This window comes from Epinephelus lanceolatus, chromosome 11 (genome assembly GCF_041903045.1).
Source record: "Epinephelus lanceolatus isolate andai-2023 chromosome 11, ASM4190304v1, whole genome shotgun sequence".
NCBI classification, from domain to species: domain Eukaryota; kingdom Metazoa; phylum Chordata; class Actinopteri; order Perciformes; family Serranidae; genus Epinephelus; species Epinephelus lanceolatus.
In genome coordinates this window covers 45,192,716-45,264,804 of record NC_135744.1, presented here as the reverse complement: position 1 = coordinate 45,264,804, position 72,089 = coordinate 45,192,716, and the positions used below count along the sequence as shown (strand labels likewise).

The 72,089-nt window shown below is 44.7% G+C and overlaps 2 protein-coding genes across 4 annotated transcripts; one reads left to right on the top strand and one right to left on the bottom strand.

The window, feature by feature from the left end:
- Positions 1-19,865: 19,865 nt before the first annotated feature.
- On the bottom strand, positions 19,866-27,551 carry sra1 (steroid receptor RNA activator 1). Of its 2 annotated transcripts, XM_033634463.2 has the most exons (6): positions 27,304-27,551; positions 25,400-25,501; positions 21,689-21,775; positions 21,452-21,612; positions 21,176-21,284; positions 19,866-21,067 (listed from the first exon to the last, which is right to left on the bottom strand). In XM_033634463.2, exons 1-6 carry the CDS (start codon positions 27,326-27,328, stop codon positions 20,745-20,747), a joined length of 807 nt encoding a protein of 268 aa, XP_033490354.1. In that variant the 5' UTR covers positions 27,329-27,551; the 3' UTR covers positions 19,866-20,744. The 2 variants fall into 2 exon arrangements, with proteins under 2 accessions (XP_033490354.1, XP_078028829.1); XM_078172703.1 differs by lacking the exons at positions 25,400-25,501; positions 27,304-27,551 and adding an exon at positions 25,142-25,358.
- A 4,243-nt stretch (positions 27,552-31,794) lies between these two features.
- apbb3 (amyloid beta (A4) precursor protein-binding, family B, member 3) lies at positions 31,795-70,701 on the top strand. 2 transcript variants are annotated; one of them, XM_078172702.1, is made up of 12 exons: positions 31,795-32,207; positions 60,416-60,579; positions 62,115-62,170; positions 62,249-62,297; positions 62,826-62,975; positions 64,854-64,981; positions 66,009-66,123; positions 66,286-66,367; positions 66,442-66,525; positions 66,747-66,862; positions 66,941-67,120; positions 68,512-70,701. In XM_078172702.1, exons 1-12 carry the CDS (start codon positions 32,141-32,143, stop codon positions 68,758-68,760), a joined length of 1,440 nt encoding a protein of 479 aa, XP_078028828.1. In that variant the 5' UTR covers positions 31,795-32,140; the 3' UTR covers positions 68,761-70,701. The 2 variants fall into 2 exon arrangements, with proteins under 2 accessions (XP_078028828.1, XP_078028827.1); XM_078172701.1 differs by having other exon boundaries at positions 31,822-32,207; positions 62,112-62,170.
- The last annotated feature ends 1,388 nt before the right edge of the window (positions 70,702-72,089 follow it).

Genomic DNA, 72,089 nt, shown 5'->3' with positions numbered 1-72,089 from the left:
ACTACTGTTAATGCTGATAACGCTGTAAATATTACTTATGTCAATGCTGATAACGCTGTAAATATTACTTCTGTTAATGCTGATAATGCTGTAAATATTACTACGGTTAATGCTGATAATGCTGTAAATATTAATTATGTTAATGCTGATAACGCTGTAAATATTACTACTGTTAATGCTGATAATGCTGTAAATATTACTACTGTTAATGCTGATAACACTGTAAATATTACTTACGTTAATGCTGATAATGCTGTAAATATTAATTATGTTAATGCTGATAACGCTGTAAATATTACTACTGTTAATGCTGATAACGCTGTAAATATTACTACTGTTAATGCTGATAATGCTGTAAATATTACTTATGTTAATGCTGATAACGCTGTAAATATTACTACTGTTAATGCTGATAATGCTGTAAATATTACTACTATTAATGCTGATAACGCTGTAAATATTACTTATGTTAATGCTGATAACGCTGTAAATATTAATACTGAAAATATTGTAAATATTACTACTGATAATACTGTAAATATTACTACTGTTAATGCTGACAATGCGGTAAATATTACTTATGTCAATGCTGATAATGCTGTAAATATTACTTATGTTAATGCTGATAATACTGTAAATATTACTACTGTTAATGCTGATAATGCTGTAAATATTACTACTGTTAATGCTGATAATGCTGTAAATATTACTTACATTAATGCTGATAACGCTGTAAATATTACTTATGTTAATGCTGATAATGCTGTAAATATTACTACTGTTATTGCTGATAACACTGTAAATATTACTTACGTTAATGCTGATAACACTGTAAATATTACTTACGTTAATGCTGATAATGCTGTAAATATTACTACTGTTAATGCTGATAATGCTGCAAATATTACTCATGTTAATGCTGATAATACTGTAAATATTACTACTGTTAATGCTGACAATGCTGTAAATATTACTTATGTTAATGCTGATAATGCTGTAAATATTACTACTGTTAATGCTGATAACACTGTAAATATTACTTACGTTAATGCTGATAATGTTGTAAATATTACTCATGTTAATGCTGATAATGCTGTAAATATTACTACTGTTAATGCTGATAACGCTGTAAATATTACTTATGTTAATGCTGATAATACTGTAAATATTACTACTGTTAATGCTGACAATGCTGTAAATATTACTTATGTTAATGCTGATAATGCTATAAATATTAATACTGAAAATATTGTAAATATTACTACTGATAATACTGTAAATATTACTTATGTCAATGCTGACAATGCGGTAAATATTACTTATGTCAATGCTGATAATACTGTAAATATTACTTATGTTAATGCTGATAATACTGTAAATATTACTACTGTTAATGCTGATAACGCTGTAAATATTACTTATGTCAATGCTGATAATGCTGTAAATATTACTTATGTCAATGCTGATAATGCTGTAAATATTACTACTGTTAATGCTGATAACGCTGTAAATATTACTTACGTTAATGCTGATAATGCTGTAAATATTACTAATGTCAATGTTGATAACGCTGTAAATATTACTTATGTTAATGCTGATAATACTGTAAATATTACTACTGTTAATGCTGATAACACTGTAAATATTACTTACGTTAATGCTGATAATGCTGTAAATATTACTAATGTCAATGTTGATAACGCTGTAAATATTACTTATGTTAATGCTGATAATGCTGTAAATATTACCACTGTTAATGCTGATAACGCTGTAAATACTACTTATGTTAATGCTGATAATGCTGTAAATATTACTACTGTTAATGCTGATAACGCTGTAAATATTACTTATGTTAATGCTGATAATGCTGTAAATATTACTACTGTTAAAGCTGATGACGCTGTAAATATTACTTATGTTAATGCTGATAATGCTGTAAATATTATGTTAATGCTGATAACGCTGTAAATATTACTACTGATAATATTGTAAATATTACTACTGATAATACTATAAATATTACTTATGTTAATGCTGATAATGCTGTAAATATTACTACTGTTAAAGCTGATGACGCTGTAAATATTACTTATGTTAATGCTGATAATGCTGTAAATATTATGTTAATGCTGATAACGCTGTAAATGTTACTACTGATAATATTGTCAATATTACTACTGATAATGCTGTAAACATTACTTATGTCAATGCTGATAATGCGGTAAATATTACTACTGTTAATGCTGATAATGCTGTAAATATTACTACTGTTAATGCTGATAATAATGTAAATATTACTACTGTTAATGCTGATAATGCTGCAAATATTACTTATGTTAATGCTGATAATACTGTAAATATTACTACTGTTAATGCTGACAATGCTGTAAATATTACTTATGTTAATGCTGATAATGTTGTAAATATTACTACTGTTAATGCTGACAATGCTGTAAATATTACTTATGTTAATGCTGATAATGCTGTAAATATTACTACTGTTAATGCTGATAACACTGTAAATATTACTTACATTAATGCTGATAATGCTGTAAATATTACTAATGTTAATGTTGATAACGCTGTAAATATTACTTATGTTAATGCTGATAATGCTGTAAATATTACTACTGTTAATGCTGATAACGCTGTAAATATTACTTATGTTAATGCTGATAATGCTGTAAATATTACTACTGTTAATGCTGATAACGCTGTAAATATTACTTATGTTAATGCTGATAATGCTGTAAATATTACTACTGTTAATGCTGATAACGCTGTAAATATTACTTATGTTAATGCTGATAACGCTGTAAATATTACTTATGTCAATGCTGATAATGCTGTAAATATTACAACTGTTAATGCTGATAACGCTGTAAATACTACTTATGTTAATGCTGATAATACTGTAAATATTACTACTGTTAATGCTGACAATGCTGTAAATATTACTACTGTTAATGCTGATAACACTGTAAATATTACTTACGTTAATGCTGATAATGCTGTAAATATTACTAATGTCAATGTTGATAACGCTGTAAATATTACTACTGTTAATGCTGATAATGCTGTAAATATTACAACTGTTAATGCTGATAACGCTGTAAATACTACTTATGTTAATGCTGATAATACTGTAAATATTACTACTGTTAATGCTGACAATGCTGTAAATATTACTACTGTTAATGCTGATAATGCTGTAAATATTACTACTGTTAATGCTGATAACACTGTAAATATTACTTACGTTAATGCTGATAATGCTGTAAATATTACTAATGTCAATGTTGATAACGCTGTAAATATTACTTATGTTAATGCTGATAATGCTGTAAATATTACTTATGTTAATGCTGATAATGCTGTAAATATTACTACTGTTAATGCTGATAACGCTGTAAATATTACTTATGTTAATGCTGATAATGCTGTAAATATTACTACTGTTAAAGCTGATGACGCTGTAAATATTACTTATGTTAATGCTGATAATGCTGTAAATATTATGTTAATGCTGATAACGCTGTAAATATTACTACTGATAATATTGTAAATATTACTATTGATAATACTGTAAATATTACTTATGTTAATGCTGATAATGCTGTAAATATTACTACTGTTAAAGCTGATGACGCTGTAAATATTACTTATGTTAATGCTGATAATGCTGTAAATATTATGTTAATGCTGATAACGCTGTAAATATTACTACTGATAATATTGTCAATATTACTACTGATAATGCTGTAAACATTACTTATGTCAATGCTGATAACGCTGTAAATATTACTTATGTTAATGCTGATAATGCTGTAAATATTACTTTTGTTAATGCTGATAACGCTGTAAATATTACTTATGTTAATGCTGATAATGCTGTAAATATTACTACTGTTAAAGCTGATGACGCTGTAAATATTACTTATGTTAATGCTGATAATGCTTTAAATATTATGTTAATGCTGATAACGCTGTAAATATTACTACTGATAATATTGTAAATATTACTACTGATAATACTGTAAATATTACTTATGTTAATGCTGATAATGCTGTAAATATTATGTTAATGCTGATAACGCTGTAAATATTACTACTGATAATATTGTCAATATTACTACTGATAATGCTGTAAACATTACTTATGTCAATGCTGGTAATGCTGTAAATATTACTACTGTTAATGCTGATAATAATGTAAATATTACTACTGTTAATGCTGACAACACTGTAAATATTACTTATGTTAATGCTGATAATGCTGTAAATATTACTACTGTTATTGCTGATAACACTGTAAATATTACTTACGTTAATGTTGATAACGCTGTAAATATTACTTATGTTAATGCTGATAATGCTGTAAATATTACTACTGTTAATGCTGATAACGCTGTAAATATTACTTATGTTAATGCTGATAATACTGTAAATATTACTACTGTTAATGCTGACAATGCTGTAAATATTACTTATGTTAATGCTGATAATGTTGTAAATATTACTACTGTTAATGCTGATAACACTGTAAATATTACTAATGTTAATGTTGATAACGCTGTAAATATTACTTATGTTAATGCTGATAATGCTGTAAATATTACTACTGTTAATGCTGATAACGCTGTAAATATTATTTATGTTAATACTGATAATGCTGTAAATATTACTTATGTTAATGCTGATAACGCTGTAAATATTACTACTGATAATATTGTAAATATTACTACTGATAATACTGTAAATATTACTACTGTTAATGCTGATAACGCTGTAAATATTACTTATGTCAATGCTGATAATACTGTAAATATTACTTCTGTTAATGCTGATAATGCTGTCAATATTACTACTGTTAATGCTGATAACACTGTAAATATTACTTATGTTAATGTTGATAACGCTGTAAATATTGCCACTGTTAATGCTGATAATGCTGTAAATACTAATATTGTTAATGCTGATAACGCTGTAAATATTACTATTGTTAATGCTGATAACGCTGTAAATATTACTTGTGTTAATGCTGATAATGCTGTAAATATTACTCCTGTTAATGCTGAAAACGCTGTAAATATTACTCCTGTTAATGCTGAAAACGCTGTAAATATTACTACTGTTAATGCTGAAAACGCTGTAAATATTACTACTGTTAATGCTGATAACGCTGTAAATATTACTTATGTTAATGCTGATAACGCTGTAAATATTACTTCTGTTAATGCTGATAATGTAAATATTTCTTATGTCAATGCTGATAATGCTGTAAATATTACTACTGTTAATGCTGATAACACTGTAAATATTACTTACGTTAATGCTGATAATGCTGTAAATATTACTTCTGTTAATGCTGATAACGCTGTAAATATTACTTATGTCAATGCTGATAATGCTGTAAATATTACTACTGTTAATGCTGATAATGCTGTAAATATTACTACTGTTAATGCTGATAACACTGTAAATATTACTTACGTTATTGCTGATAATGCTGTAAATATTACTACTGTTAATGTTGATAACGCTGTAAATATTACTACTGTTAATGCTGAAAACGCTGTAAATATTACTACTGTTAATGTTGATAACACTGTAAATATTACTTATGTTAATGCTGATAACGCTGTAAATATTACTACTGTTAATGTTGATAACACTGTAAATATTACTTATGTTAATGCTGATAACGCTGTAAATATTACTACTGTTAATGCTGAAAATGCTGTAAATATTACTACTGTTAATGCTGATAACGCTGTAAATATTACTTCTGTTAATGCTGATAACGCTGTAAATATTATTTATGTCAATGCTGATAATGTTGTAAATATTTCTACTGTTAATGCTGATAACGCTGTAAATATTACTTATGTTAATGCTGAAAACGCTGTAAATATTACTACTGTTAATGCTGATAATGCTGTAAATATTACTTATGTTAATGCTGATAACGCTGTAAATATTACTTACGTTAATGCTGATAACGCTGTAAATATTACTACTGTTAATGCTGATAACGCTGTAAATATTACTTATGTTAATGTTGATAACGCTGTATAATGTGAGGGTTCTATATAAGTGTGGGGTACCGGGGGTGTTTTAGGAATCATTCAGTCCATGTGTAATCAGAGTGAGAGCGGTGTCTGATTTCTCTGCAGGAAGTCAAACATGTCCTCAGTGGGTGTTTGACTTCACCACTTCCTTTTGACGTCCACAGTGGGGGAAACACGGTGGGACAAGGATGAAAGTTAAGGCGGCGAATGTCTGAATGGGTCGGGTGGGAGGGGTGGTGGAGGGGTCCAACAACTACCGACTTTCACGCAAGATGCTGGTGCTCACTTCCTGTAAGAGCTGTAACGGTGAAAAGATTCTGCTGAAGATCTGCTTTTTGCAGATGATGTGGTCCTGTTGGCTTCATCACACCATGACCCACAGCATGACCTGGTGCGGTTTGCAGCCGAGTGTGAAGCGGACGGGATGAGGGTCAGCACCTCCCAGTCCGAGGTCATGGTTCTCTGCTGGAGAACGCTGGATTCTTCCCTCTGGGTTGGGAGAGAGTTACTGCCTCAAGAGAGGGAGTTCAAGTATGTCTGGGTCTTGTTCATGAATAAGGAGTAAATACTGAGTGAGACTGATAAACGGTTTGACGCACTGTGTGCACTGATTCAGACGTTGTGCCAGACTGCCATGGTGAAGAAGGAGTTGACCTGAAAGATAAAGCTTTTGATGTCCTGGTCCATCTCCGTCCCAACCCTCACCTATGGTCATGAGCTCTGGGTAGTGACTGAAAAAATGAGGTCACAGATACAAGTGTCTGAAATGAGTTTCCTCTGTGGGGTGTCTGGGCTCAGCCTTAGAGATAGGGGGAGGAGTCAGACATCTGGAGGGAGCTCGGAGTAGAGCCGCTGCTCCTTCATGTTGAGGTGGTTCAACATCTGATCAGGATCCTCCTGGTCCAGCTGGTAGGAGGCCCCGGGGCAGACCCACAACACACTGGAGGGATTATAGATCTCATCTGGTCTAGGAACACCTCTGGGATCCTGCGGATGTGGCTTTGGGACGGTGAAGCATTGACTGCTTTGCTCAGCTTGCTGCAACTGTGACCAGAGCTGGATGATGGAACCAGGTAGTTCTACTTCAACTTAACCAAACCTGAACAACAGAGGTGGTCGATCAGAGAACACTGTCACAGAGAAATGATGTTGACCAGCCAATCTGGTCTCACTCTGAAATAGTTGAAATCTGGCCCTCGGGCAGTGACTTGCAGCGTCAGACACTGATGAAAAAAGCCGTCCTTTAAAGTCAACATGATACACAAACTGTACATTTCCTGTGAAAACAGAAGTGTATTTTGAAAACAGACAATGCATGTAACAGGCTGAAGTTGACACGGCGTCCCAGAACGTCAACAACCAACACACCCAGGGTACCTTGGACGTCATATGTGGACGTGGAAAGTCCATGACCAAACGTGGACATGTGACGAGGTCACAGTGAGGATGATGATGGACCGGCTGATGTCTGGGTGAAACTCTTCAGGGGTCTGTGCTGCCTCCAAGCTCCCATCAGGAACGTCAAACACCAAAGACATCAGCTTCCTGTACTAAAATACGACCTGGACAAAGTTTGTGGTCATTTGATGAAACAAAATAAACATATAATCACAGTATGAGTTAAAACAATAGAGATGTTAGAACCAGACTCTGACCCCATTAACAGGACTATGGAACACTGCACCACCACAAAACAACTGAAGAATGAATTTCCTGCTTTTAGGGCGCCTTCGTCAAACTTGTGATGCTCTGATAATAATCAATCACCCTGATCAATGAGTCAGTTTAAGACAAACAGGAAGTGATTGTAGCCTCTCATATGTGAATACCTGCTGACCACAAACCCTCTGACAGTAATTTGAATATCTTTGTGTTTCAGATGTTTCAGGTTCATATTTCTCTCGTCTTCTCAACCTGTGGCCGGAGGCAGGAACCTCTGCCTTCTTCTTCTACTGTCTATTTAAAGGTTTGTTTGTCTCCGTGGGGACGAGCCTCCTTCCTTCTGTTTCTCTCTCTGTCTATCTGTCACTCATCTTTCTGCTTGGGTTCCTCTTTTTGAGCCTCCTCTCTCCAGGGACGAGGAGGAGGAGGAGGAAGAGGACGAGGAGGTGTAGGAGAAGGAGGAGGAGTAGGTGTAGGAGGAGGAGGGGGAGGAGGAGGTGTAGGAGGAGGTGTAGGAGGAGGAGGTGTCGGACAAGGAGGAGGAGGAAGAGGAGGACGAGGAGGTGTAGGAGAAGGAGGAGGAGGGGGAAGAGGAGGAGGAGGTGTAGGAGGAGGAGGAGGTGGTGGAGGATGAGGAGGAGGTGTCGGAGGAGGAGGAGGAGGAGGAAGAGGAGGTGTAGGAGGAGGAGGAGTAGGTGTAGGAGGAGGAGGAGTAGGTGTAGGAAGAGGAGGAGGAAGAGGAGGAGGTGTAGGAGGAGGAGTAGGTGTAGGAGGAGGAGGAGGAGTAGGTGTAGGAGGAGGGGGAGGAGGAGTAGGTGTAGGAGGAGGAGGAGGAACTGATTGGTCAGCAGAGGTCAGGTGGAGTCAAACTACAGACACTGAACCAAAGAGCATGGACACCAAGAGGCGAAGCTCTGTTGAATTTCTGCCAACAGCCACTAGGGGCGCTGCCGCCATTTTGGACTGTTGAGCTTGGACTGTTGCGCCCAGACAACATGCAAGATGTCAAGGAGAGAGGAGAAAAAAAAGAAAACAGTGTAGTGCAATTAACTGCAACAACTATCAGTGGAACACCCCGCACCTGGCCTTCCACCGTTTCCCGAAGGATCCCGACAGGTAAGAACTCCTGACGTGTCAGTTTTAAAGTGTTTTAATATCCATTTAATATGCCAGTTTTCGGGGAAGATCTATATATATATATATATGTATATATATATATAGACCTATATATGGCCTCTTGGACCATTTATATCAGAACTAATTACTGCTTTAGCATTAAAATATATCATATTAAAATAGCCTATATATTATTATTATTATTATTATTATTATTATTATTATTACTGTCCCCTTACTGTACAAACTGTAAATAAATCTTTATTCCTGACTATGTGACATCGCCATTAATGTGTTTGTAGTTAAAATATTGATTTTTGTATTTAAATTTTTATTTTTTGGTAGATTGGCTTACGGGGTGATTTTGAAGGAGTAATGAAGTTAATCTTCTCATAAGTGGATGTAATATGTAGAGATGCCATCTCGGCCGTTTTTCCTCGTTTTGTTTTTTTTTAAAGTCTGTATTTTGCTTTACAAAAACGTGAAAAAGCAGCTGTGACCAAGCTATCACGAGGTGAGTAGCATTGTAAGCATAATTAATAGCGATATACTTCAGTTTGTCTGTGTGTTTCTGTATGCAAGCGGGTCTGCTGCGGTCTGCTGACAGTCCAAAATGGCGGCGGTAGGACGAAACCATGGGCGAGTCTGTTGCTATGGGGCGTTCTGTTGAGCTTCGCCTCTTGGTGTCCATGCTCTTTGACTGAGCTTCATGTGACAGAGAAGAAGAACAGTCTGAAGAGCAGCAGCGCCCCCTGCAGGCTGCACAGGTCACTGTGTCAGAGCCATGTGACACAGTCTGTTGGAGGGTTAACTCTGCTGAGCCCCAAGGCTTCAACCTGATTTACAGAGACATTAAAAGCAACAAGACACAATTTAAAACAATAAAAACAGTCGATTAAAAAGGGAAATAGAAATTGAGAATGATAGTGATAATAATAAAATACAGTAACATAAAATAAAAACAGGCTCAATACATTGAACAGTCAGGATAAGAAAAGAAGTAGAATAATAAAAGGCATAAATCAGCAGTGTGTAGTTAAAAAGTACAGGCAGTAGAATACAGCAGGTAAGTATTTAATCTAAGAGTACGCTTCAGTAAACAATAGTGTTTCTAGCCCTGATTTAAAGGAGCTGACAGTTTGAGCAGACCTCAGATCTACAGGAAGTTTGTTCCACAGGTGAGGAGCATAATAACTGAATGTTGCCTCACCTTACTTGGTTCTTGTTCTTGGAACACACAACAAACCAGTTCCAGATGATCTAAGGGGTCTGGATGCTTCGTAGGGAACCAGTAGATCAAGCATGTATTTTGGTCCAAGACCATTCAGGGCTTTGTAGACCAGCAGTAAGATTTTAAAATCTATTCTTTGACTCACAGGAAGCCAGTGTAGTGATTTAATGACTGGTGTAATATGGTCCAGTTTCCTGGTGTTTGTAAGGACTCTGGCGGCCGCGTTCTGAATCAGCTGCAGCTGTCTGATTGATTTTTTGTTAAGGCCTGTAAATAAGCCATTGCAATAATCCAACCTACTAAAAATGAATGCATGAATAAGTTTTTCCATGTCTTGTTTAGACAGAAACCCCTTAATTCTAGCTATATTTTTCAGGTGGTAATAGGCAGATTTAGTAATAAACTTTAAATGGCTGTTGAAGTTCAGGTCTGAGTCAATAATAACACCAAGATTTCTGGCTTGATTTGTAGCTGTCAATGACATAGAGCCAAGGTGAGCGCTGATCTTTGCCCTTTCATTTCTAGAGCCAAAAATTAATACCTCCGTCTTTTCTGGATTTAGCTGGAGAAAATTCTGGCACATCCAGTCATTGATTTGATGAATACAGTTACTCAATGAGAGTAAGGGACTGTAGTCGTGTGATGACACTGAGATATAGAGTTGTGTGTTGTCGGCATACGTATGATAGGAGATGTTGTGATGTTCCATAATCTGGGCTAGGGGTAGCATATAGATGTTGAATAGAAGTGGTCCGAAAATGGACCCTTGAGGAACCCCACATGTGATCGTAGTTCGCTCAGATTCATGGTTACCAATTGACACAAAAAAGTCCCTATCTTGTAAGTAAGATTTGAACCTTTGTAGCACAGTGCCGGTGAGTCCCACCCACTTTTCAATCTGCTAAGTAGTATATTATGATCAACTGTATCAAATGCAGCACTGAGATCTAGTAATACCAGGACAGAGGATTTGCATGCATCATTATTCTGATGAATATCATTAAAGATTTTGATAAGTACAGTCTCAGTGCTGTGATGTGTCTGAAATCCAGACTGAAATGTGTTAAAAAGATTGTTTTGCATTATAAAAGTATGGATCTGCTGAAAGACAATCCTTTCAATGATGGAGCTATGCAGTTAAAAATGGTTTTAAAAAAGGTTGAAGGCAGAATATCAAGGCAGCATGTTGTGGGCTTTAATTTTGAAACCGTTTCTGTTAGAGTTGTGTAATCTAGGAGGCTAAAATGTCCTAGATTAACCGGAGGTCAGGAAGGCACAAGTGTTATCATTCCTGAGCTGGAGCTGCACACTGCCTGTCTTATCTGTAATATTTTGTTTGTGAAGAAGGCTGCAAAGTCATTACATGACTTGTTGGACAGTATTTCAGGAGGGAGTGATGCTGTGGGGTTGGTCAGTCTGTCCACTACAGAAAAAAGTGTGCGGGCATTATTACTGTTTCTACTGATAATCTCTGAAAAATATGATTGCCTTGCATTCTTCAGTTCCTGGTTATAGTTGTGAAGACTCTCTTTATAAATGTCGTAATATACCTGGAGTTTGTTTTTTCGCCACCTGCGTTCAGCTTGTCTACATACTCTTTTGTATTCTTTAACCAGTGTGGCGTTTCTCCAGGGTGCCTTTTTCCTACCTGACATAACTTTGGTCTTAATTGGGGCGATAGAATCAATAACAGTCATAACATTGGAACTAAAACTGCTTACAAGGTCATCAACTAGAGCTGAGGGCAGGGTTTGTGATGGTGTAAAACCCTGGGTAAATAATGCACAGATGTTATCATTTATATAACGCTTTCTGATCACCTCTGCTTCACTTTTCATAGGATTAGCAAGGGTGGTCATTTTGAATGAAACACAGTAATGATCAGATAAAGCGACATCGTTCACCACAACCTCAGAGATATTAAGACCTTTGGAAATAATTAGATCTAATATGTGTCCTCTATTATGTGTTGGTTCTGTGACATGCTGAGAAAGCCCAAAGTTATCCAGAATATTTAACAGTTCCTTAGCACACCCATCTGTAAGATTATCAACATGAATGTTAAAATCTCCCACTAAAACAACACAGTCAAAATCCATTCATACAATAGACAGCAATTTGGCAAACTCATCAAAAAACCTTGCATCATATTTGGGGGGTCTGTAGATGGTCACTAAAATTGCTCGACAGGGGGATTTTAACTGAGTGGCAACATATTCAAAGGAGTCAAATTGACCATAAAACATTTGCTTACACTGGAAGCTGTCCTTGAACAGAGTGGCAACTCCGCCTCCTCTCTTACGTATTCTTGCTTCACTAAAGAAACTAAAGTTTGGAGGGGTTGTCTCAATCAAAACTGCTGCACTATTTTCCTAACCTAGCCAAGTTTCGGTTAAAAACATAAAATCAAGTTTGTGCTTGTTATTAAAATCACTGATTAAGAAGGATTTGCCAGCCAGAGACCTGATATTTAGAAGTGCTAGTTGTGAAACGTTATCTGGCATAAGTTTAGAGACAGACTGTGTTTGACATGAGATACATAGATTTGATGGGTTGACTGTCCTTGATTTTCTGCAGTTGTTTCTATTTTCGCCATGCCGCCGGCTGAGTGACATTGCCAGCATAAGGGGGAAAGCGGCATGGTGACTGTCCTGTCTTTTCTTTTCTTGACATTCTTGCTGGGACAGAGACAATCTCTGCAGGCTTCTTGTAATGTGGTGGACAGAGTCACAGACCGTGACGTCATCATCATGGGAGGCGGTTGTTGTTTTTGGAGCAGTAACTGTCTGTCTGTCTGCTCCCTGTGTGCTGACCTTCCTGCTTATCAGTGCATATATGTTCTGATAAGATGACTCAATGGTGTGACGTATGTTGCAGCCAAGATATCTGGAGCCAAGGTTGTTTGGGTGAATCCCGTCTGGCATGAAGCGGCTTTTTATGTTCCAAAAAATATTAAAATTGTCAATAAATCCAACCTGTTGCTCGAGGCAGGCTGATGACAGCCAGGTGCTTAAGCCAAGGAGTCTGCTGAAGGACTCACAACCTCTGCCGAGTGTTGGGATAGGTCCAGAGATGAAAGACACTCCTGAGTGAAGATTTTTAAGTGTTTCCAATAAAAACAAAAAGTCTTTCTTTAGGGTCTCAGACCCAGATTTATTTGTGAGGATGTCAAATGAGCCAGCATGAATAACAATCTTCTTAATATGTGGCCGTGTAGACATAATGTCTGGTAGCACAGCTGCCACCTCTCTGACTGATGTGTTATTCACAGTTAGATTTTCAGTCCTGGCCATTTCCACCTGCCTCATTATAAAATCCCCACTCAGAATAGTGTCTATCCTCTTAGCTTTGTTTTTGGCAGAATGCTCTCTGGCTCTCGGCCTGGCACTGGCTTGTGACCCGTTAACTTTGTTATTGCTCAGTTTCATAGTCTCACCTTTATGAGTTAAGCGACTCTGTTTCCTCTGTTGCCGCTCTGTTTCCGTGGTGTGTGCGAGGGGGGACACAGAGCTGTCCATGAGGACCGGACGCTGCTAGCTGTTAGCCGGGAGGGGAGCTGCCGGGAGGGGAGCTGCCAGGAGGGGAGCTGCCAGGAGGGGAGCTGCCGGGAGGGGAGCTGCCGGGAGGGGAGCTGCCGGCAGAGGATGACTCCCGGACTGGGGAGACGTGGGACGGGCTGCATCATCCTTGAGCTCATCAGAGTCCGGAGCTTCGACCCGCGATGACAGAGGCTCAAATCTGTTGAAAAGGCTGAGGTGGGATGAGAGACCGACGCTGAGCGAGGTCCTTTTTTTGTTCCGTAACACCACCTCCGACCATTGCGGCTTACGACGGGGCGTTGAACTGCTGGGCTGCGGAGGAGAGGAGGTAGGATCCCAGGCTACTGTGTCCTGAAGAGCAGCTTTTAACGAGGCGATCTGTAGAGACTGCTCGTGAGCCACGTCCAGGGTGTTTGTCAGCAGCTCAGATTGGGACTTGAGTTCCACTGACAGCCTTCGGATGTCTTCCTTGAGGTTGGCAATGATCCTGTCTTTCTTAACAAGTTGCTGGTTTTCATCGGGAGGGCTGGATGTAGCCATTAGCTTAGCAAACCAAGCTAAGTTGCTACAGGTTGCTTCACAAGTCAGCTCCGCTCAGGCTTGCACTGTGCCTCAGCCCTGCTCACACAGTACTAAAGTTGTGAAAAAGTGGTGAAAATATGGCAGTAGTCCTCTGTATCTCTCACAAATTAAGGTCCCAATGCTTTATACGTATCCAGGATCTACTTTCTGTAGCTTTTAGCAGGAAAAAACAAGTATATCCACAAAAGAATGTAAGCAAAGCGAAGCGCAAGCAGCAGAGCGTCTGCACTGTAAGAAAGCCGGAAGCAGACAAAAAGTTCTGAACGGATTTTGATGAAATTTTCAGGAAAGGTTGATAATGGGAAAAGGAACAGATAAAATTTTGGTGGTGATCGGTTGAAGCGAAGTGGATAAAATGATAAAATGGCGGGAAATCCGAGCTGCTGGGCGGAGGTCTGCGCTCTCAGAGTGCTTTTCTAGTTTTTATTATATTTGTCTTATAATTGTGTCAATCTGAATATCAGTCCCTCCGTACACATCACAGTAACTACACACAGGTCAAAGGTATACACTGGACAAAATCAAACCTGATTGGTCGACTGTCTGAACGATGGAAAATGACTTCCACTTGTTTTATTGGGAAAAATGAATGTTTTATAAAGTGTGGACAAGTGTGTCATTGGACACACTAACTACACATACATGACTAACTAAAGAAGATCATCCCACAGAAAGACTCCTAACTTTTAATTACTCAAACTAGTCCATAACATATGTGTTATGTGTAGAGGTATAAGAAATCATAAACACTATATTAGAGGAGATTCAAAATGAGAGCACTGTAAATGCACTATGTAGTAAATATCAGTGTAAGACAAACAATGCACATTGTATTAAGAAACATGCTTTATGGTAAAATACATGGAACATAGTTTTGGCTGACGGCACGGAGGCACAAGGGCACACAGGTACACAGGTACACAGGCACGCGGGCACACAGGTACACAGGTACACAGGTACACAGGCACGCGGGCACACAGGTACACAGGTACACAGGTACACAGGCACGCGGGCACACAGGTACACAGGTACACAGGTACACAGGCACACAGGTACACAGGCACACAGGTACACAGGCACGCGGGCACACAGGTACACAGGTACACAGGCACACAGGTACACAGGCACACAGGTACACAGGCACGCGGGCACACAGGTACACAGGTACACAGGCACACAGGCACACAGGTACACAGGTACACAGGCACACAGGTACACAGGCACACAGGTACACAGGCACGCGGGCACACAGGTACACAGGCACACAGGTACACAGGCACACAGGTACACAGGCACGCGGGCACACAGGTACACAGGTACACAGGCACACAGGCACACAGGTACACAGGCACGCGGGCACACAGGTACACAGGCACACAGGTACACAGGTACACAGGCACACAGGTACACAGGCACACAGGCACACAGGTACACAGGTACACAGGCACACAGGTACACAGGCACACAGGCACACAGGTACACAGGTACACAGGCACACAGGCACACAGGTACACAGGCACACAGGCACACAGGTACGCGGGCACGCGGGCACACAGGTACACAGGTACACAGGTACACAGGCACACAGGCACACGGGTACACGGGCACGCGGGCACACAGGTACACAGGTACACAGGCACACAGGCACACAGGTACACAGGTACACAGGCACACAGGCACACAGGTACACAGGCACGCGGGCACACAGGTACACAGGCACACAGGTACACAGGCACACAGGCATGGGGCACACAGGTACACAGGTACACAGGTACACAGGCACACAGGTACACAGGCACACAGGTACACAGGCACACAGGTATGCGGGCACACAGGTACACAGGCACACAGGTACACAGGCACACAGGCACACAGGTACACAGGTACACAGGCACACAGGCACACAGGTACACAGGTACACAGGTACACAGGCACACAGGCATGCGGGCACACAGGTACACAGGTACACAGGCACACAGGTACACAGGCACACAGGTACACAGGTACACAGGCACACAGGTACACGGGCACGCGGGCACACAGGTACACAGGTACACAGGTACACAGGCACACAGGTACACAGGCACACAGGCATGCGGGCACACAGGTACACAGGCACACAGGCATGCGGGCACACAGGTACACAGGCACACAGGCATGCGGGCACACAGGTACACAGGTACACAGGTACACAGGCACACAGGTACACAGGTACACAGGTACACAGGCACACAGGTACACAGGCACACAGGCATGCGGGCACATAGGTACACAGGCACACAGGCACACAGGTACACAGGTACACAGGCACACAGGCACACAGGTACACAGGTACACAGGTACACAGGCATGCGGGCACACAGGCACACAGGTACACAGGTACACAGGTACACAGGCATGCGGGCACACAGGTACACAGGCACACAGGCACACAGGTACACAGGCACACAGGCATGCGGGCACACAGGTACACAGGTACACAGGTACACAGGCACACAGGTACACAGGCACACAGGCATGCGGGCACACAGGCACACAGGTACACAGGCACACAGGTACACAGGTACACACATACACATGCAGCACGGACAAAGAATGAAAGAAACAGCGCAATGTTTAATTTGTAATGTTTGTAAGCTAATGTCAGTAATGTGAAAATATGTCACGGCCGGCTCGCGCACATGTTCGTCCAGTAAAATAATTACCTTAGTCTTCAGCAAGTGTTGGTGCTTGAAATTGCATGAACTGTGGTCCGAGCGCATCCTGAGCTAAAAAGGGACGAGATGGTCGCAGGTATGTTTAGTTTGCCTCTAATGTAACATAGGCTATAACGTTATATGACAACACAGCATCAGTTGCTAATGGCTAACGTTAGCCTACTGTAGCGTAGCCTCTGAAACATTAACGTTATCTTACTTGTGCGTTTCGACTTATTCGTAACGTTAACGCTACTATCTAACGTTAGCACTGTAATCTTATTCTAAAACTACCGTTACACTCACTCTCCTCCTCCGTGTGTCTAACGTTACCATGCCAACGCCTACATCTATCATAGACGTCATGAGGATGTAATGGAGGAGGGAGGAGTAGGCCTCTGGAGGGAGGTGGAGTTGTGGATGTGCTGTGTGAAATGCGAGAAAGGTAAGAGTAGCTTTAAAAGGTGACTTACTGAGTCTGACATTTGCTTTTTACGTGTAATGAATTATGTATATACAGATAATAAACATTAATGCTCTATTATTAACTCCTGTGTGTGTTTTTAACAACTGTTATGTTCTTACCTCATTTTGAAGCACTCATATTAATGTTATTGTTTGTGGAATTAATATAGAGTATAATGCTTTTATTATTTTAGTACTTTTTTAATCACTTTTTACATCTTGATGGATGTGTTAAGTCCATCTACAAAAAGTGACCTACTTTATCATTTCTATTTTTAATTTGAGCAATATCTCACAAGAGGGAGTGACGTTGGACTGTATATCGTCACGGCTGTGAGTCGGTCATAGAAGACAATCACAGCCGTGATGATATACAGTCCAACGTCACTCCCTCCAGTGTGATGTTGCTTTTATCCAACAGGTCAACAACAGCTTAAACAGCAATGCTGAGTAAGGAAATGTTAACAAAAGGTGATGAAATAAATTATTTAAGTATGTTATGTAGCTCCACAAAAAAACAGTTCCCCCGGTCTGTTGCCAGGCAACGCAGCACACACGCCAGGAACTCACTAGCTACCTTGTATTTACATTGATCTGCAGCTGTGTAACTTCGTCCAGTTCAAACCTGGATGTTGGCACGGCCGGACTCAAACACACCTGGAGGTCTGCACACAAGAGTCCTGGCTTTCCTTTTCCTCGTCCTCTCCTGACGACCTCTCACAATTTAATTCACATGTAACTTTGGGGGAAATATCCATCTTCTTGGTGTAACGCTATAGTGTCAGTTTGTGTCAGTGTAGCGAGTGTGACAGCTGGTTAATTAACGGTTGTGTTTATATTTATAACACCTGTGAGCGGAGTGATTTTACTGTTACATGTCCCAGTGATGTTATACTCTATATCAGCACTCATGGACGGAATGCCTCTCGTCCAATCAGATTACTCGGTCGGGACTAACTGTTGTATAATAACGTTTTTATTATGTTACAGATATTTATATTAGGTCTGTCATTTTAACTCTGCTTCTCACTTTATTCTTATTCATATTCCACCTTGAAGAGAGGCTGTGTAAAAAAAAATCTGTGTTAATTTTTAAATTAACCAAACAGTTTTAATGAAGAATCATTTTAAAGTATATTTTACACCCAAGCCTGTTGTGCCTCAATCAACACTCATTAGAGTGTTTTTAACAAACAACTGACTAATTAAACATACTTTACTAACTATCTAACTAAACATTCTTGACTGAATAAATGTATTTGATAAACTAACTATACTTTAATAACTTCACATACGTGAATAAATAAGTCACTAAATTTGGCTAATGATTGATTAATTAACAAAAACAAATCTGTTATAATTCATCTCCATGTTCTGTGTTTCACTAGCAGTTAAAAACTTTCCTCTTTCTCCGTCTTCTACTGTTACTGTAGGGAAGCAGCTGGTGCGTCCACCAGGGGGTGCTGCTGCTCTGCACAGACGTCAACACAAACAACAGTTGTTGTGTTTAAACTGATGAAGCCTTGAGGCAGGAAAAGTTGTGGATGGTCCCAACAGAAGCGTTCCTTAGCGTCCCCATGTTTGGTCCCCCCTCTGTTGGGGTACCTAGCACACAGATCTGGTACTAAAAGGTGGAGCTAGAAACCCTGCAGTCTGATTGGTCAGTAGAGGACGGTCACTCTGGTTTTATGTAACCTCTGTTCATACATCAGTAAACTACAACTATAAAATGAAAGAGAAAAAAATAACTTCATTCACTGGGCCGACTGCCGGCAACTTTTAAGGTGGAACGTTAACTTGTAATGTTACTCAATGCATGAGTTGATGACGTGAATCCATCAGCACACCTTAAATTTCACTGTGACAACTTTGAGCATCACTTTAGTTTTTATATGACACACACTTTTAGTAATGACTTTAAAAATATAGATTAATTTGGAGCGGATTATGTGAAGGTCATATATTCTAATCCTCACTTCCTGTGGGCTACAGCAACACTAAACCCCTGAGCTTGCCTGAGAAGGACTAAATGCACAAAGCTGCTATTTTTAAATATCCCATGGAGAGAGACTCTCACTGCAGCCTGTTCTATTTTGTTGTGAAAATGTGGGCGTGCAGCCTCGTTCTGTGGACGATAAACCAGGTGCAGACTTCCATCTGTGTCACCGCTGATGAGGAAATACAGAGAGTGCTGGACGGAGCAGTGAGTGACAACAACCCCGCCCACATTTAAGAGGACTGTCTGAACACACCGAGGGTCTAGGTACCATGTCTGAAGGCTTACTGCTGGTTCCAGAGGTGCTGGACTGAAAGGGTTTGGGCTGCAGAGACGTTCTGTGTTTGGTCTGAGTTGTACTTGTGTGGTTTCCTGCAGCACCTCTGGTTTGAAGATCTCTGATACTGAGGACAGGAGGAACGTGGATCAGGTTTACAGGGTCGGGGTCTGGATCCTGATGATCCTGGTTCCTAGAACATAAACAATAAAACACAGAGTCGTTCTGTAGAAAGAAAGGAAAACAGATTTATTCGTGTCAGATCCGTCATGATAACAGAGAGTAAAGGTCAGGATCCACATCGTCACAGTCGCAGCCTTTAAACTGAGGTTTGCTGTTGATGCATAGAGCTCTGCTGTGATTGGTTGATATGTCACATGACTTCAGATCATTGACAGGTGGAGAGTCCAGAAAGAGGACAGACATACGGGGGTCATGCTAGGTTACTAGGACTGATCTGGGGGGATTACAACAAGTCTGCTGAGAGAATAAATGGGTGTTCAAGGTGACTGAAGGGTCAGCCAAAGACCAGAGTCTCAAATATAGGGTCTGGAGTCCATGGTCTTGAGTATGGGGTCCAGGTCAGAGTCCAGAGTCTCAAATATAGGGTCTGGAGTCCATGGTCTTGAGTATGGGGTCCAGGTCAGAGTCCAGAGTCCCGAGTCTCAAGTACAGAGTCGAGAGTCGAGAGTCTCGAGTATGGGGTCCAGAAATTAGAGTCCTGAGTTCAGAGTCCAAAGTCCAGAGTCATGAGTATACAGTCCAGGGTTCAGAGTCCACAATCTACAGTATAGGACCCAGAGTCTAGAAACCAGAGTCTCGAGAGGGTTTTTAATTCTCCCTCATCCTGCTGGAGAGGAGCCTCACAGTGTGAAAACACCTGATCTACAGAGTCCAGAGTCCAGACGTAAAAAACAGTCTAGGCCAGAGTTGTATCCACATGGTGTCTTTGAGGAAACCACTGACCCCCTACTTCTTCCTGTAGGTCTGACCTTTGACCCTCTGCTGAGGTGTGAGGACAAATGTGAGGATTATCACCAGGTCCTGGTTTTGGTTTAAAGAGTCAAAGTTTGCTGAATGTAGAAAGAAACCTGCTGATTTCTGCAGGATTAACAGTCCTGGACTGGTACTACTGGATCCTGGACTGGTTCTGCAGGGTCCTGGACTGGTTCTGCAGGGTCCTGGGCTGGTTCTGCAGGGCCCTGGACTGGTACTACTGGATCCTGGACTGGTTCTGCAGGGTCCTGGACTGGTACTACTGGATCCTGGACTGGTCCTTTCTGAAGTGGTTCTAAGAGTTCTGGACTCAGTTTCCGGGTCTCAGCGATAAGTCTTTTTACTCCGACCATCCACTGACTGACTTCGGTCACATGATCGACCATCAGAGAGCGATGGATCTCATCAGCTGAGTCCCAGTGACCCGACTGTAGCTCTGAGAGACAGACAGGAAGACAGACAGGTGAGTACTGAGACAGACAGACATACAGACAGACAGGTGAGTACTAAGACAGACAGACAGGTGTATAATGAGACAGGTTACCTAGAGACAGGGTGTGCATGCGTCTCCTCACAGGCTGGCTGAGTCTACCTGACCTCCAGCTGTCCTCCAGGAGGCGGAGCCTCTTTGCCACATCGTTACACACCTGGTCCTGCACACAGAGGTCAAAGGTCACACAGTCAATCAGAGTTAAACACATGTTGTATGAACAGAGCAGGTACAGAGACACCTGGTGGTTCACTGTGGTACTGCAGAGACTCAGGGTGAAGGTGTGTGTGTGTGTGTGTGTGTGTGTGTGTGTGTGTGTGTGTGTCTTACTTTAACTGTGTGTCTGCAGGCAGCCAGCGCTCGGGTCAACACCAACACCACGCCCTCTACATCAGGCTCGCTCTCTGATTGGCTGCTGTCGGCCTCTCTCTGACTTCTCATTGGTCCCATAGGGGGAGGAGGTGTGACCACACAGCCCAGAGGAGGACGAGCTGTCGGGAAGAAAGGAGGAGTCTGCTGTCAATCAGGCTTGGCGTCGTGACAACACATTCTTCTTCGTCTCCTTACCTGGGTGTAGAGGGGGCGGGGCCACACCACTCGGGGGTGGGGCCAGAGGACTGGAGGAGGGAGGGGTCATGGGTGGGGATCCTGTACCTGAGGACCAATCAGAGAGCAGGTGTGTGAGAATGATAAAGGTAGAGTGACAGCAGTGTGGGCGGAGCTCTGTGTGACCAGGCCACCAGGAAGTGCGCCGGGCTTTGAAGCTAATATTTGTAGAGGACAATCAGAGGACAAGACGTCTGTCAATCAGTGACTTATTGATTCTGAACATCACAACACTCGAGAAGTGACTCGCCTCACTGCCAGGATTTGATCCTGATTTCGAGCCACAAGATTTAATCATTTTATCCCCACTCAAGTTAGCCAAGCACTAAACAGGAAGTAGTCGGCTCGGCCATCGTCAGTCTGTAGTGCAGCTGCTCTGTGCGCCCAACGATACATAGGCACCTCTGATCATCATCCAGGTGATTTCATACCACAACCGCCCCCAGCGCTGTATCCAGGTGTCTCTATACATCCATGGGTGCGATGCACACACAGAGCTAGCATGCTAATAACACTGTAAACTATGATGTTAGATGTTCACTGTGTCCTGACTCACTGCAGCCACGCAGCAGCTCTCATGACGGGCAGCTTGTATTTTTCATGGCAGACAACTTTATTAATCCCATCAGAGGCCAAATTGTTTGAACAGCTTCACACATAATATAACATGACATAAAGTAACGTGTAGACACATAAATATATAAATAATAAAAAAATAAAAAATGTGGCAATAAGTTCAGTGGAATAAAAGAATCTATACATAAATAATAAAAAGTTAAAAGACTGATTCTCAATAAAAGAACAATAAAAATTTACAGAGAATTTCAAAGACAGATTGCAGAGGAAATAAAGCAGGTAAACGTGACGAGGCCCTGATGGTGACAGAGAAAATTCACCTAAATGAACATGTTGTCCAGAAGAAGCTTAAAGAGTTGTGGCTCTGTGGAGGATTTGATCCCGTTGTGTCACTGCTGTGTGATGTCAGAGCAGCTTTTAACAAAGCTATTTAGCTGGTTTCTGTCAGTGTGAACCAGCAGAGGATGATGGGACTGACGGAAAAGGAATTTAGTCTATGAAGAAGGTGAATTATTTGCTGCCCTCGCTTCACAATATCTGCAGTGTTTACATCATCCTCCGGGTCCAAAGAATGAATCTAAACCTGCAGTTCCTCTAATGTCCACTAGAGGCTGGCTCCAACAGTGAGTCAGTCCCGACAGAGCTCCATGTTCACATGTAGAAATAAACATGTTTACAGCCTGGTGCGAAAACAAAAACCACTAACTTCAACCTTCTTTGACTTTGGTGTTTAAAGGGTTCATTCAGATTCACCACAGTGTCACATGACTGCCTGATGGAGGCAGCAGTACACCACCAGCTCCGTGTTCAGAGAATCTGTCTGTGAACTGTCCCTTTAAGAGACATGCTCCTCCCTCTCAGCTCGTCATCACTTCCTGCGGTGACTGTGCGCCAGCTGTAGGAGGAGGAGCTCACCTGGGCCCTATAGAGTGTGCCAGTAAACCCGGAACTCCGTTAGCGCTTTTAGCACTTCTGGTTCTCTCGTCTAAAAGTCAATACATTTTTTGAATGGGATTTTGGTAAAATGCCTCAAATAAGGTCTGTGGTTAACAAAAGCTTAAGTGAGTTTCAGCTTTTGTTCTACGACATAAAACCCGTCAGTAAATACCCTACTTGTGAATTTTGAAGCTTTTACGTGTCGTAAAAAAGGCAGTTGCTAACAAGTTGCTCAATACGACTACAAACCCTGTCGGGGACATTAAACGTCATCACTCCCGAACAGGCGAGAGTGCTGGCAGTCCGCCATTACAGCTTCTTATTTAGCTTAAACAGTCCGATTTCCCCATTGTACAATGTTTTTAAAATAAAGCAGCTGAAATCAGTTGAAAGCTTAGTGGCGGTGACGTCAAGAGTCATGCGACCGTGGAGTAGTCATGTAGTCCGTTAAAGCCTAACGTTAGCTTTTTACTTCTGGCGATCGCATTTAAGCTTCAAATGTGGTATGAAAGGTGTTCATATGTGAAGATTATCTCACTGAACAAAACCTGTAAGTATCATAAACTTGTGTTAGCCACAGAGCTTATTTTCTGACATAATCCAAAACGCAATGCAAAAATCACATTCACTTTCTCTTCCGGGAACCAGCGCGATGCTAAACTTCTGGGTTTTGACGTCAGCCGTGGCACACTCTATGTCAGAGAGCAGGATCAGTGAAATTCTGAGTTTGTTCAGCCTGAGATGAAACTCTGTTTTCTGTTTCACAAAACCAGCTCAGCGTAACAAACCCTGAGTTTGTTACTATGGCAACATACTCTGTGAAGCTAACCTGCTGAGTCACAGGTTTGCTTCATGTCAGCCTGAGGCTGAGCGTGTAGCAGGAAGTAGAAACATGGCGTGTCCTTTAGTGAATGAAGTGGTGGAGGTTGAGGCCCAGTGTATTCAGAGGCTGTTGTGTAAGGAGAAGGTGATTAGAGCCTGTTTGGATGTCTCCCTGGAGGAGTGTCTATATGAAAGATACTGTTTGACCTCACACTCTATCATTTATCTAACAATCTGTTCCACCCACATATATCACATATTACACATCCTGGATTTACATTATCATCACAGCACATTTTATGCATTGTCCTTTGATTCTTTTCTTTATAACATCAGAGGCACTGAACACATCAGAGAGACAACGGTTTGTCGGCCTGTAAGAAAAGTGTCTCTGGCACTGAAAAGACTTTGGACCCTTGTTGTGGTTTTCCCTGGACATAAATCACAATCCATTATTAAAGTAATTACCACGGAGCATCAGTGGCTCAGTGGATGGAGCAGACGCCCCGTGATCAGACGCTGATACGGCAGCCGTGGGTTCAAACCCAGGCTGCAGCCTCTCGCTGCGCATCGTTCCCTCTCTCCCTCAACATTACGCTGTTTTGCCATTAAAGGCAACAAAAGCCCGGGATCTTATCTAATCTTAAAAAAGAGGAATTCCAAAGAACTGCAGGTTTATCAGTGTTAGGGGTTCCCCCCCCCATTTTGCGGTCGTTAAAATCTCAGACTCAGCTGGGATGAAACAATCGGCTTTCTGCTTTCGGCCACTGAATATCACATTATCTGCACTCTACTGATGTCTTTCAGTGCTCGCCATGAACGCGCCTCTCTCAGGCTGAACATACCCAGAGTTGACTGAGCTGACTGTGATCAGCTGTTCTGGAATCAGCTCAGGCTCAGTCAACTCGGAGATCGGGATTAGGCTCAGAGTTTGTTGAGCCTGCTTCCTGAAATAGGGCCGTGAGGACACGCCCCCATATTGGACTGACTGAACGCTGAAGACAGATTTAACAGTGTATCACTGCCAACTTTGATATGGGATTTATTTTCTGATAAACAGTCGAGTTAAACTAGAATTACCACCCCGCAGCTGTATGACTCCGCCCATCAGTCTGTCCCATGGTTGTATGACTCCGCCCATCAGTCTGTCCCATGGTTGTATGACTCCGCCCACCAGTCTGCCCCCTGGTTGTATGACTCCGCCCACCAGCCTGCCCCCTGGTTGTATGACTCCGCCCACCAGTCTGTCCCATGGTTGTGACTCAAGGTAAAGACACAAGTGAAGGAAGCGTGGATGTGTTTTAAGAGACGTGGGATGCAGCCCTGGTATTTTCTGACCTGGAGCTGCTCTCTTGTTCAGGAGGTTCCTCTGTGGTCCGCGGGCCATCTGAAGGCCGTAAGAGAACTGAGGGGGGTCGTTCCAACCCCGCTCCTGGTTACCTAGACAACACAGACACAGAAACAGGTTTACTGTTAAAGGACCAGCTCAACAATGTCCACCAGGTCCTCGTGCATCAGGATGATCTGAAACTATTTTTGTACAGCCGCAAACTGTCACAGCTGCTGAAAAAAAGTCTGGAGACAAAATGAGACGTTAAAGTGAGAGTGTGTGTACACAGACTGACAGTGAGATGTAGAGCACGTCCAACCAAACTCCACTGAGTTTTTAGCTAACTTTCCAATTGAGACAACATGACCTGACACATTAAGGAGCAGAGTTCACATTCAGAGGATCAAACACTAGGTTCGTTCGAGATGAGCCAGTCCTGCGCAGATTCGATCACCGGCGATCGTCGCACAATGCACGTCGGTTAGTTTTGTGTCTGACTTCATCCCGACTTGCTCTGACGTATTACAAAAGTGGACGGCGATAAAACCGTGAGACCAAGGCGAACGCAGTTTTTAGAGCCAGGCGCTGCAGCTGCTCTCCACCGACTGTACCGCCTGACTCTCACCTGATCTAACAGCTGATTGGTTTAGACGTCAACTCAACAAGATGACGTTTTAGATAAACTACTCATTTTTGTTGAATTCTAGAGATTAAGACTGTATTTGTCTGATCTGAAGGTTTATTGTGTGAACAGAAAACATGTTGTGTGACTGATGGTGAAAACAAACTGATATATGGGTCTGATCACTTTTTTAATAAACTGACATCATTCCAGACAGGATGTTAGTGTGTCTGTGACTTCCTGTACGGACTGAAGGCCGCTGGAAACTGTCGGGAAACTGTCCCCCGCCCCCCGCTGCGGCCGCCTGCTCTCGTCTACTTTCCAGGCGAGGCGCAGTTCATCTCCAACGAGCCTGTTTTCTCCACGTCACCATAGCACATGCTAAACACATTTCAGTTGAATGAATCTGGATGAAGACAACAACAGGAGCACTTGTGATAAACCTTCTGTTTTACCTGGATCGTTACAGTTTGGTGAATTATTAATACGCTCAACTAAAACCAACACCATATTGATCCATGTGTGCTTTAATCACAGTTCACAGAGTGAGTCATTCTCGCCTTGTGGCTTCAGGGAACATTAACTTTTAACAGATGTTTGATTCCTGACTCTCTCACAGGTCAGACACACAGAGCAGCAGATGTGTAGCATCACCTGTCAGTACCTGAGTCACCTGAAACCGGCTCCAACTTCCGTCATTTAAACATCGACAGGGTCCGACCGGACTCCATTGATTTTGTACCTGTCTGTTCAGTCGGAACATGACTTGACACATTTAGAAATTGGACACGTTGTTCCACTAAATGCTGTATTTAGATCACAGGAAGTGTTTCAGCTCAGCTCAGTGTAACACTGTGACCTCACAGTTTGTCTACACCGCCACATTACACATACACAGCTGTTAAAATACTGAATCGCTGAGTAAATCACGATTAACAAAACAACAGTACAACCTCTAACAAACCTTCAGTTTTTACCTAAAACAACGATGTTTGGTGAATAACATGTGAGCCGAACTAAACCCAACAAACTATTAATTCATAAAAGCTTTGTTCATGTTTACAAAGTGAGAAATTATTGCCTTGAGACTTTGTGGAAAATTGACTTGACAGATTTTTGAACGCAGTTTTGTCAGTGCCGCCCCATAACTCCCCTTCCAAGGATCACAGCAGCGGAAGTATCGTGCTAACAGTTAGCCAAACATGACAGAAGCTAATTAAATACGCCATTATTAATATTACCTTCATTATATAAGATATTCAGGAGCTGGACAGTCAAACTAACTCTCACCTGGTTTCATGTACATGTCCTCCATGTTGGACTCCACCGCGTCAAGCTGCTTCTTCTGACCGGTGTCCAGGCTAAGCTAACGGCTAAGCTAACGGCTAAGCTAGCCCGAGGCGTCCAGACAACATTAAAGGTTTAAATTAATATTTAATTATACAAAGATAAAACTCCCTCTGCGAATATTCCGTGTTTCTGTAGTTTAATCACAAGTTATCCGTGTTCACCACACGGCATAAACAAAACGACTTCCGCTACGAACTAAAAAATAAGAGCTAGTATATCAGACTTGTTTTTATTATGTTGTTTTATATACATTTCAATTTACATATACATATATACATATATATGCAATTATTGTATTTTATTATTGTATCTGTTTATTTTATTATTTCAGTTTTATTTATTTATGTCTTTAATTATTTTGCACAACCTGCAGAAAGTTTCCTTAAAGTTATGAAACAGCTGTATTGTAAATATTTAGATTTTATTTTTGTTACAGTACTTTTAAAAGTGTCTTTGCCATATTTCTACTGTACCTTTTCTAACTATATTTATGGTCTTTAGTTCTGCACTACTTTACCTTATTTGCGTTTCCTCCTAATATTGTAATTGTATGGTTTATGTACACATAAAAAAAGTAAACAAAGTAAAGTCCCTGTAAGTGAAAACCTGCTGAGTAATAAATATTTCTCTGTTATTCATTTATTTATTGTTAAAAACATGCTTATTCAATATTTCTGTGTGATAACATTTTGTTTTATACTGTTGTAATGATGCAATAAAATCTGAACAAATAAAAAAATGTGGCCTAAATGTTTGAGTGAAACATAACATTAACATCTTATTTAAGAATTTAATTTTAAATTTGTCACTGCAAAATTAAATAAAGCTGACACATGATGATGATTTCTTATTTTTATGTATTCTATTTATCTATATGTTTGGTGAATAAACAGTTGAAGCTGGCTGACAGAAAAGTAAGTCGACTGATAAAGTTTATACCAAATATCAAACGCCACAGCTTAATTTTTTAAAAATGTATTTTTAATTTTGATCAGTATCAAATATAAGTATTTACAAATACATGAGGAAGTACAGCATCATTTGAGTTAGGATTTTGCCAATATATGTCTTCTTTAATAACAATAACAATAACATTAGTAATTATCACTTGTACTTTGTTGTTTCATTCTTTGTAGTCACAATAAACTTCAGGCTTTTATTTTGCAGGAATACTGTTATGACTTCCTGTGATGTTCTTGAGCTTCACTGCTCTCTGCTGTCCAAACATTTCCGGGACACGTGGCCACCAGTGTCATATCTACTATGACGTCACCCGGGCTCGTCTGACCTCTGCAGATAAAAACATGTTTGTTTGTGGTTGAAGACATAAAGGTGTGTTTGTGATCGGTGTCAGTGGTTATTGATGATCAATACTGAAACAAAGTTTATATAAACACACAGTTATAAATGTTGTGTCAGATGTTTCTGTGTTCTGAACAAAAATAAAACCTGCTGTTTGATTCATCCTGATAAACGACGTCTAAAAATAGAAATCCACATCAGAGGATTAAAAAAACCTCCAGTTTCACACAGAGTGGGGTCACGTGACACAGACTCAAACAGATAAATAAGTAAATACTTGCAACTGCACATAAACATCAGTCAGCTGTTCTGTTAAAGAACCACTGAGTCTTTACTGAGAACATCATTTATCACAGTTCAACAGTGACGTCACCGCAGTGGTTCAACATGTCACTGTGCTGCAGTGATGTCACACAGTACTCCAATTATTAAATTAATTAAAATTATTAGAATTATTAAATGCAGTGTTACAATGCTGAATTTCACACGCACATTTATTTTTTTTTTCATTAGTATTTTATTTATTTTAAGATTTTATTGCCTTTAGAAAAATATAACAACTTTCAGGATTTATTGTAGCTTGCAGCTTTATTCTACAAATATGTTCATATGAATAGGAATATCTTTTATACGTTTGCGCTCCTCCGAGAACCGTCACTCCTCCGAGAACCGTCACCTTATCGTGGTGGTGGAGTTTGAGTGCCCTAATAACCCCAGGAGCTATGCTACCAGCTAGATATAGTCGGCCTCACCTCGACACATAGTTCCGGCTCTGGAACCCAAGTCCTTGAGAGGGTTTGGACTCTCTCCTTTGCTGGAGTTGCTCCGGGTGAGAGGTGGAGGGCCGGGGTGGGCTTTCTGATAGCCCCCAGACTCTCTGCCTGTACGTTGGGGTTCACCCCAGTAAACGACAGGGTTGCGTCCCTGCGCCTTCGGGTCGGGGAACGGGTCCTGACTGTTCTCTGCGCTTATGCTCCGAACAGCAGTTCAGAGTTGGCTAAACGTAACCACGTGTGTGTGTGTGTCGGCCAAACGTAATCATGTGTGTGTGTGTGTGTGTGTGTCTCGGCTGAACGTAATCGTGTGTGTGTGTGTGTCGGCCAAACGTAATCGTGTGTGTGTGTGTGTGTCGGCTGAACGTAATCATGTGTGTGTGTGTCGGCCAAACGTAATCATGTGTGTGTGTGTGTGTCGGCCAAACGTAATCGTGTGTGTGTGTGTGTGTCGGCTGAACGTAATCATGTGTGTGTGTGTCGGCCAAACGTAATCGTGTGTGTGTGTGTGTGTCGGCTGAACGTAATCATGTGTGTGTGTGTCGGCCAAACGTAATCATGTGTGTGTGTGTGTGTCGGCCAAACGTAATCGTGTGTGTGTGTGTGTGTCGGCTGAACGTAATCATGTGTGTGTGTGTCGGCCAAACGTAATCATGTGTGTGTGTGTGTGTGTGTCGGCCAAACGTAATCATGTGTGTGTGTGTGTGTGTGTGTCGGCCAAACGTAATCATGTGTGTGTGTGTGTGTCGGCTGAACGTAACCACGTGTGTGTGTCTGTTGGCTAAACATAATCACGTGTGTGTGTGTGTCGGCTGAATGTAATCGTGTGTGTGTGTGTGTCAGCCAAACGTAATCATGTGTGTGTGTGTGTGTGTGTCGGCCAAACGTAATCATGTGTGTGTGTGTTGGCTAAACGTAACCACGTGTGTGTTGGCTAAACGTAACCCTGTGTGTGTGTTGGCTAAAAGTAAACACGTGTGTGTGTTGGCTAAACGTAACCATGTGTGTGTGTTGGCTAAAAGTAAACACGTGTGTGTGTCGGCTAAACGTAACCACGTGTGTGTGTTGGCTTGATGTAACCATGTGTGTGTGTTGGCTAAACGTAACCATGTGTGTGTGTTGGCTAAAAGTAAACACATGTGTGTGTGTTGGCTAAACGTAACCACGTGTGTGTGTTGGCTTGATGTAACCATGTGTGTGTGTTGGCTAAACGTAACCATGTGTGTGTGTTGGCTAAAAGTAAACACATGTGTGTGTGTTGGCTAAACGTAACCACGTGTGTGTGTTGGCTAAACGTAACCACGTGTGTGTGTTGGCTAAACGTAACCACGTGTGTGTGTTGGCTTGATGTAACCACGTGTGTGTGTGTGTTGGCTAAACGTAACCACGTGTGTGTGTCGGCTAAACGTAACCACGTGTGTGTGTTGGCTAAATGTAACCACGTGTGTGTGTCGGCTAAATGTAACCACGTGTGTGTGTTGGCTAAACGTAACCATGTGTGTGTGTTGGCTAAACGTAACCACGTGTGTGTTGTTGAAGGAAAAAAACATCAGTTGGTGGTGTTGTACTGACGTAGTGCTTTTATTTTGAAAGAGACTGTATCAAACTGTACATTTCCTGTGAAAACAGAAGTGTATTTTGAAAACAGACAATGCATGTAACAGGCTGAAGTTGACACGGCGTCCCAGAACGTCAACAACCAACACACCCAGGGTACCTTGGACGTCATATGTGGACGTGGAAAGTTCACGACCAAACGTGGACATGTGACGAGGTCACAGTGAGGATGATGATGGATAAAACCTGAAACTTGAATTTCAGTCATTTAGTTTCATTTTTCCTTCTGTTTTTATTTTTTCAGGAATTTATCTGAAACAGTTTTTTGTCTTAAATGGAAACGTTATTTTATTAACCTTATTTTATTTTTGGTGTCACTGATCACAGCAGGAAGGAGACATTTGATAATTACTCTGGTCAAATTATAGAGTAATGGAGTCAACCTTGTTCCTTTCTCTGATTAATGACATTAAAAACTATATTATTTTATTAGAGTGTATAACAGAGTCAGACAGACATAATAAAATATACAGATATTAAATGTCTTAAAGATTTTTCATTGGTTGAATTGGAAAGTGATTTCACATATTGCTCATTAAGAAAACAACAAAATGAGGATTTTATTAATTCATATTTATAAATAAAACATTACCCTCATCGTCATCGTCGTCATCACATTGATTATAAAAACATATTTGTCTTCTTGCTCTCGTCTGTAAAGAAACCAAACGGCTCATCTTCCCACAGTAACATCATTTTTTACAGTGAAGGTCGAGTGAGGCAGAGAGGGAGGGGGGTGATGACGTCAGCAGGGGGAGGAGACGGAGGAGGAGGAGGATGAGGAGGAGAGCAGCATCCTTCATCAGACAGAGAGGAGAGAGGAGAGAGAGAGAGGAGGGACGAAGGAGAGGAGAGAGGAGAGGAGACGCTGGGACGGACGGCAGACAAAGAAGAAGAAGAAGAAGAAGAAGAAGAAGAAGACTGATGGTTTTGTCTGAGACAGAGACCAGAGACACTGAGACAGACAGACAGACGGACAGAGAGACGGACGGCAGGAGGCTTTAACTGTCTGTCATCTGGGCCTGTGTGTGCGTGTACGTGTGTGTGTGTGTGTGTTGGAGGGCGATCAGCTGATTGGACCACACATGTTGGAGGGTGGAGCCATGATGGGGAAAGATTACATGTTGGCCATCCTCATAGTCAACTATGACGGTGAGACACACACACACACACACACACACCCACACACACACACACACACACACACGTCCCTGTAATCCTGCCTTGTGAGGACCGTCCTCTGTTGTTGTTTATTCACCGACACCAACATGTAAAAATGGGACACTGTGTGGGCGGAGTTACCTGCTGTGATCCACTGTGTGCCATCGTGACATCACCAGCTGTCACCTGACACCTGTGTGGTCAGCCTGTTGATGTTGTGCAGAGCCCCTCCCCCGCACACACACACACACACACACACACACACACACACACACACACACAACACAGCTGCTTCTCTCCGAAACTCTGGATACAAGCAGTGTGGAGGAATGCTACCATGCTAACGTTAGCATCACCTGCAGCAGGTGCTTTCAGACAGTGAGTGGTTGCTGCAGCAGCTGTCACCTGGCAACATCAGGGGTCTTTATTTCCTGTTAAAGTGATGGAATTTAAATGTAAACGTCACAACGCCATAAACAGTGGAATTAACCACCTCCTCTTTGTCCCAAGGTGTCACATGGACTTTAACATCTACATATGACGTGCACGGTCACTGTTCAGGGACGCCATGTAAAGTTGCTGCTTGTTACATGCACAGTCTTTTCAAAATAAACTTACAACATTGGTAAAACATCTCGTATTTATAGCACGTGGTTAGGTTTAGAAAAATAAGGTCATGTTTGGCTCTCCATGCACACAGGAAGTGAACAGCGGGCTCCTGGATGACTTTACAGCTAAATATTACGTTGTCACCATCAGTGTTTCAAACTGACGCCACTTGTCTTTTTGCGTTGGTGTCAGACACTGAAATCACTGATAACGCAGCGATGTTTGATAACTGCAGAATGACACTGGGCTGAAATAACACGTACACCTGCGCATATTTATTCAACTACTTTGCTAAAGTATAATTTTGAGTATTTCCATTTGACACTACGTTATACTTCCACTCTTCTACATCTCAGAGGGACAAATTGTACTTGTTACTGCTCTACATTTATCTTTTAATCTCAAAGATCTCTGTTTCGTCCTCTGTGGTGCCCCCTGTGGTGTGAGAGGTAATTGCAGATGTGTTTTTGGATCTCACCTCCCACAGATCTGAACCGTGTCGACTGTGTGACATTTACTTGTTTTAGTTTCATCATCTATTGTCATCGTTCTTTTCTTTGACTCTAAGTTCACTTAATCAGTTACAGTGGAGAATATGTTTGACAGGTGACACAGTCGGTCTGTGGGTTCATTTGCTGTTTACTGCACTGAGCACCACCCGGGTCAGGTGTGAGACAGACAGACAGCTCACTGTGTTAACATGTGGAAACACAGTGAGTGCGTTTACATGGACAGTTTAATTCCCTTTTCATTCGGAATGAAAGTTCATTCCTACTAAAAGTGATCTTGTAAACACCTTATTCAGAATGAAAATGGCCAATGTGATTGAAAATTCAATCCGATGTAAGGGGCTGGAATATTCCATTTCTAGTTCCAAATGAAAGAATTTCTCACACTTGTATACACTCATTCCTCTTTAAGTTCATTCCTGTCTTTCTGCACATGCTCGTTTCCTTGCCCTTCTGGCGCCATGACGTATATAGCGCGCATAGCAACGGGCTGAGATAGAGCAGTCGGACTCGTTGCACTCACCGGTTTCCATTCTCCACAGCACGGTCTTCTATCTCCCTTCTTCGACCTTCTACCTCCCTTCTCCTCCTCAACAGACGAAGCATTAGCAGAACAAGGTTGTTGTCGTACTGCTGCTTCAAGAATATAAGCAAAACAAGCCTGAAAAAGGCACTAAGAACGGCGTCGTCAAGCATCTTGTTATCCGGAGCGAGGACTACAGTGTTTTCTTCCGGTAAATGTAAACACGTAACATCCGCCCCGCCCCCTATCCAATCAGAAACCTTCCCTGCCCCAAACCTTGTGCGGATTAAACTGATCTCTGTGTAAACCCTCATTCAGAATGAATATTTCTCATGTAAACTACCTGGAAAGACTTTAATTCAGAATGATTTCATTCAGATTTATTTCATTCTGAATGAGAAGCCATCATGTAACCACACCCAGTGTTACTGTCCGCCCTCTGCTCTCCACTGCTAAGCTAACATTAGCCTTAGCTGCTCTGCGCTGTAAAACAACCGGGTCTGGTGGGAGTAATGCCATCCTGACTGAACAGCGTTACTGTGGAAACATGGTGCCCACCCTCTGCTCTCCCCCCTCGGGTCACCCTCAGAAATAAGGGGCTCAATTTGGAGCCCCATCTGTCCTTTAGCATTGTTAACGTCACTGTTAACTCTGTGAGAACTGTTAGCATTATCAGTATGGTTAACGTTGTTAATCAATCAATCAATCAATCAATTTTATTAGTAAAGCCCAATATCACAAATCACAATTTGCCTCACAGGGCTTTACAGCATACGACATCCCTCTGTCCTTATGACCCTCACAGCTGATCAGGAAAAACTCCCCAAAAAACGCTTTGACGGGGAAACAGAGTTAGTCATGCTGAAGAGGTTTGCAGCTCATAACTCAGCTCACTCATCAACATGTTCTTTTTCTGAAGTCTTCAAATATCACCACCTGGTCAGTGATTTCCACGTCAGACACTGACGAGAAAGTCATCCCTTCACAGTGGAATGACTTTAGAGCACCACCAGATGGTGTCAGTTTGAAACGCAGCTGATAACAACATTAATTAAGGAGCTGTAAAGTCTCTGTGGGGCAGGTGGAGGGGAGGTGCATGAGTCCAACAAACATTTACCCAGGAGCCCGCTGTTCACTTCCTGTGTGAATGTTGAGCCAAACCATGATGATTTTTTTTGCTAAACCTAACCAGGTGCTTTTGTTGCACAAGGAAATAAATGTAAATATGTCATTATATGTTGTTTTTAAAAAAGACTGTATCTATTAATAAGCAGAAAGTTTATTATATATATATAATTATAATGCACGTGACTAACGTAAATTGACGCAGCGTCCCTGAACGTCGTACCAAGGACACAAAGTGGGTCATATATAGACATGAAAAGTCCGATATTTGAGGAGTTGGAGGTGAGAATGTGTTCTACTCACTGAGGCGACCTGTGGCAGGACCGGAGGGTGGCCACCATGTTTCCACAGCCACGACATCCCGCCACTGTGACGTTACCAGCGGTCATCGTGAAAAAGTGGTGCTGCTAGCTCGCTCCCAGCAGACCTGAGTGGTGCACAGAGCAGAGTGGCCGAGGTGTAAAATAACACGAAAAACCTGTAACTGTGAATAACCACAACATTTGCATTTTTTAAAAGAAGATTTTGGGGTTTGTTTCACATCAAAAGACACACACACACACACACACACACACACACACACTGACCATAAACAGATTTAAAACCTTCCATGTTCATATAACCCTGTCTGGGCACAGACCTGGAAGCTGTCACAGTTCAGGACAATGATGTCAGCGTCTCCTGAGCTTTAAGAGTTTTGAGGAAGGTTACGTTCGTTACCTGAGAGAGAGATTCACCTTCACTGAACATGTATATAAGCATCAGGTGACCTCTGATGGGCTGCTGGAGAACATCCATCAAACGCATGACCTCATCGTGAAAGAGGTCAAACAGGATGTCACCAGGACAGAGGAACAGAAACACACACAGAGACATGGCAGTGCTGTGTCAGGAGGGACTGTGGGACAAGACAAGGACACTGTGAGGTCACAATGACAGATGACATCATTACTGAGTTTACACGCTTCATTCAGTCCTCATTAAAATGTTTCATACATCCTGTTGTGTGTCTGCATGTGACGATGAACAGAGGGCGACCTCTGACTAATATCTGATACATTAATGAGAACACAAATATTCACAGTGTTGAGGGCGGAGCTGATCCAGTCGTACAGCGACAGTGTATCTGACCCAATCAGATCAGTTCATACAGACGACAACAGGTCAGAGAGATGACAGCATTAAAACAACTGATTACAGAAACTCTACACACCTTCATCATGTTTGGATCGACTGGGAATCAGCTGTCTAAAAACACTGAGTACTGATCCAGGATCAGTGACGATCACTGACTTCATTCAAGACAAGATTCAGACTACAGAGCAGTGACACGTTTGTTTCTGTAGGACAGGAACAATAAATACAATTCAAATACACTTTAGGAACTGGACCTAAATAACTCCAATAATGAGCCTCAATTATTATAGCCCTGCTGTTTGTCAGTACGTAGCCGTAGCCCTGCTGTTTATCAGTACATAGCCGTAGCCCTGCTGTTTGTCAGTACATAGCCGTAGCCCTGTTGTTTGTCAGTACGTAGCCGTAGCCCTGCTGTTTATCAATATGTAGCCGTAGCCCTGCTGTTTATCAGTACGTAGCCGTAGCCCTGCTGTTTATCAGTACATAGCCGTAGCCCTGCTGTTTGTCAGTACGTAGCCATAGCCCTGCTGTTTATCAATACGTAGCCGTAGCCCTGCTGTTTGTCAGTATGTAGCCGTAGCCCTGCTGTTTATCAATACGTAGCCGTAGCCCTGCTGTTTGTCAGTACATAGCTGTAGCTCCGCTGTTTGTCAGTATGTAGCCGTAGCCCTGCTGTTTATCAGTACATAGCCGTAGCCCTGCTGTTTGTCAGTACGTAGCCGTAGCCCTGCTGTTTGTCAGTACGTAGCCGTAGCCCTGCTGTTTATCAATATGTAGCCGTAGCCCTGCTGTTTATCAGTACGTAGCCGTAGCCCTGTTGTTTGTCAGTACGTAGCCGTAGCCCTGTTGTTTGTCAGTACATAGCCGTAGCCCTGCTGTTTGTCAGTACGTAGCCGTAGCCCTGTTGTTTGTCAGTACGTAGCCATAGCCCTGCTGTTTATCAATATGTAGCCGTAGCCCTGCTGTTTATCAGTACGTAGCCGTAGCCCTGCTGTTTATCAGTACATAGCCGTAGCCCTGCTGTTTGTCAGTACGTAGCCGTAGCCCTGCTGTTTATCAATATGTAGCCGTAGCCCTGCTGTTTGTCAGTATGTAGCCGTAGCCCTGCTGTTTATCGATACGTAGCCGTAGCCCTGCTGTTTATCAGTACATAGCTGTAGCTCCGCTGTTTGTCAGTATGTAGCCGTAGCCCTGCTGTTTATCAGTACGTAGCCGTAGCCCTGCTGTTTGTCAGTACGTAGCCGTAGCCCTGCTGTTTGTCAGTACGTAGCCGTAGCCCTGCTGTTTATCAATATGTAGCCGTAGCCCTGCTGTTTGTCAGTACATAGCCGTAGCCCTGCTGTTTGTCAGTACGTAGCCGTAGCCCTGTTGTTTGTCAGTACATAGCCGTAGCCCTGCTGTTTATCAATATGTAGCCGTAGCCCTGCTGTTTATCAATACATAGCCGTAGCCCTGCTGTCTATCAGTACATAGCTGTAGCTCTGCTGTTTGTCAGTATGTAGCCGTAGCCCTGCTGTTTATCAGTACGTAGCCGTAGCCCTGCTGTTTGTCAGTACGTAGCCGTAGCCCTGCTGTTTGTCAGTACGTAGCCGTAGCCCTGCTGTTTATCAATATGTAGCCGTAGCCCTGCTGTTTATCAGTACATAGCCGTAGCCCTGCTGTTTGTCAGTACGTAGCCGTAGCCCTGCTGTTTGTCAGTACGTAGCTGTAGCCCTGCTGTTTATCAATACGTAGCCGTAGCCCCGCTGTTTGTCAGTACGTAGCTGTAGCCCCGCTGTTTGTCAGTACGTAGCTGTAGCCCTGCTGTTTATCAATACGTAGCCGTAGCCCCGCTGTTTGTCAGTACGTAGCTGTAGCCCCGCTGTTTATCAATACGTAGCCGTAACCCCGCTGTTTATCAGTACATAGCCGTCGCCCTGCTGTTTATCAATATGTAGCCGTAGGTGTTTCTCAGTACGTAGCCGTAGCCCTGCTGTTTATCAGTACGTAGCCGTAGGTGTTTCTCAGTACGTAGCCGTAGCCCTGCTGTTTATCAATACGTAGCCGTAGCCCCGCTGTTTGTCAGTACTTAGCTGTAGCCCTACTGTTTATCAATACGTAGCCGTAGCCCTGCTGTTTGTCAGTAGGTAGCCGTAGCCCTGCTGTTTATCAATACGTAGCTGTAGCCCTGCTGTTTGTCAGTACGTAGCTGTAGCTCTGCTATTTATCAATACGTAGCCGTAGCCCCGCTGTTTGTCAGTAGGTAGCCGTAGCCCTGCTGTTTATCAATACGTAGCTGTAGCCCCGCTGTTTGTCAGTACGTAGCTGTAGCCCTACTGTTTATCAATACGTAGCCGTAGCCCCGCTGTTTGTCAGTAGGTAGCCGTAGCCCTGCTGTTTATCAATACGTAGCTGTAGCCCCGCTGTTTGTCAGTACGTAGCTGTAGCCCTGCTGTTTATCAATACGTAGCTGTAGCCCCGCTGTTTGTCAGTACGTAGCCGTAGCCCCGCTGTTTGTCAATACGTAGCTGTAGTCCCGCTGTTTGTCAGTACGTAGCTGTAGCCCTGCTGTTTATCAATATGTAGCCGTAGCCCCGCTGTTTGTCAATACGTAGCTGTAGCCCCGCTGTTTGTCAGTACGTAGCCGTAGCCCTGCTGTTTATCAATATGTAGCCGTAGCCCTGCTGTTTATCAATATGTAGCCGTAGCCCCGCTGTTTGTCAGTACGTAGCCGTAGCCCCGCTGTTTGTCAGTACGTAGCCGTAGCCCCGCTGTTTGTCAGTACGTAGCTGTAGCCCCGCTGTTTGTCAATACATAGCTGTAGCCCCGCTGTTTGTCAATACATAGCTGTAGCCCCGCTGTTTGTCAATACGTAGCTGTAGCCCTGCTGTTTATCAATACGTAGCTGTAGCCCCGCTGTTTGTCAGTACGTAGCCGTAGCCCTGCTGTTTATCAATATGTAGCCGTAGCCCTGCTGTCTATCAGTACATAGCTGTAGCTCCGCTGTTTGTCAGTATGTAGCCGTAGCCCTGCTGTTTATCAGTACGTAGCCGTAGCCCTGCTGTTTGTCAGTACGTAGCCGTAGCCCTGCTGTTTGTCAGTACGTAGCCGTAGCCCTGCTGTTTATCAATATGTAGCCGTAGCCCCGCTGTTTATCAGTACATAGCCGTAGCCCTGCTGTTTGTCAGTACGTAGCCGTAGCCCTGTTGTTTGTCAGTACCTAGCCGTAGCCCTGCTGTTTATCAATATGTAGCCATAGCCCTGCTGTTTATCAGTACGTAGCCGTAGCCCTGCTGTTTATCAATACGTAGCCGTAGCCCTGCTGTCTATCAGTACATAGCTGTAGCTCCGCTGTTTGTCAGTACGTAGCCGTAGCCCTGCTGTTTATCAGTACGTAGCCGTAGCCCTGCTGTTTGTCAGTACGTAGCCGTAGCCCTGCTGTTTATCAATATGTAGCCGTAGCCCTGCTGCTTATCAGTACATAGCCGTAGCCCTGCTGTTTGTCAGTACGTAGCCGTAGCCCTGCTGTCTATCAGTACATAGCTGTAGCTCCGCTGTTTGTCAGTATGTAGCCGTAGCCCTGCTGTTTATCAGTACGTAGCCGTAGCCCTGCTGTTTGTCAGTACGTAGCCGTAGCCCTGCTGTTTGTCAGTACGTAGCCGTAGCCCTGCTGTTTATCAATATGTAGCCGTAGCCCCGCTGTTTATCAGTACATAGCCGTAGCCCTGCTGTTTGTCAGTACGTAGCCGTAGCCCTGTTGTTTGTCAGTACGTAGCCGTAGCCCTGCTGTTTATCAATATGTAGCCATAGCCCTGCTGTTTATCAGTACGTAGCCGTAGCCCTGCTGTTTATCAATACGTAGCCGTAGCCCTGCTGTCTATCAGTACATAGCTGTAGCTCCGCTGTTTGTCAGTACGTAGCCGTAGCCCTGCTGTTTATCAGTATGTAGCCGTAGCCCTGCTGTTTGTCAGTACGTAGCCGTAGCCCTGCTGTTTATCAATATGTAGCCGTAGCCCTGCTGCTTATCAGTACATAGCCGTAGCCCTGCTGTTTGTCAGTACGTAGCCGTAGCCCTGTTGTTTGTCAGTACGTAGCCGTAGCCCTGCTGTTTATCAATATGTAGCCATAGCCCTGCTGTTTATCAGTACGTAGCCGTAGCCCTGCTGTTTATCAATACGTAGCCGTAGCCCTGCTGTCTATCAGTACATAGCTGTAGCTCCGCTGTTTATCAATACGTAGCCGTAGCCCCGCTGTTTATCAGTACATAGCCGTCGCCCTGCTGTTTATCAATATGTAGCCGTAGCCCCACTGTTTATCAATATGTAGCCGTAGCCCCGCTGTTTATCAGTACATAGCCGTCGCCCTGCTGTTTATCAATATGTAGCCGTAGCCCCACTGTTTGTCAGTACGTAGCCGTAGGTGTCTCTCAGTACATAGCCGTAGCCCTGCTGTTTATCAATACGTAGCCGTAGCCCCGCTGTTTGTCAGTAGGTAGCCGTAGGTGTCTCTCAATACGTAGCCGTAGCCCTGCTGTTTATCAATACGTAGCCGTAGCCCCGCTGTTTGTCAGTACGTAGCTGTAGCCCTGTTGTTTATCAATACGTAGCCGTAGCCCCGCTGTTTGTCAGTATGTAGCCGTAGCCCTGCTGTTTATCAATACGTAGCCGTAGCCCCGCTGTTTGTCAAGACGTAGCCGTAGCCCTGCTGTTTGTCAGTACGTAGCCGTAGCCCTGCTGTTTATCAATATGTAGCCGTAGCCCTGCTGTTTATCAATACGTAGCCGTAGCCCCGCTGTTTGTCAGTAGGTAGCCGTAGGTGTCTCTCAATACGTAGCCGTAGCCCTGCTGTTTATCAATACGTAGCCGTAGCCCCGCTGTTTGTCAGTACGTAGCTGTAGCCCTGTTGTTTATCAATACGTAGCCGTAGCCCCGCTGTTTGTCAGTACGTAGCCGTAGCCCTGCTGTTTATCAGTACGTAGCCGTAGCCCTGCTGTTTATCAATATGTAGCCGTAGCCCCGCTGTTTGTCAGTACGTAGCCGTAGCCCCGCTGTTTGTCAGTACGTAGCAGTAGCCCTGCTGTTTGTCAGTACGTAGCCGTAGGTGTCTCTCAGTACATAGCCGTAGCCCTGCTGTTTATCAATACGTAGCCGTAGCCCCGCTGTTTGTCAGTAGGTAGCCGTAGGTGTCTCTCAATACGTAGCCGTAGCCCTGCTGTTTATCAATACGTAGCTGTAGCCCCGCTGTTTGTCAGTACGTAGCTGTAGCCCTGCTGTTTATCAATACGTAGCCGTAGCCCCGCTGTTTGTCAGTACGTAGCTGTAGCCCTGTTGTTTATCAATACGTAGCCATAGCCCCGCTGTTTGTCAGTATGTAGCCGTAGCCCTGCTGTTTATCAATACGTAGCCGTAGCCCCGCTGTTTGTCAAGACGTAGCCGTAGCCCTGCTGTTTGTCAGTACGTAGCCGTAGCCCCGCTGTTTGTCAGTACGTAGCCGTAGCCCTGCTGTTTGTCAGTACGTAGCCGTAGCCCTGCTGTTTATCAATATGTAGCCGTAGCCCTGCTGTTTATCAGTACATAGCCGTAGCCCTGCTGTTTGTCAGTACGTAGCCGTAGCCCTGTTGTTTGTCAGTACGTAGCCGTAGCCCTGCTGTTTATCAATATGTAGCCGTAGCCCTGCTGTCTATCAGTACATAGCTGTAGCTCCGCTGTTTGTCAGTATGTAGCCATAGCCCTGCTGTTTATCAGTACATAGCCGTAGCCCTGCTGTTTGTCAGTACGTAGCCGTAGCCCTGTTGTTTGTCAGTACGTAGCCGTAGCCCTGCTGTTTATCAATACGTAGCTGTAGCCCTGCTGTCTATCAGTACATAGCTGTAGCTCCGCTGTTTATCAATACGTAGCCGTAGCCCCGCTGTTTATCAGTACATAGCCGTCGCCCTGCTGTTTATCAATATGTAGCCGTAGCCCCACTGTTTGTCAGTACGTAGCCGTAGGTGTCTCTCAGTACGTAGCTGTAGCCCTGCTGTTTATCAATACGTAGCCGTAGCCCCGCTGTTTGTCAGTAGGTAGCCGTAGCCCTGCTGTTTATCAATACGTAGCTGTAGCCCCGCTGTTTGTCAGTACGTAGCTGTAGCCCTGCTGTTTGTCAATACGTAGCCGTAGCCCCGCTGTTTGTCAGTACGTAGCTGTAGCCCTGCTGTTTATCAATACGTAGCCGTAGCCCCGCTGTTTGTCAGTACGTAGCCGTAGCCCTGCTGTTTATCAAAACGTAGCCGTAGCCCTGCTGTTTATCAGTACGTAGCCGTAGCCCTGCTGTTTGTCAGTACGTAGCCGTAGCCCTGTTGTTTGTCAGTATGTAGCCGTAGCCCTGCTGTTTATCAGTACGTAGCCGTAGCCCTGTTGTTTGTCAGTACGTAGCCGTAGCCCTGCTGTTTATCAATACGTAGCCGTAGCCCTGCTGTTTATCAGTACATAGCCGTAGCTCCGCTGTTTATCAATACGTAGCCGTAGCCCCGCTGTTTATCAGTACATAGCCGTAGCCCTGCTGTTTATCAATATGTAGCTGTAGCCCCGCTGTTTGTCAGTACGTAGCCGTAGCCCTGCTGTTTATCAATACGTAGCCGTAGCCCTGTTGTTTGTCAGTACGTAGCCGTAGCCCTGCTGTTTATCAGTACGTAGCCGTAGCCCTGCTGTTTATCAATACGTAGCCGTAGCCCTGCTGTTTATCAGTACATAGCCGTAGCTCCGCTGTTTATCAATACGTAGCCGTAGCCCCGCTGTTTATCAGTACATAGCCGTCGCCCTGCTGTTTATCAATATGTAGCTGTAGCCCCGCTGTTTGTCAGTACGTAGCCGTAGCCCTGCTGTTTATCAATACGTAGCCGTAGCCCCGCTGTTTGTCAGTACGTAGCTGTAGCCTTGCTGTTTATCAATACGTAGCCGTAGCCCTGCTGTTTGTCAGTACGTAGCCGTAGCCCTGCTGTTTGTCAGTACGTAGCCGTAGCCCTGCTGTTTATCAATATGTAGCCGTAGCCCTGCTGTTTATCAGTACGTAGCCGTAGCCCTGTTGTTTGTCAGTACGTAGCCGTAGCCCTGTTGTTTGTCAGTACATAGCCGTAGCCCTGCTGTTTGTCAGTACGTAGCCGTAGCCCTGTTGTTTGTCAGTACGTAGCCGTAGCCCTGCTGTTTATCAATATGTAGCCGTAGCCCTGCTGTTTATCAGTACGTAGCCGTAGCCCTGCTGTTTATCAGTACATAGCCGTAGCCCTGCTGTTTGTCAGTACGTAGCCGTAGCCCTGCTGTTTATCAATACGTAGCCGTAGCCCTGCTGTTTGTCAGTACGTAGCCATAGCCCTGCTGTTTGTCAGTACGTAGCCGTAGCCCTGCTGTTTATCAATATGTAGCCGTAGCCCTGCTGTTTATCAATACATAGCCGTAGCCCTGCTGTCTATCAGTACATAGCTGTAGCTCTGCTGTTTGTCAGTATGTAGCCGTAGCCCTGCTGTTTATCAGTACGTAGCCGTAGCCCTGCTGTTTGTCAGTACGTAGCCGTAGCCCTGCTGTTTGTCAGTACGTAGCCGTAGCCCTGCTGTTTATCAATATGTAGCCGTAGCCCTGCTGTTTGTCAGTATGTAGCCGTAGCCCTGCTGTTTATCAATACGTAGCCGTAGCCCTGCTGTTTGTCAGTACGTAGCCGTAGCCCTGCTGTTTGTCAGTACGTAGCCGTAGCCCTGCTGTTTATCAATATGTAGCCGTAGCCCTGCTGTTTGTCAGTACATAGCCGTAGCCCTGCTGTTTGTCAGTACGTAGCCGTAGCCCTGTTGTTTGTCAGTACATAGCCGTAGCCCTGCTGTTTATCAATATGTAGCCGTAGCCCTGCTGTTTATCAATACATAGCCGTAGCCCTGCTGTCTATCAGTACATAGCTGTAGCTCTGCTGTTTGTCAGTATGTAGCCGTAGCCCTGCTGTTTATCAGAACGTAGCCGTAGCCCCGCTGTTTGTCAGTACGTAGCCGTAGCCCCGCTGTTTGTCAGTACGTAGCAGTAGCCCTGCTGTTTGTCAGTACGTAGCCGTAGGTGTCTCTCAGTACATAGCCGTAGCCCTGCTGTTTATCAATACGTAGCCGTAGCCCCGCTGTTTGTCAGTAGGTAGCCGTAGGTGTCTCTCAATACGTAGCCGTAGCCCTGCTGTTTATCAATACGTAGCTGTAGCCCCGCTGTTTGTCAGTACGTAGCTGTAGCCCTGCTGTTTATCAATACGTAGCCGTAGCCCCGCTGTTTGTCAGTACGTAGCTGTAGCCCTGTTGTTTATCAATACGTAGCCATAGCCCCGCTGTTTGTCAGTATGTAGCCGTAGCCCTGCTGTTTATCAATACGTAGCCGTAGCCCCGCTGTTTGTCAAGACGTAGCCGTAGCCCTGCTGTTTGTCAGTACGTAGCCGTAGCCCCGCTGTTTGTCAGTACGTAGCCGTAGCCCTGCTGTTTGTCAGTACGTAGCCGTAGCCCTGCTGTTTATCAATATGTAGCCGTAGCCCTGCTGTTTATCAGTACATAGCCGTAGCCCTGCTGTTTGTCAGTACGTAGCCGTAGCCCTGTTGTTTGTCAGTACGTAGCCGTAGCCCTGCTGTTTATCAATATGTAGCCGTAGCCCTGCTGTCTATCAGTACATAGCTGTAGCTCCGCTGTTTGTCAGTATGTAGCCATAGCCCTGCTGTTTATCAGTACATAGCCGTAGCCCTGCTGTTTGTCAGTACGTAGCCGTAGCCCTGTTGTTTGTCAGTACGTAGCCGTAGCCCTGCTGTTTATCAATACGTAGCTGTAGCCCTGCTGTCTATCAGTACATAGCTGTAGCTCCGCTGTTTATCAATACGTAGCCGTAGCCCCGCTGTTTATCAGTACATAGCCGTCGCCCTGCTGTTTATCAATATGTAGCCGTAGCCCCACTGTTTGTCAGTACGTAGCCGTAGGTGTCTCTCAGTACGTAGCTGTAGCCCTGCTGTTTATCAATACGTAGCCGTAGCCCCGCTGTTTGTCAGTAGGTAGCCGTAGCCCTGCTGTTTATCAATACGTAGCTGTAGCCCCGCTGTTTGTCAGTACGTAGCTGTAGCCCTGCTGTTTGTCAATACGTAGCCGTAGCCCCGCTGTTTGTCAGTACGTAGCTGTAGCCCTGCTGTTTATCAATACGTAGCCGTAGCCCCGCTGTTTGTCAGTACGTAGCCGTAGCCCTGCTGTTTATCAAAACGTAGCCGTAGCCCTGCTGTTTATCAGTACGTAGCCGTAGCCCTGCTGTTTGTCAGTACGTAGCCGTAGCCCTGTTGTTTGTCAGTATGTAGCCGTAGCCCTGCTGTTTATCAGTACGTAGCCGTAGCCCTGTTGTTTGTCAGTACGTAGCCGTAGCCCTGCTGTTTATCAATACGTAGCCGTAGCCCTGCTGTTTATCAGTACATAGCCGTAGCTCCGCTGTTTATCAATACGTAGCCGTAGCCCCGCTGTTTATCAGTACATAGCCGTAGCCCTGCTGTTTATCAATATGTAGCTGTAGCCCCGCTGTTTGTCAGTACGTAGCCGTAGCCCTGCTGTTTATCAATACGTAGCCGTAGCCCTGTTGTTTGTCAGTACGTAGCCGTAGCCCTGCTGTTTATCAGTACGTAGCCGTAGCCCTGCTGTTTATCAATACGTAGCCGTAGCCCTGCTGTTTATCAGTACATAGCCGTAGCTCCGCTGTTTATCAATACGTAGCCGTAGCCCCGCTGTTTATCAGTACATAGCCGTCGCCCTGCTGTTTATCAATATGTAGCTGTAGCCCCGCTGTTTGTCAGTACGTAGCCGTAGCCCTGCTGTTTATCAATACGTAGCCGTAGCCCCGCTGTTTGTCAGTACGTAGCTGTAGCCTTGCTGTTTATCAATACGTAGCCGTAGCCCTGCTGTTTGTCAGTACGTAGCCGTAGCCCTGCTGTTTGTCAGTACGTAGCCGTAGCCCTGCTGTTTATCAATATGTAGCCGTAGCCCTGCTGTTTATCAGTACGTAGCCGTAGCCCTGTTGTTTGTCAGTACGTAGCCGTAGCCCTGTTGTTTGTCAGTACATAGCCGTAGCCCTGCTGTTTGTCAGTACGTAGCCGTAGCCCTGTTGTTTGTCAGTACGTAGCCGTAGCCCTGCTGTTTATCAATATGTAGCCGTAGCCCTGCTGTTTATCAGTACGTAGCCGTAGCCCTGCTGTTTATCAGTACATAGCCGTAGCCCTGCTGTTTGTCAGTACGTAGCCGTAGCCCTGCTGTTTATCAATACGTAGCCGTAGCCCTGCTGTTTGTCAGTACGTAGCCATAGCCCTGCTGTTTGTCAGTACGTAGCCGTAGCCCTGCTGTTTATCAATATGTAGCCGTAGCCCTGCTGTTTATCAATACATAGCCGTAGCCCTGCTGTCTATCAGTACATAGCTGTAGCTCTGCTGTTTGTCAGTATGTAGCCGTAGCCCTGCTGTTTATCAGTACGTAGCCGTAGCCCTGCTGTTTGTCAGTACGTAGCCGTAGCCCTGCTGTTTGTCAGTACGTAGCCGTAGCCCTGCTGTTTATCAATATGTAGCCGTAGCCCTGCTGTTTGTCAGTATGTAGCCGTAGCCCTGCTGTTTATCAATACGTAGCCGTAGCCCTGCTGTTTGTCAGTACGTAGCCGTAGCCCTGCTGTTTGTCAGTACGTAGCCGTAGCCCTGCTGTTTATCAATATGTAGCCGTAGCCCTGCTGTTTGTCAGTACATAGCCGTAGCCCTGCTGTTTGTCAGTACGTAGCCGTAGCCCTGTTGTTTGTCAGTACATAGCCGTAGCCCTGCTGTTTATCAATATGTAGCCGTAGCCCTGCTGTTTATCAATACATAGCCGTAGCCCTGCTGTCTATCAGTACATAGCTGTAGCTCTGCTGTTTGTCAGTATGTAGCCGTAGCCCTGCTGTTTATCAGAACGTAGCCGTAGCCCTGCTGTTTGTCAGTACGTAGCCGTAGCCCTGCTGTTTGTCAGTACGTAGCTGTAGCCCTGCTGTTTATCAATATGTAGCCGTAGCCCTGCTGTTTATCAGTACATAGCCGTAGCCCTGCTGTTTGTCAGTACGTAGCTGTAGCCCTGCTGTTTGTCAGTACGTAGCCGTAGCCCTGCTGTTTGTCAGTACGTAGCTGTAGCCCTGCTGTTTATCAATACGTAGCCGTAGCCCCGCTGTTTGTCAGTACGTAGCTGTAGCCCCGCTGTTTGTCAGTACGTGCTGTAGCCCTGCTGTTTATCAATACGTAGCCGTAGCCCCGCTGTTTGTCAGTACGTAGCTGTAGCCCCGCTGTTTATCAATACGTAGCCGTAACCCCGCTGTTTATCAGTACATAGCCGTCGCCCTGCTGTTTATCAATATGTAGCCGTAGGTGTTTCTCAGTACGTAGCCGTAGCCCTGCTGTTTATCAGTACGTAGCCGTAGGTGTTTCTCAGTACGTAGCCGTAGCCCTGCTGTTTCTCAATACGTAGCCGTAGCCCCGCTGTTTGTCAGTAGGTAGCCGTAGCCCTGCTGTTTATCAATACGTAGCTGTAGCCCCGCTGTTTGTCAGTACGTAGCTGTAGCCCTACTGTTTATCAATACGTAGCCGTAGCCCTGCTGTTTGTCAGTAGGTAGCCGTAGCCCTGCTGTTTATCAATACGTAGCTGTAGCCCTGCTGTTTGTCAGTACGTAGCTGTAGCTCTGCTGTTTATCAATACGTAGCCGTAGCCCCGCTGTTTGTCAGTAGGTAGCCGTAGCCCTGCTGTTTATCAATACGTAGCTGTAGCCCCGCTGTTTGTCAGTACGTAGCTGTAGCCCTACTGTTTATCAATACGTAGCCGTAGCCCCGCTGTTTGTCAGTAGGTAGCCGTAGCCCTGCTGTTAATCAATACGTAGCTGTAGCCCCGCTGTTTGTCAGTACGTAGCTGTAGCCCTGCTGTTTATCAATACGTAGCTGTAGCCCCGCTGTTTGTCAGTACGTAGCCGTAGCCCCGCTGTTTGTCAATACGTAGCTGTAGTCCCGCTGTTTGTCAGTACGTAGCTGTAGCCCTGCTGTTTATCAATATGTAGCCGTAGCCCCGCTGTTTGTCAATACGTAGCTGTAGCCCCGCTGTTTGTCAGTACGTAGCCGTAGCCCTGCTGTTTGTCAGTATGTAGCAGAAGCCCTGCTGTTTATCAATATGTAGCCGTAGCCCCGCTGTTTGTCAGTACGTAGCCGTAGCCCCGCTGTTTGTCAGTACGTAGCCGTAGCCCTGCTGTTTGTCAGTACGTAGCCGTAGCCCCGCTGTTTGTCAGTATGTAGCCGTAGCCCCGCTGTTTGTCAGTAGGTAGCCGTAGCCCTGCTGTTTGTCAGTACGTAGCCGTAGCCCTGCTGTTTGTCAGTACGTAGCTGTAGCCCCGCTGTTTGTCAATACATAGCTGTAGCCCCGCTGTTTGTCAATACATAGCTGTAGCCCCGCTGTTTGTCAATACGTAGCTGTAGCCCCGCTGTTTGTCAGTACGTAGCCGTAGCCCTGCTGTTTATCAATATGTAGCGGTAGCCCTGCTGTCTATCAGTACATAGCTGTAGCTCCGCTGTTTGTCAGTATGTAGCCGTAGCCCTGCTGTTTATCAGTACGTAGCCGTAGCCCTGCTGTTTGTCAGTACGTAGCCGTAGCCCTGCTGTTTGTCAGTACGTAGCCGTAGCCCTGCTGTTTATCAATATGTAGCCGTAGCCCCGCTGTTTATCAGTACATAGCCGTAGCCCTGCTGTTTGTCAGTACGTAGCCGTAGCCCTGTTGTTTGTCAGTACGTAGCCGTAGCCCTGCTGTTTATCAGTATGTAGCCGTAGCCCCGCTGTTTATCAGTACATAGCCGTAGCCCTGCTGTTTGTCAGTACGTAGCCGTAGCCCTGTTGTTTGTCAGTACGTAGCCGTAGCCCTGCTGTTTATCAATATGTAGCCATAGCCCTGCTGTTTATCAGTACGTAGCCGTAGCCCTGCTGTTTATCAATACGAAGCCGTAGCCCTGCTGTCTATCAGTACATAGCTGTAGCTTCGCTGTTTGTCAGTACGTAGCCGTAGCCCTGCTGTTTATCAGTACGTAGCCGTAGCCCTGCTGTTTGTCAGTACGTAGCCGTAGCCCTGCTGTTTATCAATATGTAGCCGTAGCCCTGCTGCTTATCAGTACATAGCCGTAGCCCTGCTGTTTGTCAGTACGTGGCCGTAGCCCTGTTGTTTGTCAGTACGTAGCCGTAGCCCTGCTGTTTATCAATATGTAGCCATAGCCCTGCTGTTTATCAGTACGTAGCCGTAGCCCTGCTGTTTATCAATACGTAGCCGTAGCCCTGCTGTCTATCAGTACATAGCTGTAGCTCCGCTGTTTATCAATACGTAGCCGTAGCCCCGCTGTTTATCAGTACATAGCCGTCGCCCTGCTGTTTATCAATATGTAGCCGTAGCCCCACTGTTTATCAATATGTAGCCGTAGCCCCGCTGTTTATCAGTACATAGCCGTCGCCCTGCTGTTTATCAATATGTAGCCGTAGCCCCACTGTTTGTCAGTACGTAGCCGTAGGTGTCTCTCAGTACATAGCCGTAGCCCTGCTGTTTGTCAGTACGTAGCCGTAGCCCTGCTGTCTATCAGTACATAGCTGTAGCTCCGCTGTTTGTCAGTATGTAGCCGTAGCCCTGCTGTTTATCAGTACGTAGCCGTAGCCCTGCTGTTTGTCAGTACGTAGCCGTAGCCCTGCTGTTTATCAATATGTAGCCGTAGCCCCGCTGTTTATCAGTACATAGCCGTAGCCCTGCTGTTTGTCAGTACGTAGCCGTAGCCCTGTTGTTTGTCAGTACGTAGCCGTAGCCCTGCTGTTTATCAATATGTAGCCATAGCCCTGCTGTTTATCAGTACGTAGCCGTAGCCCTGCTGTTTATCAATACGTAGCCGTAGCCCTGCTGTCTATCAGTACATAGCTGTAGCTCCGCTGTTTGTCAGTACGTAGCCGTAGCCCTGCTGTTTATCAGTACGTAGCCGTAGCCCTGCTGTTTGTCAGTACGTAGCCGTAGCCCTGCTGTTTATCAATATGTAGCCGTAGCCCTGCTGCTTATCAGTACATAGCCGTAGCCCTGCTGTTTGTCAGTACGTAGCCGTAGCCCTGTTGTTTGTCAGTACGTAGCCGTAGCCCTGCTGTTTATCAATATGTAGCCATAGCCCTGCTGTTTATCAGTACGTAGCCGTAGCCATGCTGTTTATCAATACGTAGCCGTAGCCCTGCTGTCTATCAGTACATAGCTGTAGCTCCGCTGTTTATCAATACGTAGCCGTAGCCCCGCTGTTTATCAGTACATAGCCGTCGCCCTGCTGTTTATCAATATGTAGCCGTAGCCCCACTGTTTATCAATATGTAGCCGTAGCCCCGCTGTTTATCAGTACATAGCCGTCGCCCTGCTGTTTATCAATATGTAGCCGTAGCCCCACTGTTTGTCAGTACGTAGCCGTAGGTGTCTCTCAGTACATAGCCGTAGCCCTGCTGTTTATCAATACGTAGCCGTAGCCCCGCTGTTTGTCAGTAGGTAGCCGTAGGTGTCTCTCAATACGTAGCCGTAGCCCTGCTGTTTATCAATACGTAGCCGTAGCCCCGCTGTTTGTCAGTACGTAGCTGTAGCCCTGTTGTTTATCAATACGTAGCCGTAGCCCCGCTGTTTGTCAGTATGTAGCCGTAGCCCTGCTGTTTATCAATACGTAGCCGTAGCCCCGCTGTTTGTCAAGACGTAGCCGTAGCCCTGCTGTTTGTCAGTACGTAGCCGTAGCCCTGCTGTTTATCAATATGTAGCCGTAGCCCTGCTGTTTATCAATACGTAGCCGTAGCCCCGCTGTTTGTCAGTAGGTAGCCGTAGGTGTCTCTCAATACGTAGCCGTAGCCCTGCTGTTTATCAATACGTAGCCGTAGCCCCGCTGTTTGTCAGTACGTAGCTGTAGCCCTGTTGTTTATCAATACGTAGCCGTAGCCCCGCTGTTTGTCAGTACGTAGCCGTAGCCCTGCTGTTTATCAGTACGTAGCCGTAGCCCTGCTGTTTATCAATATGTAGCCGTAGCCCCGCTGTTTGTCAGTACGTAGCCGTAGCCCCGCTGTTTGTCAGTACGTAGCAGTAGCCCTGCTGTTTGTCAGTACGTAGCTGTAGCCCCGCTGTTTGTCAATACATAGCTGTAGCCCCGCTGTTTGTCAATACATAGCTGTAGCCCCGCTGTTTGTCAATACGTAGCTGTAGCCCTGCTGTTTATCAATACGTAGCTGTAGCCCCGCTGTTTGTCAGTACGTAGCCGTAGCCCTGCTGTTTATCAATATGTAGCCGTAGCCCTGCTGTCTATCAGTACATAGCTGTAGCTCCGCTGTTTGTCAGTATGTAGCCGTAGCCCTGCTGTTTATCAGTACGTAGCCGTAGCCCTGCTGTTTGTCAGTACATAGCCGTAGCCCTGCTGTTTGTCAGTAGGTAGCCGTAGCCCTGCTGTTTATCAATATGTAGCCGTAGCCCCGCTGTTTATCAGTACATAGCCGTAGCCCTGCTGTTTGTCAGTACGTAGCCGTAGCCCTGTTGTTTGTCAGTACGTAGCCGTAGCCCTGCTGTTTATCAATATGTAGCCATAGCCCTGCTGTTTATCAGTACGTAGCCGTAGCCCTGCTGTTTATCAATACGTAGCCGTAGCCCTGCTGTCTATCAGTACATAGCTGTAGCTCCGCTGTTTGTCAGTACGTAGCCGTAGCCCTGCTGTTTATCAGTACGTAGCCGTAGCCCTGCTGTTTGTCAGTACGTAGCCGTAGCCCTGCTGTTTATCAATATGTAGCCGTAGCCCTGCTGCTTATCAGTACATAGCCGTAGCCCTGCTGTTTGTCAGTACGTAGCCGTAGCCCTGCTGTCTATCAGTACATAGCTGTAGCTCCGCTGTTTGTCAGTATGTAGCCGTAGCCCTGCTGTTTATCAGTACGTAGCCGTAGCCCTGCTGTTTGTCAGTACGTAGCCGCAGCCCTGCTGTTTATCAATATGTAGCCATAGCCCTGCTGTTTATCAGTACGTAGCCGTAGCCCTGCTGTTTATCAATACGTAGCCGTAGCCCTGCTGTCTATCAGTACATAGCTGTAGCTCCGCTGTTTGTCAGTACGTAGCCGTAGCCCTGCTGTTTATCAGTACGTAGCCGTAGCCCTGCTGTTTGTCAGTACGTAGCCGTAGCCCTGTTGTTTGTCAGTACGTAGCCGTAGCCCTGCTGTTTATCAATATGTAGCCATAGCCCTGCTGTTTATCAGTACGTAGCCGTAGCCCTGCTGTTTATCAATACGTAGCCGTAGCCCTGCTGTCTATCAGTACATAGCTGTAGCTCCGCTGTTTATCAATACGTAGCCGTAGCCCCGCTGTTTATCAGTACATAGCCGTCGCCCTGCTGTTTATCAATATGTAGCCGTAGCCCCACTGTTTATCAATATGTAGCTGTAGCCCCGCTGTTTATCAGTACATAGCCGTCGCCCTGCTGTTTATCAATATGTAGCCGTAGCCCCACTGTTTGTCAGTACGTAGCCGTAGGTGTCTCTCAGTACATAGCCGTAGCCCTGCTGTTTATCAATACGTAGCCGTAGCCCCGCTGTTTGTCAGTAGGTAGCCGTAGGTGTCTCTCAATACGTAGCCGTAGCCCTGCTGTTTATCAATACGTAGCTGTAGCCCCGCTGTTTGTCAGTACGTAGCTGTAGCCCTGCTGTTTATCAATACGTAGCCGTAGCCCCGCTGTTTGTCAGTACGTAGCTGTAGCCCTGTTGTTTATCAATACGTAGCCATAGCCCCGCTGTTTGTCAGTATGTAGCCGTAGCCCTGCTGTTTATCAATACGTAGCCGTAGCCCCGCTGTTTGTCAAGACGTAGCCGTAGCCCTGCTGTTTGTCAGTACGTAGCCGTAGCCCCGCTGTTTGTCAGTACGTAGCCGTAGCCCTGCTGTTTGTCAGTACGTAGCCGTAGCCCTGCTGTTTATCAATATGTAGCCGTAGCCCTGCTGTTTATCAGTACATAGCCGTAGCCCTGCTGTTTGTCAGTACGTAGCCGTAGCCCTGTTGTTTGTCAGTACGTAGCCGTAGCCCTGCTGTTTATCAATATGTAGCCGTAGCCCTGCTGTCTATCAGTACATAGCTGTAGCTCCGCTGTTTGTCAGTATGTAGCCATAGCCCTGCTGTTTATCAGTACATAGCCGTAGCCCTGCTGTTTGTCAGTACGTAGCCGTAGCCCTGTTGTTTGTCAGTACGTAGCCGTAGCCCTGCTGTTTATCAATACGTAGCTGTAGCCCTGCTGTCTATCAGTACATAGCTGTAGCTCCGCTGTTTATCAATACGTAGCCGTAGCCCCGCTGTTTATCAGTACATAGCCGTCGCCCTGCTGTTTATCAATATGTAGCCGTAGCCCCACTGTTTGTCAGTACGTAGCCGTAGGTGTCTCTCAGTACGTAGCTGTAGCCCTGCTGTTTATCAATACGTAGCCGTAGCCCCGCTGTTTGTCAGTAGGTAGCCGTAGCCCTGCTGTTTATCAATACGTAGCTGTAGCCCCGCTGTTTGTCAGTACGTAGCTGTAGCCCTGCTGTTTGTCAATACGTAGCCGTAGCCCCACTGTTTGTCAGTACGTAGCTGTAGCCCTGCTGTTTAACAATACGTAGCCGTAGCCCCGCTGTTTGTCAGTACGTAGCCGTAGCCCTGCTGTTTATCAAAACGTAGCCGTAGCCCTGCTGTTTATCAGTACGTAGCCGTAGCCCTGCTGTTTGTCAGTACGTAGCCGTAGCCCTGTTGTTTGTCAGTACGTAGCCGTAGCCCTGCTGTTTATCAGTACGTAGCCGTAGCCCTGTTGTTTGTCAGTACGTAGCCGTAGCCCTGCTGTTTATCAATACGTAGCCGTAGCCCTGCTGTTTATCAGTACATAGCCGTAGCTCCGCTGTTTATCAATACGTAGCCGTAGCCCCGCTGTTTGTCAGTAGGTAGCCGTAGCCCTGCTGTTTGTCAGTACGTAGCCGTAGCCCTGCTGTTTGTCAGTACGTAGCTGTAGCCCCGCTGTTTGTCAATACATAGCTGTAGCCCCGCTGTTTGTCAATACATAGCTGTAGCCCCGCTGTTTGTCAATACGTAGCTGTAGCCCCGCTGTTTGTCAGTACGTAGCCGTAGCCCTGCTGTTTATCAATATGTAGCGGTAGCCCTGCTGTCTATCAGTACATAGCTGTAGCTCCGCTGTTTGTCAGTATGTAGCCGTAGCCCTGCTGTTTATCAGTACGTAGCCGTAGCCCTGCTGTTTGTCAGTACGTAGCCGTAGCCCTGCTGTTTGTCAGTACGTAGCCGTAGCCCTGCTGTTTATCAATATGTAGCCGTAGCCCCGCTGTTTATCAGTACATAGCCGTAGCCCTGCTGTTTGTCAGTACGTAGCCGTAGCCCTGTTGTTTGTCAGTACGTAGCCGTAGCCCTGCTGTTTATCAGTATGTAGCCGTAGCCCCGCTGTTTATCAGTACATAGCCGTAGCCCTGCTGTTTGTCAGTACGTAGCCGTAGCCCTGTTGTTTGTCAGTACGTAGCCGTAGCCCTGCTGTTTATCAATATGTAGCCGTAGCCCTGCTGTTTATCAGTACGTAGCCGTAGCCCTGCTGTTTATCAATACGAAGCCGTAGCCCTGCTGTCTATCAGTACATAGCTGTAGCTCCGCTGTTTGTCAGTACGTAGCCGTAGCCCTGCTGTTTATCAGTACGTAGCCGTAGCCCTGCTGTTTGTCAGTACGTAGCCGTAGCCCTGCTGTTTATCAATATGTAGCCGTAGCCCTGCTGCTTATCAGTACATAGCCGTAGCCCTGCTGTTTGTCAGTACGTGGCCGTAGCCCTGTTGTTTGTCAGTACGTAGCCGTAGCCCTGCTGTTTATCAATATGTAGCCATAGCCCTGCTGTTTATCAGTACGTAGCCGTAGCCCTGCTGTTTATCAATACGTAGCCGTAGCCCTGCTGTCTATCAGTACATAGCTGTAGCTCCGCTGTTTATCAATACGTAGCCGTAGCCCCGCTGTTTATCAGTACATAGCCGTCGCCCTGCTGTTTATCAATATGTAGCCGTAGCCCCACTGTTTATCAATATGTAGCCGTAGCCCCGCTGTTTATCAGTACATAGCCGTCGCCCTGCTGTTTATCAATATGTAGCCGTAGCCCCACTGTTTGTCAGTACGTAGCCGTAGGTGTCTCTCAGTACATAGCCGTAGCCCTGCTGTTTATCAATACGTAGCCGTAGCCCTGCTGTTTGTCAGTAGGTAGCTGTAGCCCTACTGTTTATCAATACGTAGCCGTAGCCCTGCTGTTTGTCAGTAGGTAGCCGTAGCCCTGCTGTTTATCAATACGTAGCTGTAGCCCCGCTGTTTGTCAGTACTTAGCTGTAGCCCTACTGTTTATCAATACGTAGCCGTAGCCCTGCTGTTTGTCAGTAGGTAGCCGTAGCCCTGCTGTTTATCAATACGTAGCTGTAGCCCCGCTGTTTGTCAGTACGTAGCTGTAGCTCTGCTGTTTATCAATACGTAGCCGTAGCCCCGCTGTTTGTCAGTAGGTAGCCGTAGCCCCGCTGTTTATCAATACGTAGCTGTAGCCCCGCTGTTTGTCAGTACGTAGCCGTAGCCCCGCTGTTTGTCAATACGTAGCTGTAGTCCCGCTGTTTGTCAGTACGTAGCCGTAGCCCCGCTGTTTGTCAGTACGTAGCCGTAGCCCCGCTGTTTGTCAGTACGTAGCTGTAGCCCCGCTGTTTGTCAATACGTAGCTGTAGCCCCGCTGTTTGTCAATACATAGCTGTAGCCCCGCTGTTTGTCAATACGTAGCTGTAGCCCTGCTGTTTATCAATACGTAGCTGTAGCCCCGCTGTTTGTCAGTACGTAGCCGTAGCCCCGCTGTTTGTCAATACGTAGCTGTAGTCCCGCTGTTTGTCAGTACGTAGCTGTAGCCCTGCTGTTTATCAATATGTAGCCGTAGCCCCGCTGTTTGTCAATACGTAGCCGTAGCCCTGCTGTTTATCAATATGTAGCCGTAGCCCTGCTGTTTATCAATATGTAGCCGTAGCCCCGCTGTTTGTCAGTACGTAGCCGTAGCCCCGCTGTTTGTCAGTACGTAGCCGTAGCCCTGCTGTTTGTCAGTACGTAGCTGTAGCCCGGAGCAGAGAATCACTGATCCAAAATGATGGATCTTGAATTCTGGAATCATTTTTAAAAACATATAAACACCTGACCTGCTGCATCAGACAGAGACCTGAGACCTGGGATAGGTCTATGTTTTGGATCTGACAAACCAGGTAGTTAAAAGTTGTTTATTTGTTTGTTTGTTTATTTGTTGTGATGCAGTGGCTGAGACACCGTTAGTAAACTTCCTGTGTTTACTGTAAATGTTTCCTGTTTGTTCTCCAGCAGCTGAACAGAACCGTCTGTCAGGAGTTCGTACAGTGTGGAAATAAAAATGATTTCAGCTGAGTTTCCTCCTCGAGTCGAGTTAACGAGTCGCTGTATTGACCACGCCCCCCCCCCCCCCCCATATATATTCACCATATTGCCGTCTCTCAGTCAGCTGACTCAGCGCTTCACGTCTCTGAGGGTCATTAATTATTCAGGTCCTCTACAGTTTCCTGTCCTCTTCCTGTCTGACCTCTGGACACTCTGAACACTCTGTACTGGACAGGTCTGCTCCACACCACTGCTCCTACCTGTCCCTAACATCTGTCCCTAACATTTGTCCCCAACATCTGTCCCTAACATTTGTCCCCAACATCTGTCCCCAAAATTTGTCCCCAACATCTGTCCCTAACATTTGTCCCCAACATCTGTCCCCAACATCTGGCCCCAACATCTGTCCCTAACATCTGTCCCCAACATCTGTCCCTAACATTTGTCCCCAATATCTGTCCCTAACATCTGTCTCTAACATATGTTCCCAACATCTGTCCCCAACATCTGTCCCTAACATCTGTCACCAACATATGTCCATAACATTTGTCCCCAACATTTGTCCCCAACATCTGTCCCTAACATTTGTCCACAACATCTGTCCCCAACATCTGGCCCCAACATCTGTCCCTAACATCTGTCCCCAACATCTGTCCCTAACATTTGTCCCCAACATCTGTCCCTAACATCTGTCTCTAACATATGTTCCCAACATCTGTCCCCAACATCTGTCCCTAACATCTGTCCCCAACATATGTCCCTAACATTTGTCCCCAACATTTGTCCCCAACATCTGTCCCTAACATTTGTCCCTAACATTTGTCCCCAACATCTGTCCCTAACATTTGTCCCCGACATCTGTTCCTAACATCTGTCCCAAACATTTGTCCCCAACATCTGTCCACAACATCTGTCCCTAACATCTGTCCCCAACATCTGTTCCTAACATCTGTCCCAAACATTTGTCCCCAACATCTGTCCACAACATCTGTCCCTTACATCTGTCCCCAACATCTGTCCCTAACATTTGTCCCCAACATCTGTCCCTTACATATGTCCCTAACATCTGTCCCTATCATTTGTCCCCAACATTTGTCCCCAACATCTGTCCCTAACATCTTTCCCCAACATCTGTCCCTAACATCTGTCCCTAACATATGTTCCCAACATTTGTCCCCAATATCTGTCCCTAACATTTGTCCCCAACATCTGTCCCTAACATTTGTCCCCAATATCTGTCCCCAACATTTGTCCCCAACATCTGTCCCTAACATTTGTCCCTAACATCTGCCCACAACATTTGTCTCTAACATCTGTCCCTAACATTTGTCCCCAACATATGTCCCTAACATTTGTCCCCAACATTTGTCCCCAACATCTGTCCCTAACATTTGTCCCTAATATATGTCCCCAACATCTGTCCCTAACATTTGTCCCCAACATCTGTCCCTAACATTTGTCCCCGACATCTGTTCCTAACATCTGTCCCAAAAATTTGTCCCCAACATCTGTCCACAACATCTGTCCCTAACATCTGTCCCCAACATCTGTTCCTAACATCTGTCCCAAACATTTGTCCCCAACATCTGTCCACAACTTCTGTCTACAACATCTGTCCCTTACATCTGTCACCAACATCTGTCCCTAACATTTGTCCCCAACATCTGTCCCTTACATATGTCCCTAACATCTGTCCCTATCATTTGTCCCCAACATCTGTCCCTAACATCTGTCCCTAACACTTGTCCCTAACATCTGTCCACAACATCTGTTCACAACATCTGTCCCTAACATTTGTCCCCAACATATGTCCCTTACATATGTCCCAACATCTGTCCCCAACATCTGTCCCTAACATTTGTCCCTAACATCTGTCCCCAACATCTGTCCCTATCATTTGTCCCCAACATCGGTCCCTAACATTTGTCCCTAACATCTGCCCACAACATCTGTCTCTAACATCTGTCCCCAACATCTGTCCCTAACATTTGTCCCCAACATATGTCCCTTACATATGTCCCAACATCTGTCCCCAACATCTGTCCCTAACATTTGTCCCTAACATCTGTCCCTATCATTTGTCCCCAACATCTGTCCCTAACATTTGTCCCTAACATCTGCCCACAACATCTGTCTCTAACATCTGTCCCTAACATTTGTCCCCAACATCTGTCCCTAACATTTGTCCCCAACATCTGTCCCCAACATCTGTCCCTAACATTTGTCCCTAATATCTGTCCCCAACATCTGTCCCTAACATTTGTCCCCAACATCTGTCCCTAACATTTTTCCCTAACATCTGTCCCTAACATCTGTCCCTAACATTTGTCCCCAACATCTGTCCCTAACATCTGCCCACAACATCTGTCCCCAACATCTGTCCCTAACATTTGTCCCCAACATCTGTTCCTAACATCTGTCCCTAACATCTGCCCACAACATCTGTCTCTAACATCTGTCCCTAACATTTGTCCCCAACATCTTTCCCTAACATTTGTCCCCAACATCTGTCCCCAACATCTGTCCCTAACATTTGCCCCCAACATCTGTCCCTAAAATTTTTCCCCAACATCTGTCCCTAACATTTGTCCCTAACATTTGTCCCCAACATCTGTCCCTAACATTTGTCCCCAACATCTGTCCCTAACATCTGCCCACAACATCTGTCCCCAACATCTGTCCCCAACATTTGTCCCCAACATCTGTTCCTAACATCTGTCCCTAACATCTGCCCACAACATCTGTCTCTAACATCTGTCCCTAACATTTGTCCCCAACATCTGTCCCTAACATTTGTCCCCAACATCTGTCCCCAACATCTGTCCCTAACATTTGTCCCTAATATCTGTCCCCAACATCTGTCCCTAACATTTGTCCCCAACATCTGTCCCTAACATTTGTCCCTAACATCTGTCCCTAACATTTGTCCCCAACATCTGTCCCTAACATTTGTCCCCAACATCTGTCCCCAACATCTGTCCCTAACATTTGTCCCCAACATCTGTTCCTAACATCTGTCCCTAACATTTGTCCCCAACATCTGTCCACAACATCTGTCCCTAACATCTGTCCCCAACACCTGTCCCTAACATTTGTCCCTAACATCTGCCCACAACATCTGTCCCCAACATCTGTCCCTAACATTTGTCCCTAACATCTGCCCACAATCACAAAGAGGTTCAGCCTTTTAGACAATTCCTCCAATCATCATGCAGACACCGAGTGTCCTCTCCTGCCTACTGCTCCATCAGGTCCCAGGGAAGCTGAGCCTCCCTGGAAGTGACGATTTTGTCGCATTTATCCAATGACCGTCTCGCTTTGCTGCATGAAAAGAACCTACTTAGCGCTGTCTCATAGGAATGCTTGGAGGCTCCGCGTCCACCGTGCTGACACGAGAATGTATGACACGGAGGTCGCGTTTGAAAACTGGTGACGTTTGAACATCATAGTCATGATGAAATGCATCCTAGTGCACGTTTAATGCAATATAAATTCTTATTTTAATGTAAATTCAATAGTGCATATTTGACCATTTCTTCTATGAAAGTTTAGGGGAAGTTCAGCTTCCCTTGTTGTCTCAGAGCAATCGGCCCTGATGGACACATAAATGAAGTCAGTAGAAACAGAAGCTCAGTAGAGTCCACTGATACACACTCATACACACTGATACACACACTGATACACACTGATCAACACACACATACACACACACACACACACACACACAGACTGTGTGTGAACCTAAACACCATCAGAACCTGTTGGACTCGTCACATCAACACAGACATGTTTACTACAGATAAATACATGCTTCAGTAGCTCTGATACTGTGTGTGTGTGTGTGTGTGTGTGTGTGTCTGTGTATGTGTGCAGACAACATCTGGACGGACCAGAACCTGCTGCTGGACCCAGACCTCCCCTCCGGCTGGAGAACCATCAAAGACTCTACAGGAACTTATTACTGGCACGTTCCCACCGGCGCCACCCAGTGGCAACACCCTCGCCTCAGTGGGACGCCACAGCTGCTCGAAACACAGGTTACTACCTCATTAACTCACGTGGTTAGTTCAATTTAACCAGTTAAAAGTGTCCGGGGCACCGGTGGCTTAGTGGTAGAGCAGGCGCCCCATGTACAAGGCTGTTGCCGCAGCGGCCCGGGTTTGACTCCAGCCTGTGGCCCTTTGCTGCATGTCTCTCCCTCTCTCTCTCCCACTTCACACTTGTCTGTCCTGTCCATTAAAGGCTAAAAAGCCCCAAAAAATATCTTTAAAAATAAAACAAAAGTGTCTAACAAATACAACTTAACCTTGTTAATTTAAATGAACCTCGTTAGCCCAAATTATTGTGCTTAATTTAACTTAACTCAGTTAGTCAAAATGAACCTGGTTAGTTTAATTTAACCTGGATAGTTTAATTTAAACTGGTTAGTTTAATTTAACCTGCTGAGTTTAATTTAACCCGGTGAGTTTAATTCAACCTGGTTAGTTTAATTCAACCCGGTTAGTTTAATTTAACCTGGTGAGTTTAATTTAACCTGCTGACTTTAATTTAGTTTAATTTAACCTGCTGACTTTAATTTAGTTTAATTTAACCTGCTGAGTTTAATTTAACCTGGTGAGTTTAATTTAACCTGCTGACTTTAATTTAGTTTAATTTAACCTGCTGAGTTTAATTTAACCTGGTTAGTTTAATTTAATCTTGTGAGTTTAATTTAACCTGCTGAGTTCAATTCAACTTCCTGAGTTTAATTCAACCTGGTTAGTTTAATTTAACCTGGTGATTTTAATTTAACCCGGTTAGTTTAATTTAACCTGGTGAGTTTAATTTATCCCGGTTGGTTAAATTCAACCTGGTGAGCTTAATTTAACCTGGTGATTTTAATTTAACCCGGTTAGTTTAATTTAACCTGGTCAGTTTAATTTAACCTGGTGAGTTTAATTTAACCTGGTGACTTTAATTTAGTTTAATTTAACTGGCTGAGTTTAATTTAACCCGGTTGGTTTAATTCAACCTGGTGAGTTTAATTTAACCTGGTGATTTTAATTTAACCCGGTTAGTTTAATTTAACCTGCTGACTTTAATTTAGTTTAATTTAACCTGGTGAGTTTAATTTAACCTGATGAGTTTAATTTAGTTTAATTTAACCTGGTGATATTAATTTAACCCGGTTAGTTTAATTTAACCTGGTGAGTTTAATTTAACCTACTGACTTTAATTTAGTTTAATTTAACCTGTTGAGTTTAATTTAACCTGGTTAATTTAATTTAACCTGCTGACTTTAATTTAGTTTAATTTAACCTGGTAATTGTAATTTAGTTTAATTTAACCTGGTGATTTTAATTTAACCCGGTTAGTTTAATTTAACCTGGTGAGTTTAATTCAACCTGCTGACTTTAATTTAGTTTAATTTAACCTGATGAGTTTAATTTAGTTTAATTTAACCTGGTGAGTTTAATTTATCCTGCTGACTTTAATTTAGTTTAATTTAATCTGATGAGTTTAATTTAACCTGGTTCAGATGAGCAGGTTTGTCTGATGTGTTGTCTTCTTCTGTGGTGTTGTGTCTCAGCAGGAGGAGGCTGAACAGCAGAGCTCCACCACAGAGACCAGCAAACCACCTGAGCCCAGGTAACACACAGACACACACACACACACACACACACACACAGATAATATAAATTTCTAAATGTGAAATATTTCTTTCAGGTCTTCATGGCATGAAGATTATCTCACTAACCACGACCCCAACACCAAGGTAACATGACAACAACAACAACAACAATTATCATACGACACGTCTCTTCTTGTCTCAGTGAGACACATTTGGTTTTTCTGTTTCATTAAAGTATGTTTTAGATTCAGAACCTTCTCATGAACGTCCTCATTCCTGTGCTGCGTTCACTCACACTATCCTAATGGTGATGTCACAGGAAGCTGATGATGACTTCATGACCGACAGGAGCAGTGTTGACATGAACCAGAGTGAAAGCTGATTTCCTGTCAGTCGGCTCTAATCTGCTCTAATCTCTCCTGCTCTGTGTCGACCGCTCTCTACCACACTTTTCATTAATCTGACTTAATCTCTCTCTCTCTCTCTCTCTGTCCATCCATCTGTCTGTGCCCTGGTTTCCCTGTTTTTCACCCAACGACTCACTGACCACTTAATCTCATCATCTGACTCTGTCTGTCCTCTCCCTATGTGTCTGTCTGTCCTCTCCCTGTGTGTCTGTCTGTCCTCTCCCTGTGTGTCTGTCTGTCCTCTCCCTGTGTGTCTGTCTGTCAGTGTTTTGCAGTGCGCTCTCTGGGCTGGCTGGAGGTGGAGGAGGAGGACCTGTCTCCCGGTCGCAGCAGTCTGGCTGTCAGCAACGTCATCCAGCAGCTGTCTCACTGCAGCAGCCCCGAGCAGAGGGACAGACAGGGAGCCTGGGGGGAGGTGAGACACCTGCTGAACCTTCACCTGTCCGTCTATGTCCGTCTGTCTGTCTGATTCAATCACAAACTGACCCAGAATATGAAAGTAAACCACAATGTGGATTAAACCTGTTCAGATGTACGACCCTGACTCAGGATCAGCTGGACTCTGTAAACCATTAAGGAAAACAGTGATTTGTAAACTTGTCTGACTCATATACAGTTAAATACAGCACAGAGATATTCAATGTTCAGACTCATTCATTTTCTGTAACCGCTTATCCTGTTGGGGGTCAGAGCACCTGGAGGAAACCCACGCTGACACGGGGAGAACATGTCGGAGCACCTGGAGGAAACCCACGCTGACACAGGGAGAACATGTCAGAGCACCTGGAGGAAACCCACGCTGACACGGGGAGAACATGTCAGAGCACCTGGAGGAAACCCACGCTGACACGGGGAGAACATGTCGGAGCACCTGGAGGAAACCCACGCTGACACGGGGAGAACATGTTGGAGCACCTGGAGGAAACCCATGCTGACACGGGGAGAACACGTCAGAGCACCTGGAGGAAACCCACGCTGACACGGGGAGAACACGTCAGAGCACCTGGAGGAAACCCACGCTGACACGGGGAGAACACGTCAGAGCACCTGGAGGAAACCCACGCTGACACGAGGAGAACACGTCAGAGCACCTGGAGGAAACCCACGCTGACACGGGGAGAACACGTCAGAGCACCTGGAGGAAACCCACGCTGACACAGGAGAACATGTCAGAGCACCTGGAGGAAACCCACACTGACACGGGGAGAACACGTCGGAGCACCTGGAGGAAACCCACGCTGACACAGGGAGAACATGTCGGAGCACCTGGAGGAAACCCACGCTGACACGGGGAGAACACGTCAGAGCACCTGGAGGAAACCCACGCTGACACAGGGAGAACATGTCAGAGCACCTGGAGGAAACCCACGCTGACACAGGGAGAACATGTCAGAGCACCTGGAGGAAACCCACGCTGACACAGGGAGAACGTGTCAGAGCACCTGGAGGAAACCCACGCTGACACAGGGAGAACGTGTCAGAGCACCTGGAGGAAACCCACGCTGACACAGGGAGAACGTGTCAGAGCACCAAATACCAGATTTGTGTATTTATGTATACATTCAAACATTTAACTCAGGACTTACCTAGTGTTTTTCAAATTTTTTCATTTTTTCTTCTGATATTCACTCATCCTCCACGAGACAGTCCAATGACATCCATCACCCTTTCTGTCAGACTTCCCTTTCTCAATTCTCACTGAGTTATAGAGGACCATCTCTCTGGAACAACCTGTCACCATCTCTTAAAGCATCATCTTCACTGGCAATCTTCAAAAATCAAATGAAAAAGTATTTAATTAATCAACTTTAATGTGGAATTATTTATTTATTATTATTTTCCTTGTTTGGATTCTCCTTGTTTTTGGTCTGACTAATTCTTAGTTGTTTGTTCATCGTCAAACACGTAATCTTATATTGATTTTGTTCATTTTATTTGCTACCTGTCATCTTTTGTCTTGATTTCCTCCTCTTTCTTCTGCTTCTGCTTTCCTTCTCCCCCTTTTTTTCTTTTTTTTTGATCTCTCTTGTTTATTTCTTATCATTATTGTATGATTTAATTGAGGGCAGGTTCTTTGATAAGCCTTTTGTGGCTTCTAACCTCTCCGGCACATTTCCTTTTTAATCTTGTAAATTTTATACTGTCTGTTTTTAACATTATGTTCAAATAAAACTAAACTAACTAACTAACTAACTAACTAAATATCTCCGAACTGTGTTCAGTTTTCATTTATGTTTTACACAGCAGGGTGGTATAATGCTGTCTGTCTGCCTGTCTGTCTGCCTGTCTGCAGGGTCGGGAGATGATGCTGGTTCTGAAAAAAGACACTCTGACCCTGTTGGACCCTTTAGACCACACCCCTCTGCACTGTCAGCCAATCATCAACATCCGTGTGTGGGGGGTGGGCTGCAACAATGGCAGGTGAGCCAATTGGAGTCAAGGTCACATCTCTACACCTGTTCAAATAAACTACATGTAGATAAGACACAGGTGGGCAGATTTTATCTTCTGAGGATGGTGAAGGCGTGACCCGCCCTTTGCCTCCGATTGGCTAACACTCGTTGTTGGTTAACCAGGTTGAATGAGACTGGTTAGAGTTAATATAAGAATATCAGAGGCAGAATAATTCACAGTAAGGCGAGTCATTCCTTCACTGTCCCACCCAAAAAAATATACCAGGGGAGAGCTGGTCGAGAGAGCTAGGCTAACACTTCCCCCTGCTTCCAGTCTCTATGCTTAGCTAGGCTAACAGTGCCTCCTGCTTCCACTCATTATGCTAAGCTTACCTTAACACTTTTTTCTTCCTCCAGTAATTATGTTAAGCTAGGCTAACACTGCCTCCTGCTTCCAATTATTATGCTAAGCCAGCCTAACACTTTTCTCTTCCTCCAGTCTCTATGCTAAGCTAGGCTAACACTGCCTCCTGCTTCCAATTATTATGCTAAGCTAGGCTAACACTTCCCCCTGCTTCCAGTCCTTACGTTAAGCTAGGCTAACACTTCCCCCTGCCTCTAGTCTCTGTGCTAGGCTAGGGTAACATTGCCTCCTGCTCTCAGTTTTTCTACTAAGCTAGGCTAACAATGCCTCCTGCTTCCAGTCATTAAGCTAAGCTAGGCTAACAGCACACACTCACAGTTTGTTTCTGCATGCTCAGGTGTTAAAATCAAACCCACCTTTCAGTTTGTTTACCTGTCAGTTTGCGCTAACCCTGTCACTCTCTCTGTTTCTTTAACACGCCCCGCCCCCCACCCCTTCACCTGGGCAGGGACAGGTAAACCTCTCTACCTTTACCTCTTCACATAAAGCTGCACCTCACAGCCTCCGATATATGTCAGGGTCATTTATTGATTCACCTGCTGATCACATGATTGTCGGTCCATCAGCTGATTGGTCACAACATCATGACACTGTATGTATGTGTGTGTGTGTGTGTGTGTGGTGCATTCAGGGACTTTGCGTTTGTGGCGGGTGATAAGGACAGCTGTGTGCTGAAGTGTCACGTGTTTCGCTGCAACGCTCCGGCCAAAGCCATCGCCACGGCGCTGCATGAGATGTGCTCCAAGGTCAGTTGTTAACATCACCTGAACGACAGGTGATACTCTCATGTGTGAAGCTTGGCATCTTAGCTTAGCATGTTAGCTAGCATGCTAGCATTAGCTACTTAGCAGTAAAGACAAAGGGAATTTTGTTCTGCAGGTGAACGTGATGGTTTAATTTCTCCGTAGATGATGTCAGAAAAGACGCTGATGCGGCCGTCCCGCTCCCTGACCATGGAGAGCATCTCACCTGAAGACCTGCCCAGACAAGGTGACTCACCTGTTCTCTGACGTCACCTGCTGGTCTCTGATTGGCTGTCTGCTGATAGTTTGTTGTTGTTTCAGTGGAGTTTCTGGAGGCCGTGCGACAGCAGGTCCAAAAGTTTGAGGTCCAGTACATCGGTAACCTGCCAGTGTCCAGAGCGATGGGTAAGACACAAACACACCTGAACACACCTGAACATGCCTGAACACACCTGAACATGCCTGAACACAACATCCAGCTCTGTGATTGGTTCAGTCAGTGTAAACAAACTGATAATGATCCTGTAAAAAGTGATGTTATTATGTACCGACTAATTAGGTGCTAATTACGTAATAAAACACACCTGGTGGTTACCGTGGTGACCAGGAGTCTGGTTATGATGCAGGTATGGAGGTGTTGAACAGAGCGATAGAGAGCATCATGAACTCCACAGACAGAGACGAGTGGGAGCCGGCGGTGATCCACGTCACTGACAACATCCTGTCTCTGTGGAGGGGAGAGGTACCGCCGTCACTACATAATCTGTTAACCCACTAGGTGACAGGTCAGCTGACCCTCTCTCTCATTGGTTCTTGACAGGAAGGGGAGGAGCCTCTCTGGGAGTGTCAGGTACGTTTCCTCACCTTTCTGGGCGTCGGCCACGACAGCCACACCTTCGCTGTGATTGTTGATGGCGGCACACAACAATTTGAATGTCATGTCTTCTGGTGTGAACCGGACGCAGGGATCCTGTCTGAGGCCGTCCAGGCCGCATGTATGGTGAGTACACACCTGAACAGGTACATCCTGATTTAGACCTTAAAACAAAAAACAACTGCACGTCATTGATACCTTACAGCACGCGAACACTCCAGGTCATTCATATCTTACGGTGACCTTACAACACACAAACACTCCAGGTCATTCACACCTTACGGGGACCTTACAACACACAGACACTCCAGGTCATTCACACCTTACGGGGACCTTACAACACACAGACACTCCAGGTCATTCATACCTTACGGGGACCTTACAACACACAGACACTCCAGGTCATTCATACCTTACGGGGACCTTACAACACAAAGACACTCCAGGTCATTCATACCTTACGGGGACCTTACAGCACACAAACACTCCAGGTCATTCATACCTTACGGTGACCTTACAGCACGCGAACACTCCAGGTCATTCAAACCTTACGGGGACCTTACAACACACAAACACTCCAGGTCATTCATACCTTACGGGGACCTTACAGCACACAAACACTCCAGGTCATTCATACCTTACGGTGACCTTACAGCACGCGAACACTCCAGGTCATTCAAACCTTACGGGGACCTTACAACACACAAACACTCCAGGTCATTCATACCTTACGGGGACCTTACAGCACGCAAACACTCCAGGTCATTCATACCTTATGGTGACCTTACAGCACGCGAACACTCCAGGTCATTCAAACCTTACGGGGACCTTAAAGCACGCGAACACTCCAGGTCATTCATACCTTACAGGGACCTTACAGCACGCAAACACTCCAGGTCATTCATACCTTATGGTGACCTTACAGCACGTGAACACTCCAGGTCATTCAAACCTTACGGGGACCTTACAGCACACAGACACTCCAGGTCATTCATACCTTACGGTGACCTTACAGCACGCAAACACTCCAGGTCATTCAAACCTTACGGGGACCTTAAAGCACGCAAACACTCCAGGTCATTCATACCTTACGGGGACCTTACAACACACAGACACTCCAGGTCATTCATACCTTACGGTGACCTTACAGCACGCAAACACTCCAGGTCATTCATACCTTACGGTGACCTTACAACACGCGAACACTCCAGGTCATTCATACCTTACAGTGACCTTACAACACGCGAACACTCCAGGTCATTCATACCTTACGGGACCTTACAGCACGCAAACACTCCAGGTCATTCATACCTTACGGGGACCTTACAGCACGCGAACACTCCAGGTCATTCATACCTTACGGTGACCTTACAGCACGCAAACACTCCAGGTCATTCATACCTTACGGGGACCTTACAGCACACGGACAGATTCAGTTCCATAGACTCTGGTGTTCTTCTGCCCCCTGGTGGTCGACGCACACTTAACACTGATTCCAGTTCCTTCCTGTCCGTCAGGTTCAGTATCAGAAGTGTCTGGTGGCTCAGACTCCTCCCCCGAGGTCCAAGTCATGGCGTGCAGCCCCATCAAAAGTCAAACGGGCCAACTCCATGGATGCCTTCCCTCCTCTCGCCTCCCGTCTCCATGGCAGCAGCAGCAGCAACATGATGATGCCGCGGATAACCAAGGGCAACGGCAACAGCAGCGTGAGGAAGGGGATGCTAGCGTTCTTCGAAACTTTTCGTAAACAGGCCGCTACCTCCTAATGAAGGGGGCGGGGCCACCAGAGACACATGTCAGCAGAGGTTGCTGATTCTCCAGGACTAAAAATGAGTTTGCCAAGACCTCGGAGGTGTCTCCACACCAACACGTGTACGCGTGTCTCTGGTGGTCCAACCGGCCGATTGTGCCGCCTTCACCATCACCAGCGACGTCCCGGAGACCACCGTCGCCTTCTGTTTATCGGACCAGAAATACACCTGTTTGAACTCTCACCAGTCGTTGGCTAGCTTAGCGTAGCGACCGTGTTGCTAGGTATTTGACTGCAGATTGAATGAATGGATTGAAGGTTTTAGGATGCTAACATAATGCTAACATGATGCTAACATGATGCTTACATGGGTTTTCTGTGTTAGTGGACCTGACAGGACCGGGAATGATCAACATGTACCAGACCTACAAATCACTTCCTCTGTTTCCTGTCCGTAGAATCATGATACAATAAAACTCAGGACGATTGGGTCGTAAATAAAGACAAACACAGGGAATTCTGGGAAACGGTGATCTGAATCAGCTGAATGAAACCACACCGTCATACTTTACCAATGTTTCACCATCATGTGACGAAGATTTCGGGAGGATTCATGTCTGAAACTCTGAGCCCTGATTTACCCTTAAACTCCCCCTTAAACTCTGAGCTCTGATTTACCCTTAAACTTCCCCTTAATCAGACTGACACTGAGATAAGGAGAAAAGCCTCCTGTGTGTACTTGCTTCAAGCTTTAGTGAAATATTCCAGAGTCGGTTTCAAGAGCCGCAGTAAGTGTTTCTGAAATGCTGATGTCATGTTGATCCACTTACCTGTTGTTTCTTTTATCTTCATGTCACATGGGATGGCAGGTAAGAGGTTACCATGGTTACAGTCGTTCACAAGTTTCTATGGAGGAGAGACATCAACAAATTTATTTCTACAGAATGTTTCAGTACAAACAGAGTGTCGGTGTCACTGTCGAGAAAACACATCGCAGAAAACCTCGGAAGAAGCTCAAACACAAACAATTGTGATAATTTCAGTTAAAGTTGAAATAATTTAAGAAAAAGCAATAATTAAAGATAAAGTCATAATAATTTGAGGAAAAGATATGTTGGCAATAAAGTAAAATTGGGGGCAGAAGTCATAATGTTTTGAGATTAAAATAATAATGTCGGGAGAAAAAAGTTGTAATAAAAATAAATAAAAAATGTAATGTTACTCAAAGTAGAAATATTTCAATAAAGTCATAATTGGAGGAAAAAATTATAGATGTATTTTTAATAAAATCATGACTTTTTCTTGAGCGGCCTTATAGCTTGTTGATTACAATAATTTGACTACTTGCTTGTAAAGTTGAGTTTTTCCCACGAGATGTTTTTCCTGACGTGTCCTGACACTCTGTTACACTACAGTACTTTAGATACCTCATACATATATGAAATATGATGCAGAAGAAAAAAAACATATTAAAAAGATTAATAAACTGATGACGGAGCATGTGTTTGACTGGTGCATACAAAGTTCTGTTTTTCTGAGCCGCTCTTGAACGCCTCCTGAGCCGCTCAGTGAACTCACCACAGACAAAGCTTTGACCTGCAGTTTGCATGTCAGGCACAAATGACAGCATGGAGGGTCATTAAACATATCCTGAATGATTTGCTGACGTCACCAGATGTGTCAGCACATCGCTGAATGTACAGACGGACATGTTGAGGAATATATAACAGTACATATATAACGGCTGCCTCCTGATTGGCTGAAGCACCTGTAGATAGAAGCTGTAGTATGTTCAATGTCAGTAGGAAATTTCAGCGAGAGGTTTGTCCAACTGTCCCTGAAGTCTCAGAGAAACAGCTGTTTTCTGTCTTCATGTCTGTTGATCTGAAATTCTTTGGCACAAAATAAATTAATGATGTCATGTAAAAATGAAACAGAAATAAACTGATGAACCGACTCATCTCTGCAACTCTTTGTTCTTTAGTTTAAAGTTCATGTCTCAGTTTGTTTCTTTTTTCTTTTTTTAAAAAATTTATTAGTGAAATTACATGACAAAAACAGTGACATGACATGGTGAACACATAAACAGACATGACGGGGGAACATACATAACTACAGACAATAACATAGAACGAAACAAGAAATGAAAATGTAGTTGTTAAACAGGCAACAGACAGTATTTTTTCCTAAATATATCATGATGAAAATAATGTGTGTTGCACAGGGTAGTGTCCACAGTAAAATCAGACTATCAGTGTTTACATAGGTTACTTAGTGACTTTGCAATCTTTGCAATAAGCTTCTGCCACTGGGGGGGAAATTTCGTGGAAAAAATCTCCTTTACGGCAGGAAACGCGTCATGTATTGCAAAACTGGTTGGTCAGCCAATCAGGGACTGGAGCTGGTCCTTATGAGGAGTTGGGCATGAGATAGTTGAGTCACGAGCACAATGGCAGACGGACAAAGTTTGGAGACAAGTGAAAAACGGCCTAAAAAAAGAAAAGGAGCTCCTCTGTGTGAGGAGGCAAAGAAGAGCAAAAAGGAGAGTGATAAAAGAAGAGGAAAAACAAGAGTAAACCTCAGTCAGGCGTTCAAGAGATGGAGGGAGCTCCGTGACCAAAGAGGCTTCAAAACCCATGTCCAGCTAGCTTTCTTTCTAATGGATCAGTAAGTAACACGGCTAAATGTTAGCTAGACCAGAGAGGACTGTACTGTACTCAATCAATCAATCAATCAATCAATCAATTTTATTTATAAAGCCCAATATCACAAATCACAATTTGCCTCACAGGGCTTTACAGCATACGACATCCCTCTGTCCTTATGACCCTCACAGCTGATCAGGAAAAACTCCCCCAAAAAAAAACCCTTTAACAGGGAAAAAACGGTAGAAACCTCAGGAAGAGCAACTGAGGAGGGATCCCTCTTCCAGGACGGACAGACGTGCAATAGATGTCGTACAGAACAGATCAGCATGATAAATTAACAGTAATCCATATGACACAATGAGACAGAGAGAGACAGAGAGAGAGAGAGAGAGAGAGAGAGAGATGCAGGACAGACGGTAATGACAGTAGCTTACAACAACATTACAGTTGTTTTCAATCGCTAACAAGCGCTTCCCCATACTTCAGATACTTTTTCTAAACTCTTAACACAGACTCACACCTACAAAACACAATTGGCCAAATGGATAATTTTCTTCTCAAAAACACATTTTGTTAAATATATACTAACTCTTCATTTCAAAATAGAACACATCTTTCTCTGCACACACTAACTTTACCAAAACACTGGAAATCTGACTCAAAATGAAATTATTCTGTCAAAGAATAACACTTGTTT

What these genes read in the sequence shown, in the direction of transcription:
- sra1 (XM_033634463.2), bottom strand. Translation starts at nt 27,328, where the DNA reads ATGGAGGACATGTACATGAAACCAG. An exon ending in CCCGCCCCCTCTACACCCAG is followed by an intron (nt 21,613 to 21,688) that starts GTAAGGAGACGA and finishes TCTTCCCGACAG; the next exon opens with CTCGTCCTCCTCTGGGCTGT. An exon ending in CCTGCAGACACACAGTTAAA is followed by an intron (nt 21,285 to 21,451) that starts GTAAGACACACA and finishes CTCTGTGTGCAG; the next exon opens with GACCAGGTGTGTAACGATGT.
- apbb3 (XM_078172701.1), top strand. Translation starts at nt 32,141, where the DNA reads ATGTTGGAGGGTGGAGCCATGATGGGGAAAGATTACATGTTGGCCATC. An exon ending in CCTCATAGTCAACTATGACG is followed by an intron (nt 32,208 to 60,415) that starts GTGAGACACACA and finishes GTATGTGTGCAG; the next exon opens with ACAACATCTGGACGGACCAG. An exon ending in GCCAGTGTCCAGAGCGATGG is followed by an intron (nt 66,526 to 66,746) that starts GTAAGACACAAA and finishes GTTATGATGCAG; the next exon opens with GTATGGAGGTGTTGAACAGA.